The sequence below is a fragment of the Canis lupus genome, chromosome 6 (assembly GCF_011100685.1).
Source record: "Canis lupus familiaris isolate Mischka breed German Shepherd chromosome 6, alternate assembly UU_Cfam_GSD_1.0, whole genome shotgun sequence".
Classification (NCBI taxonomy): Eukaryota; Metazoa; Chordata; class Mammalia; order Carnivora; family Canidae; genus Canis; species Canis lupus.
In genome coordinates, this window is record NC_049227.1 from 69,201,470 (window position 1) to 69,262,417 (window position 60,948).

General features: G+C 40.7%; 1 non-coding gene and 1 pseudogene across 1 annotated transcript; both read left to right on the forward strand.

The window, feature by feature from the left end:
• Positions 1-10,704: 10,704 nt before the first annotated feature.
• LOC119872461 lies at positions 10,705-10,810 on the forward strand. The gene has a single exon (XR_005361533.1). It is a non-coding gene; the product is annotated as a U6 spliceosomal RNA (small nuclear RNA).
• Positions 10,811-26,204: 15,394 nt separating this feature from the next.
• On the forward strand, positions 26,205-59,974 carry LOC100855571 (annotated as a pseudogene).
• Positions 59,975-60,948: the final 974 nt, after the last annotated feature.

Consider the following 60,948-nt stretch of genomic DNA (forward strand, 5'->3'; position numbering starts at 1 on the left):
AACTAAATCACAAGGGCACAGAGGAGAAAAGGTTGTATGCTTGGGAATAGCAAGTACCTCTGTTTGCCTGAGCAGGGGAGGACAGGATGGAGATAGGACTGCAGTGAGAAAGCCATGGGACACCCACAAGAGTAAAGGAAAGGTCTCCCCAGGAGGGAGAGGCAAGGTAAAGTACGCATGGTGGCAGGATAAGGCTTGCAGAGCCTCGCAATAGCAGACAGCTATTTCCATCTGTTGTTCCAAAGCAGCAAGGGGAAGCAAGAGGAGTCACCACAGCACTGTAAAAACGGAGTGACTGATAGGAGCTGTGGCCTAGGCAGAGGACTGGGGCTTGGTCTCTGCCAAAATCAGGCATCTCCAGGAAGAGAGGGGGTAGGGAATAAACATCCAGGCATCCCATCACCCTCCAACATCCCACCAGTGCCAGCCAACAGCCAGGCCCAACAAAAGCCCAGACGGTGAGGAAGTCTGGGGGAGGCGATCTGTAGAAGTCAGCCTCCCGAACCCCGGAGCAGGGCAGACAATGAGTAGCAGATTAATGGCATAAACATCATTTGGTGAGCCCTCGAGAGCCGCCACGGAGTCTGGGGCTGGAGGATGACATGATCCAGGCTCCTCCGAAGGATGGGAAATCTGGTTCTGTAATCAGAGTGAACCCTGAATGGGGAGAGGGAGGTGGAGGCCGGGAAACAAACTAGGAAATCATAGAAATGGTTCGAGCAAGAAAGGAAGAGCCTAAGCAAGGGACATACCCAGGGTTCATAGCAGCCTCCTGGAAGCTCCTGCTCCCAGCACATTACTCAATCCCTGAGCCGCTTACCCTCCTTGTAAGGAGCCCGCCAAGTCACAGAGGGGGGATAGAAAGGTCTCCAAACTGAGAAACCATTTCTTGTGCACACCTCCCAGTCTCCCCCTGATGTTCACTTTCTCCCATTTCCTTTGTGTCCGTGTAAACCGAGCGGGGCCAGAGGAAAGTAGCCTCAGCAACTGCAGGTCCCAGAGCAGAGGGCAGTCATCGAGTTTCCTAGCATAAAAGGCCAAAAATAAATAAATAGAGATCCGCAGGAAGAAAGCCCTACTTGATTATCAGTCGCCACATCCCTAATATTGTGACATCTATTTAAAAGAAAAAAGATTTCATCCATTCATTTGATGGAGAGACAGAAAGAGAGAGGGAACACAAGCAGGGAGAGTAGCAGAGGGAGAGGGAGAAGCAGGCTCCCTGTTGAGCAGGGAGCCTGATGTGGGGCTCGATCCCAGGACCCCGGGATCATGACCTGAGCCGAAGGCAGACGCTTAACCGACTGAGCCACCCAGGTGCCCCCAGAACGTGACATCTTAATGCTGCTCTGGCTACCCACCCTCTCCTCACCCAGTGACCAAGCCCATCCTTCCTGTTTCCTCCCTTCCAAAAACTACCTTCCTCGGGCCCCGTCTCAAAGGCACTCATTCCCAGACATTACACTCAAAAACTATCCGGCAACCTTTGCTACAACCAAGTCAGCACAGAGATGACTAGAAGTCTCATGTTCACTCTGTGAAGCCTTCTCTTCCTGCATGAGCAGATCCGGTTCCTTCTTCCATTGCCATGTCCCTTCTCTCTGGCCTAGTGCGCATCACTCCAGGTCAGCGCCTGCCACGGTGGGTGCAGCCACAAGAGGCACCTGGTATTTCCTTTCACCACCTCGATGGGAAAGGCCTCTGATTTTATTTTTTGTTCTCTGTTCAGAATGAGACTCTTTTTTATTATTATTATTCCTATTATCATGCAAAGTTTCCTAAAATAAAAAGAGCAGTGGCTGTTGGGGTCCTTAGCTGTTTTCTGAGACCGTATGCAGCAAGGCCTCCCTGGCTTGGGATTTACTTCTTTCCTCCACCGCCTCATTTAGAAGCTTCGCTGCACTAAAGAGGATTATTCACAATACGCTATCGCTGAGCACACGGAGAGCTCTTAAAGATTGGTTCCTCTCTCTCAACAAACTCCTTGCCAGGCTTTTTGAAATCAAAGTGTGGAAGGAAAGGGCATCTGAAAAAGAAAGAGGCCGGGTTACCGCACACCTAGAAGCTTTTCCCCCACTTGCCCATTACCATATGGCATCAGCAACATGAACAGATAAATCCTGATAAACAGTTTCCATCCTTGGACTGAAGGTAAAAATGATACAAAGCAGCAACACAACGTGTGTGTGTGTGTGTGTGTGTGTGTGTGAAAGAGAGACAGAGAGAGAAAGGGACTATGCTACACACACACACACACACTTATTCTTTCTAACGTGTCCTAAAGCAATCCTGTTTGCATGACTAAAGCCGCATTTGAGCTGGAATTCTTAGAACAAATGGAGTGTCCATGGGACTGTCCCCACCTCCCCCATGTCGCCGGTGTGTCCTCTCCCAAGGACAGCAGGAATGAATACCCTTCAGTCCATCTACAAGCTTCGGTTTAGACTCACAGCTGTGATGGAGACAATCAGATGCCCGTCAGTGGGAAACAGCAAGGCCAACTGAAGGCCAAAGTGACAAGAAACCACTTGGAAACCACACGTGCCCCCGAAACAGTCATGTGGATTCAACAATTCATTTTGTGGATGAATCTGGGACACAGTTATTGGTCTTATTACAAATCTGTATTTATGTTCAGACATCTTTTTTAAAAACCTATTTTAAATAAATAAATAAATAAACAAACAAACAAACCAATTTTTAATGACACTTTCTTGCATTCTCCTTCGATTTGTACTCAGGCTCTCCTCTATACCAAGAGCTACACAAATAAATTTCTGGAATCATCACCCTGCTGCAATATAAATCTCTTTTATTTGACTATGTTTTTTCCTGATTTTCAACAGACACACTACAGTTGCCTTCCTGGCAGGGCGGGTGCAGTGCAGAGAGGGGAGGTGGGGCCCAAAGAGGGCCAAGAGATAGACGTCTCCTCCGAGTGGGTGGGAGACCTGGCCACAGGGAAGAGGGTAACTATGGCTGCATGGGTATAGGCTGCTACAACCATCAACAGGCAGCTAGCCGCTCTTTCCTTCATCCTCCCAGGCGTGGTTCTTGCCTGCTGGCTTAACTTGCAAAAAGCACCCCACTTTCCCAAACCTCGTGGACCAGCTCCTACTTTTGCATCTTATTTGCTCTAGCAAAAAGGAGAGGAGTCAGTGCTGGAATGCTCTGAGAATGAGGGAGACTGAGTAAATGGCCTTCTTTTTCTCCATCAATGGAACATAAGTTCTTTAAAAGCAGCAGCAGAGGAGAGGTGGTTCATTATGAATTATTAATGTACTAAAATGCAATCAGAGGAGTGTCACGCTTCTTTTCAAATCAGAGCCTGGCTTTGCTGAGGAGGAGGAGAATGTGAGGGGTCTGGACTTTTTTTTTTGGTTCTCGACAAAACATCATTATGTTTTGTTTTGTTTTTCAAAGAAACCTCATTTTCCTGGCTGTGATATGAAATATCTCATTTTATCAGCCTGAGTTAAGCAGCTCAGCTTATGGCTATAAATGGTGTCTGGCTTTTGACATTAGAATGAGTTGTTCAAGTGCACAGTAATCAAAGATGATGTCCTCAAACCATTATAAGCAAAATTCTTTCATTCTTCATTCAAGCAAACAGGTCTGGAATAACTTCTGAGTCTGGCATAGGCAGGGATGTCCTCTTACAGTCGTGTTGCAAGTAGGTATCTCCAGTGATCTCGTCCTCCTACCCTACCAATTAATAATGGTGTATGCTTGAAAAGCACCTGGCCAGGGTCTCACATGATCTACGCAGCTGGGACAAGGAAAACTAAGTATTAAGGTGTGTGAGATAGGCCATATGGCACAGCAGTTACGCACACTGACTCGGATGTTTAACCTGGATTCAATTCCCATACCTGCCACTTTTTAGGGCAAGCAGGACAAACGATTTAACCTAGGAGTTATACATGCAAAGGACTTGGATAAAGACTTAGCACGTGGTAAGTACTAAACTAAGTGTTAGTTATTGTTATTAAGGCAAGACCTGGGCTTTCGGGGCTCCACTGCCAGGAGCCTTCCTCCCACTGCAATGGCTGAGACATTTCCCATGCTATTCACCAGCCCCTAATGAGGCTGTCCTGTCCGGCCAGTGATGCCACCACACTAATATGAATGTCCTTCACCACTGCCCTCTCCGGCCTCTCACTGCTGCCCTCCCAGTCTCCCACACTGATCCAACTGCTCTCACAAATGTAAGGGAGTATCCTCTTTCCATCATTGCTGCATCTCTTCATCAGGCTATGTGTGATCTCACTCTCTCCATTTTTTAATAAATCACCCATAAAGGGTAGTTGCATCAAATAACTTGATAAAATCTATAAATGGACCAAGTCAGAAAACATTTGATTGGCAGCTCAAACGGCCTGCTCAAAAAGTCATTAATCACTGATTAAAATTACTATTCCAGGGGGGTAGTGAAGGCATCTTGAGCTCTCGCTATAAATCAGTATCATAATACTTTATGCATGCCCCTCACACACACAAGTATACACATGTGCACACAGTCTTGCACAACAGCTTGCTGGAGAATTTTGGTCTCATCTTGAGGACCAATCAACTGCAAATTCTCTATGCAATATTCTCAAGGGCACCTAGCAAGTTCATGTATTATGTGTCTATCTGACCAATTAAGTTGTTGGAAGCTATTACAGTGATCTTTAACATAAAATCTTATGTATAATCTTTTGTTATTTAAAATATAACCTGGTATCACTAAGACGAAGGACATCTGCAAAGCAGAAGAGCTGCTGGTCTCAAGAGTCAATGAAAGGAAGGCTGGCTGCCTGCAGCCAGAAGATCAAATAACTGGTACAGATATACAAACAGAAGCCCATAATAGCAAGTCCAGAGTATAGAGGTAGCCTCGTGGTTGAGCCTTACAGTCAGGAAGACTGGAATTCAAATCCCAGGATAGGGCACCTGGGCAGCTCAGACCGTTAAGCACCCGCCTTCAGCTCAGGTCATGATCCCAGGGTCTTGGGATCAAGCCCCATATCCTGCTCCCTGCTTAACAGGAAGCCTGCTTCTCTCCCTTTCCCTCTGTCCCTCCCCCTCCTTATGCTCTCTCTCTCAAATAAATAAAGTATATTTTTTAATCCCAGTATGAACACTAATTAGTTGTATAACCTTCAATTTTCTTAACCAATCTATGCCTCGATTTTCTCGTCGCTAAGTTTTAGATACTAATACTGACCTCATAAATACGTTATAAAGATTAAGTGAGAAAATGTAGGTAAAGCATTTCAGAATAGTACATAGTATGTATGTATTTAAGATTGTTTATTGATTGATTTGAGAGAGAGAGAAAGAGCATGAGCAGGGGAAGAAACAGAGGGAGAAGGACAAGCAGACTCCATGTTGAGCACAAAGCCTGATACAAGGCTTGATCCCACGACCCTGAGAATATGACCTTGAACCAAAACCAAGAGTCAGACACTTAGTCAACTGAACCACCCAGGTGCCCTGCAAGCATGTATTAAAAAATTATCATTTCCAGAGGCACCTGTGTGGCTCAGTCAGTTGAGCTTCAGCCTCTTGTTTTGGCTCAGGTCATGATGTTATGGGTCATGAGATCGAGCCCCACCTCAGGCTCCCCACTCAGTGGAGAGTCTGCTTGAGAGTCTCTTCCTCTGCCCCTCCCCCATTTGCACACATGCACTCTATCAAATAAATAAATAAATCTTTTTAGAATAAATAAAAGCTATTGTTTCCAGGTGAGAATCGTTCCTGATGGATTCTGAAATAAACCATTCTCATCTAAATAAAGTCTTCAAGGTGGTTAGTGAGTTACTGGCCAGGTGCCACCTTGCCTTCTTTCCAGATACCTGGATATGTGTGATTTGCAAAGCACTACAGAGCAAGGCAACATAAGTCAAAATAGCCAGATATTTTACCAGACAACTCTAGCCATTAGGAAAGAGTCTAAGGAAAGGAGAGCAAAACCAGAGTATGAGATAGAGCTTTCGAAGTGGAGCAGATTCACTCAATAATTAGTTATAGGACATATGCGCCAGGGACCGTTCAGAGTTGGGAGTACAGCATGGAACAAAATGGACAAAAACTCTTCCCTGTGGAATTCACACTGGAGTGCCAGGAAACAGAGAGTCAACAACTAAATTAATAAAATATAAAATATATAATATGTCTGATGGTGAAATGTGCTGTAGGCAAAAAAAAAAATCAAGTAAGGAATGGGAATAAACAGAGATATGATGGATAATAGCTTCTCAAGATAAAGCAGAAAAACCCATGCATTACCCCATCAGTATCAACTCCCCTTGCCCTCGATCCACAAGTGACAGAGGGTGACCACACCATTAGTTAATACTCAGTAACTATTTTTAAGTATGCCTCAAGAGAAAACCAAAATCTCAGAAAATAAAGCAAACTTCACACACTTGTTTCAAGTAGGTCGAATTAGTATCTGGAACATTTAAACCCTCAATAAATCGTTGTTTCCTCATTCAATGGCTCAGCAAGTAAGTGAAAGGATGATAGGCTCTCAGGAAACGTGATCACAGTTCCGTCGACAGAGCCAGGCTGCTCTGTTAGAGGGACTGCAACACCTTACGACAGTAAGAACAACATGTGCTGATTGCGCACCCATACCTGGCATTCCTCTAAGCATGTCATACGGACGGTCTCATTTGAACCTCTCCACAATATTGGAGAGTCAGGGGAGGGACTGTCCAGTGGAGGACCTGCGGAAGCCTTCTCTGTTGAGTGGTGCCCGTCCCTATGGAGAAGGGCATCCGCATCAGCCAACAAGTTGGGTCTTGAGTAGGCTTCGGAGTAGTGATTCTAATCACCACCCATCAGGTGCTCTTCAAATCATCAAGTACAGATGGTGACAACTTTTAGCCCAGCTGCCAGCTCTTCTCAGCGAATCACTGTTTCTAATAACCCTCCAGTCCAGACTCAGCACTTAATACCTTTCCCCGTTCAGTCATTCTATGGGGTTATCCAGCATTCCCTGTATCCAAAGCCCTAGAAGCAATTAGAGCTTCTATGAGTTTACATAACAGACCAAGAAAGAAGGCTCGACACTTTAATAAAGAGGGGCACCTGCGTGGCCCACTTGTTGAGCATCTGCCTTCGGCTCAGGTCATGATCCCAGGGTCCTGGGATCGAGTTCCACATTGGGCTCCCCGCATGGAGCCTGCTTCTCCGTCTGCCTATGTCTCTGCCTCTCTCTCTGTGTCTCTCATGAATAAATAAATTTTAAAATCTTTTTTTAAAAAGCCCTTTAAAGTAAAAGCAAGCAAACAAAGGAATGCACTTGCCCTGAGCTGGGAACAAAGGGCACAAGAGGGCACTGAAGACAGATCCCTACATTTGGAGGCTAATTCTGATTCCCAGGATGGAGAAGCACAGGAGGGGGGACAGAGAGGCACCTGCAGGTCGGGATGGGCAGCTTCACATCGAGGGGGAAGAGCTGGAAGGAACCGTGTTCTGGCCGCACAAGAGGAGGCCCCAGAAGGAGGCACAACGGGAGCCTCCCGGCAGCTGCTCGCCAAGCGCAAGGCCGTCCCAGGCGGGCGGGAGAGGCCAGGCCTGCCTGCCTCCCGGTCCCATCTCGACTTGGAGAGCCGGACATCAGTGCTGCTTCACCAGGAGTCAGAGCTAACGAAAACCCAAACGATAATCAAGAGAGAGATTTGATTTACTGGGAAAAACAAATGGCTACAAAAGTAGTGATGTAACCAGTTCTGGAAAGAAACAGTGCCCAGATCATACTTTTTTTTTCTTCCAGCATTTTAAAAGGAAAGAGGCAGCGTTTAGAGTGAGCAAGTGGAGGCAACAGTGTAGACGCTGGAGGGAACAGACCTGGAGGGAGGGAGCCTCCTGCCCCCTGTGCCAGATGCGGTCCAAGTTCAAGGCTACTCTGATCCTGTTGCTCTCCTGCCCCCCCATCCCCAACCACCCCCCCAGCAGCCTCCCACTCCCCTTTAATTAAAGCCCAAACTCCTTCACTTGGCTGGTAGAGACTCCCAAAATCCAGTCTTTTCCATGGCCTTAGCTCCCCGTGTGCCTCTTCCAGGTGGGCATCCATCCTGAGCAGCCTGTAGGTCCTCACAGGTGCCTTCCATCCCTGCAGCCATTGGCTCAGTGCGTGGAACACTCTTCCCTTTCCTCTCCCCATGGTCGTCTGACCTTCTCAGCCCTCAGATCTCTGATTCAATATCAAAGAGGCCGTCCTCACCCTCCTCTAGGTCGGCTCCCTCGCTCTGTTCTCAGAATCCCTACATTTCCTCTCCCATAATACTCCTCGACTTTGTGACTGGTACTGATTTGCCAGTTTTCCCTGCTAAGGAGATACCTTAAGTGTTCATAAAACATCTATTAAATTCATCACTAGATTGAATTGAATATATATATATATATATTTTTTTTTTGCTGATGCCAATGTTTATTCCCTGAGGAAGCTTCAAATGCTATTAATCAGGGTCATTTAAAGATTCATGGATGAGTGCCAGTGTTACAGGATTACATCATGCTTGTTAAAAATATTTATTTATTTGTTTGTTTATATTAGAGAGGGGGATGGGGCAAAAGGAGAGTAAGAGAGAGAATCTTAAATAGGCTCCACACCCGGCATAGAGGGGCTGGATCTCACGACCCTGAGATCATGACCCGAGCTGAAACCACAAGCCGGTGGCTTACCCAGCTGAGGCACCCAGGCTTCCCTGCATTACCATGTTTTAGAAGTCAGCAGACATGGAGTGAAGGAGATAACCAGAAATCCAGTCTTCTAAATAGGATTAACCAGACGGCAATCTGAACGTTGAGTAGTCTGAGCATCCTTCACTATTTTCACAACTTGTCAAGGGCTAAAATATAAACCAGCAGTTCTTTGGAACTCCTGTTTTCCCCACGGCCTGGGAAGACCACAGGCGCCGCTTCCCTCCCCGACAAGCTAGCACAGCTGTGGGGGCCGGTCCTCTGCCGTCCAAGCCGCTCCCTAGTTCCGACCCTAGGTCCTTCTTTCTCCCTGAATTCTAAACTGAAAGAAAAGAAAACACATGAGGCAACATCTCAGGAGAGAAGAAAAAGAAAAATCCTAGCAGTTTAGGCATTATGATCATCCCATACCTTTCCTCATTAGTATGTGTCCCCCCAAAAACATTCTATATAACTACTTTCCTACTTAGCCTTTCCCTTGCACCCAGGAAATACTATCTTTTGTCTAATTTCTTCTCACCTTCATTCATTCAGTAAACATTTTAAGATTTTATTTATTTATTCATGAGAGACACAGAGAGAGGCAGAGACAGAGGCAGAGGGAGAAGCAAACTCCTGCGGGGAGCCAGTTGTAGGACTGGATCCCAGGACCCGGGGATCACGACCTGAGCCAAAGGCAGATGCTCAACCATTGAGCCACCCAGGTGTCCCTCAGTAAACACTTATAAGGCAATTTCTTTTTTTTTTTTATAAGGCAATTTCTGTGTGCCTCATTGACTCTAAAATTTTTGTTGTTTTCAACATTTTGCATTGGATGATTTAGGAGCTGACTGTAAGAAAAATGCGGAAATAAGCATGTCTTCTTTATTTCAGGGGGTAAAAAATTACTACTCGGAAATACATTTAGTGAAACCTTAATGAAAAAGTTATGAATCTTTGAGTTAATGGCAACAGAGAAACCAAGTCAAATTGTCTTAAACTTCGTGACTTCATTGGCTCGCAAGTTTTGTAAAGGTGGGATGTTGTTTCAGGCATGGTTTGACCTAGAGCTTCACATAGTCAGCAGGCTCTGGCTCCTGTGGGATTCCCTGGGCTCTGCACAGCTTCCCTCGTGGTAGCAGTTATTCCAGATCTCGCTACTTCCACAACACCAGCAGAAGAGAAGCTCTTTACCACCTCTTACGAAAGAAAAAGGAAGCTTCCTTGCTGGGAGCCCCCAGTGAAAAGAATTTTTTCCCTGTCAGTGGGCTGAATTTGGTTAGTTGCTTATCCTGGAACCACCTCACCTAAAGGAATGGTACACATTTGTTGGTTTAAGCCAGTCAGGATCGCCCTCTGGAACCAGAAATGGTGTCCATTCCATGCTGGCTGCACAGCTAAGCAAAGTAAAACACACTCCTAAAGGGAAAAAAAAAGGAGGTTGTTGTAGAAATGAAAAGATATCAAAGAAACAATCAACAAATGTGTATTACCCAAGTGAATCATCTTTTCCAAAGCAGCATTCAAGATGTTTCCCCTCACATGAAAAAATACATCATCACTCCTGTGTAGCTTATAGGATCCCCAATTCTTAGAATTATAGAGACAGAATGCAAACCATATCCCTCATACTGGAGTAAAGGCTGGGAAAAATGAAGTAAACTGCCCCAGGTTACACATCTAGTTAACACCATTGAAAGGAACACAACCCAGGTGTTTTTATTTTTGATCCAACATTCCTTCTCGTATGTCAATACTACACAATCAGGGCAAAATCAGACCATATGATGTGTCGCTTCTGTTTTTCTCTAAACACAGAGTTTATTTGCAGAGAGAATATGTTTGTTGGGTTCGTGAGGAAGGGGTAGGTAGGAAAGAATGAAAGAATGGAAAAAGAGAACAACTTTAATAACTTTTTAATTTTGTTTTAACTCACACAACTTTCTAACACATTTATTGACCCAAAAACAAGAACCCTTCTCAGAGCTGAGAAAATGTGACGCTAGGACTTGGGTAAAAAAGAATCCAGTGCTCACTTCAGCAGCACGTATGGTAAAATTGAACAATATAGAGAAGATTAGCATGGCCCCTACACAACCATGACACACAAATTCGTGAAGCGTTCCATATTTATTTTTTGAACTATTCCATATTTTTTAAAAATAATAATAATCCATATAACAACACCAATTGAGCTTGTAAAACCTGGTCGTAAGACCAAATACCATTTGGGGAAAGACAATTTGTTGGCTCCACTCTCAAAAATTGGTGTGTTTTGAGACTTGCCAGATAATGTTCATTAGTAATGGTTTTGACATGAGGAGGAAGACTTCAAGGTAAAGAGAAAAAGCTCATGCTGGTCCATTGTTAAAAATCACAGAGCAGCCTGTGCCTGGGAGCCTGTGAACTCTCCTCCAGATCATAGAACTGCATCTCATTTTCGGGGCAGACCAGCCAAAGGTGCCCTTCTAGAGCCTGGTAAATCTATTCACACCTCCTCCAGGCATGGGGAGCCTATGCGAAGGCAAACAGCCCACTCAGGGGGGCTGGCCTTAAACCATTACTTACTTCAGCAGTAATTCATATAAACTTTTGCTCACTCTGCTGCCTTGCCCAGGCTGCTCTAGCCTCTCTGCCTCCTCCAGACCATGCAGTCCACATTCAGCTTCCAAACATAAGTTGAATTGTGTGATTCCACCTCTTAAAACACTTTGACAAATCCAAATGTTTCCAGAATAAGCCTTCTCTTGTTAACATGATCTACAAAGTCCAGAACTCACTACCTATGATCTGCCCTGTGCTCTCACCCACCAGAGCCCTGACACTACCACTCAAGATACCTTCATTTTCATTCCTTCCTACCTCTGTTTTGGCCATTTTCTCCACTTGGAAAGCCTTTCACTGTTTTGACTATAGAGCACAACCTGACCAGTTCTTAAATCCCAGGGAAAGATTCTCTCTCCTCTCAAATTCCCTAGAAAATTTCCCCTTCAATATTCCCTATAACGTTGTAATTGGGCCATTTTTTTTAACTTCTTGGTCTCCTCCAGAGTAAGGGTTGTATTTTATTCACCACTGGGTTGTTAATCCATTGCACAGAGTACATGCCCAGTTAATATTTGTTGAGTTGGAGCAAAGTGAGTCATTTAATGTCTATCTTACCTTCAAAGCAATGTCAAATCACACTTTCTTCCAGAATATGTCCTAAACTATCCTAACTGTAGGTTCAGCCTATGTCTTGAGTCAAGCTGGTTAATCCCTCTATTCAAAGCCAAAAGTACAAATGCAGCCCCCAAACTCAACTCCCAGGACCAATTGTGCACTGAGCCAACAGACCTTCACATTTGAGAGCTTAGCATCAACCACCCTTGCCACTAATCCACACTTGTATTTATTTACTTGTGAATTTAATAAATATGTGAAAGCCTACTTTGTGTTAAGTCCTATATTAAATACAAAAGAAATGTAGATAAAGTAGTTATGAACCCGACCCTTAGGGAGACCAGAGTAGTTGGGGAGGGTAGGAGGTAAACAGGCAGCCCTGTTGCAAATCCTCTAGCATATCTTGCCCATCCCCAGTCTCTCTGATTCATTTCTTGTCCTTGGGATAGTTTTTGCCTTGATTCTTATTCCAGAAACCTCAACTCCCTTTCCAGACTGAGATCTTGCAATCCTACTGCCAGAACAAAAGCCTTGTCCCCAGATTTCTTTCCCATGTAACCAGCCCTTCTGCAAGCCATTCTTCAATGAGGACTTACTGGGCATGACTGTCAGCTTTGATTTTTGTATCCTGTAATCCCCAAAGTCCCTATTGCTGTGCACTGCCTATGTAGTGGGACATCTTAGATGCTTTAGGCTATAAATTACTTGACAGCAGTCTTAGCAATGTTCTGAGGTTGGGGTGTTTGGGGGAGGGTTGGATCTGACTCCAAAGGCAAGGAAAACACAAGAAAAAATAAACAATGGGACTACATCAAACTAAGCTTCTGCAAAGCAAAGGAAACTATCAATAAAACAAGACAGAAAACCACTGAATACTTGCTGATCATATATCTGTATCTGACAAGGAGATAATATCCAAAATCTATAAAGAACTCATACAACTAAATAACAACAACAAAAAATCCAATCTAAAATGAGCATGAGACCTGACTAGATATTTTTCCAAGGAAGATATACAGATAGCCAACAGGCATATGAAAATATGCTCAATATCGCTACTCACCAAGGAAATGCAAATCAAAACTACAATGAGGTATCATCTTACATGTGTCAGAATGTCTATTATCAAAAAGATAAGAAATAATAAATGTTGGTGAGGATGTGGAGAAAAGGGAACCCTTGTGCACTGTTGGTGAGAATGTAATTTGTACAACCACTATGGAAAACAGTATAGAGTTTCCTCAAAGAGTTAAAAATAGAACTACCATATAATCTAGGAATTACACTTCTAGGTATCTATCTGAAAAAAAATAAAAACACTAATTTGAAAAGTATACACCCCTTGTTCATTGCAGCATTATTTATAATAGCCGAGATATGGAAACAATATAAGTGTCCATTGATGGATGCATGGATTAAGATGTATATACACACCCAATGGGACGTTACTCAGACATAAAAAAAAAAAAAAGAATAAAATCTTGCCATCTGCAACCAGCTGTATTGACTTTGAAGGTATTATGCTAAGTAAAATAAGCCAGACAAAGAGAAATACCACATTATTTCACTTACATTGTAGCGACTATTTACAATATGTACAGATGTTGAATTACTATATTGTACACCTGAAACAATGTAATTCTATGTCAATTATACCTCAATAGGGAAAAAAAAGAAATAAATGTATGATAAAGGTAAAGGTCCAGAGGGACTAGTATTGCCAGAAAAGTTAGGTTTAGAAGAGATGTTAGAGTTTGCACTGAGTCCTCAGGGAAAAGAAAAACCATTGTTATGATGGCTTTAACCATCATAACAATATTTCCCATTTATTGGGGACCAATTATGTCCCAGACACTGTATTAGCTATATTTTTTTTCTTCTAATCCTCACAACCATCCTTTGAAGAAACTGAGGCATAAGGAAGCCCAGAAACTTTCCCAAATTGACACAGGTAGAAAGTGAAAGAGTTGAGATAATTCAGATTGATCTCGAAGTCTACAGTCTTTCTACTATACCACAAATCAAAGAAATAATTATTACCACCTCTTCAATTTTACCAGGGTTATTAATAGAGCACCCTATTCCCTAAGAGAGTCTATTAGCACCTGGAAATATCCAAGAGATTCAAAACTTTATAAAGAAAGAAGTTTTTCTGGAAGAATCAGGGAATGGTTGGATATTCAGTTGGGTATTCAGAACTATAAAGGAAAATGCCCAACAGCAGTGTTCACTTTTCTGTCCAACTCAATGTATTAAACATAAAATAAAATGAACTTGGACACTTCAATGTTGTTTGCTCTTCTAAGCCACTGACTTCTACTTAATAGGACAGGAAAACCGACCACTGAGCATACTGCTGAATGATGGCTCATCCTAATAAGGCTTTTTGGCGAAGTTTCTGTAGTTTCTGTCTGCCTGAAAGATCTCCTGGCCCCTTTCCTAATTGCAGGGGCTGCTCCCAGAATGAACACTAGATTACCAGCCCTAGTTAAAGAGCACTTAGGGCCATGCTGGCCAGAACACCCATATGGCTTCCAGGCAGCTGCGATGGATGCCAATGATTAATTAATTGATGCCAATGGGGGTTGTAAGCTTGGGATGAGGGCAAAAAGACTGGAAGCAGACACAGCACAGCCACAGATGTCACACCCCTTGGCACTCTAGCTGCTGTGTGAGACAGTAATGAGAACACTGGGTTTGAAGTCACAAGCCCAGGTCTGGGCCTGTGGGAAATTGGGTCTTGCTAATTTCTGAAACTAATTCCTCATTTATAAAGAAGAATAATTCCTGCACTACTCATTGCAGAGGCTTTGTGAGGCTCAGATAAGTTATTTGTATGTGAAAACTCCATAAAGGTTAAATGTCCTTCTCCAACCCCGCTTGAGTACTTCCATAGCAATCTGGGCTTCTCTAACTGGCATTCATCATATTTCACAGTTATTATTTCTTTGTCTGTCTTCCTCTTCTAGGCTGTACAGAGCAGAAGGAAGAGACCATATCAATACAGTTCTCCACTATTTCCTAATATCTACCATAGTGCTGGGTACTTGGTTGGTGCTCAATAAATACTTGTGAGATAAATGGATAGATGATGAACGCTTCCTCTAGAGTGTTCATTTCTTTTGTGAAAATCTCATTCCATGGCAAAACAAATCCCATATCATCATCATTGTCTTGATTTATGTCAGCTAATGGCAACTCTGTTTCACTTTATAACTGCTATTTCAGACACAGCATGGTCCTCAAGAAGTATACAGGCAAAAGAGAATAAGACATGTACAAATGGAAATTTAAGTAACAACAAGCACAGTAAACGTCATCTCTAACAAGTTCTTTTTTTATTTCAACTTTTTCAAAGAATTAATCTCTGGGGTAATAGCCAACATATTAAAACTGCAAGTTTCTATATTTATAGACAATGACTGTAGACCAGATGGACTATTTTAAATACAACTCCAATTGTGTAGAAATCTCAGACTTTTCTTTGTGGAGGAGTGTTTCCTAAAAGCACTGAGAACCAGAAGTAATTTTATGTGTGCAAAGGTATGGAGGAGAGGGTAGAGGTGATCAGAGGATGCTTCTGTAGGTCCCAGTCTCACATTTTGTGGAAATAAAGATCCAGGCTCAAAACTTAAAGATAGACTCTATTTTTCAGTAAGATATGCATGCAGTGAGAAGAAATTGGAAAGCAAATATAAAGCATAGGTTCGATGTCCCAATATTTAGTACTTTGAAATTACAAATGTTCTTTTATCCACTTTTATGTGGAACAAATACACATACTAAGCTAATACCTTGAGCAAGCCACCAGGGGTTTTATCTAGGAGGTATTTTTCCTCAGTGTTAAATCTACAGGGAAGACCTGAAGCCAGATATCACGTGACACAGGAAAGCTTAGGGACACTTCTGGCAAGAAAGGTTGAGTGAAGCCTTTATCACTACTGGGAAGGGTAAGCAGAAGGTAAAATGGTGAAAACAACAAAGTGGGAGTTCTAAAAAAAAGGCCTAACAGTAGCAATTGGAAACTGGTGAACACTGTCATAATTAAGTTTGAAAATATAGATTGTAGAGTTCCTTAATCCTTTCTAATACCTCTTTAAAAAAAAAAAAAACCAAGCAACTTAAAATGAGTAAGAGTCCCCCTGTATTCATTATCCAACAAATAATTCTGAAGTTGAAGCTGAGTATTACTTACCTGCTAAACGTTAATTTTAAGCCTTTAACTGGAATGGGTGCCTCCTGTAGACACATCGACAAGTGAACGTAAGAGACACTGAGAGTTGTCTTCCAATATTTATTCACCCCTTTGTCCACAGCTGAGCAGAAAACTACTAAAAACTAGAGACTACATTTCCCAGCCTTGGGGAACTTAGGTGGCTCAGGAGGTTGAGCATTTGACTCAGGTCATGATCTCAGGGTCATGAGATAGAGCCTGCCTTGGGCTACACACTCAGCAGAGAGTCTGCTTGAGATTCTCTCTCTCTCTCTCTCTAAAATAAATAAATCACACACACACGCAAAGACTACATTTCCCAGCCTCCTCTGCAGTTACGTCTACACAAGAGGCTAAATTCTGCCAATGGGGTATAAATAGAAGAGTCACCTTAGCAGCTTCCAGGAACCTTCCTTAACAGAGAGCTGGAGTGTATTGTGAGCCTCTTATCTTTGTCTCTCTCCCCTTTCTTCCTACTGAAATAAAGATGCTACTGTCTAGAGACTGAGGACCACAGCCTTGGGATACCTGAGCAGTAAGCTGGAAGGAATTAACCAGCCCTAAAGACTTTTATACCAAGAGTCACTACTCCAGCCCTGGACTGCTCACTGCCTGACTTACATTGGAAAAAACACATTTCTGTCTTGCTGAAACCATTATTATTTGGGGTTTTCTGTTATTGCTGCACCTAAGCCTCATTGGTATGAAGATTTGTACTCAGGAAAATAAGAAGCAGTCCCCAACTGTAAGAAGTTTTGTAAACTTGAGAAGGGTATGAGTGATATCCACATAACTATAAATTTGTACAATGCATAAAATTATGAGTGTCATAAGATCAAAATATTATCATTAAGGCTAGGAACAATAAAAGAAAGATAAATCACTTCTGACAGAAGAGAAGGAAGGAAGGAATCATGGCTCAGGTGACCTTTCAGTTGGGCCCTGAAAGAATAAGTATTTGAGAAATGAAATTGGGGAGAAAGACAAAACAGGCAGAAGAAACAGCATTACAAAGCACGGAGGTAGAAAAGCATGGATTGTGTTCAAGGAAGGTTAGGTGACTCAGTGTAACCAGAGTACGGGTCATAGATCGTGATCCTTACTATTAGTCCAACTGATCTATTTCCTCTTCTGGCTGCATTTTTTTCACAACCTTTGTTAATTATCTGATGCTTTATTATATTGATTCTATGTTATCTATTTATATTCTAGAATAACTAAAATTGCAGTTCTCAAAAATTTTATATTCTTAAAAATTACTAAGGGTTGGGACACCTGCGTGGTTCAGCTGGTTAAACATCTGACTCTTTTTTTAAGCTTTTATTTATTTATTCATGAGAGACACAGACAGAGAGGCAGAGACACGGACAGAGGGAGAAGCAGGCTCCCTGTGAGGAGCCCAATGTGGGACTCGATCCAGGATCCCAGGACCAGGACCTGAGCCAAAGGCAGCTGCTCAACCACTGAGCCACCCAGGTGCCCTAAGCATCTGACTCTTGATTCCAGCTCAGGTCATGATCTCCTAGGTCGTGGGAATGAGCTCTACATCAGGCTTCACGCTCAGAGGGAGTCTCCTTGAGATTCCCTCTCTCTTCCCCTGTCCCTCTCCCTCCTGTCACACACACACAGTCAATTAAATAAATAAATCTTTTTTAAAAAAATCAGTAAGGGACCCAAAGAGCTTTAGTTTATGTAAGAGACATCTATAAATACCTACTGTATTAAAACCGGTAGAAAGTTTCAGTTATACAAGATGAATAATTTCTAGAGATCCGCTGTACAGCATATGGCCTATAATTAAGAACACTATATTGTGCACTTAAAACTTTTGTAAAGAGAATAGATTTTCTGTTAAGTGTTCTTACCACAAAAAAAGAATGGGGACATGAAGCTTTTGGAGGTGACGAATGTTTATTACCTTGACTGTGGCAATGGTTTCGTGGATATGTGCAAATACCAAATTCATCTAATATATACACTAAACATATGCAGTATTTCATATACCAATTATACTTCAATAAAGCTGTTTTTGAAAAAAACAAAGGAATCTAAATTGATAAATTTTTAATATTTATTAATTCATTTTAAAATAACAAAAACAAACCCATTACATGTTAAAATAAATAATATTTTTATGGAAAAAACTTTTTCAAACAAAATCATCAGAAGAGTAGCACTGCTTTATATTTTTGCAATCCTCCTTAATTTCTGGCCTAATAAAAGACAGTGAGAGTCCTACATCTGCTTCCATATTCAATCCACATTCAATCTGCTGTGACATCACATAGCAAGTAACCCTGGAAAACTTCCCTGTATACACATTTAAAAAATGAGAGTCAAAATTACAAATAATATCTTACTATTATTATGAAAGTAATGTCCACTTTGCAGATACCCTAAGTGGGTCTCAGAGCTCCTCCAGGTCCCCTGCTATACTTTGAGAACCCCTGAACCAGAATATAAACTCAATGAGGGCAGAGATTATGTTTAGTTCACTGTTATATTCTCAGAATCTAGACCTAGCTTATAGTAGACACTCAATACCACTTGTCAAATCAATGTAAGGCCATATTGTAAAGGACATTAAGTGCCAGGCTAATGAGTTTGGAAATTACTTAGGAAACAATGGAGAGGTATCTGAGCAGTAGAATGTAACAATCTGATTAATCTGACCTTACCAAAGAGGATGGGGTGGAGAGACGAACAACTTGGAGACAGAGATGCCTAATAAGATGCTCTTGATCTAGTCTTGGTGAGAACTAGTGAGATTCTGAAGCAAAATGGAGAAGGTACAAACAGAAGGAGGACAGCAACGAGAATTCACTGGATGTAGCGTATTAGCCCTCAACTGGAAATCCATGAATTTAATCAGACTTAACTGTGTGATCTTCGCCAAGTCAATCAACTCCTTGTTCGATTATACTTTCCTCATCAGTAAAATAAGATATTGTATTAAATATGGATTATCACTTTCTTTTCAGCTATTTAATTGGTAGATAATAGAGTTGTGTCACCAAAATATTATTTTTAATGTCACAAAATCTTAATTTCTTTTTGCTAATTACTGCATCAGTATTTACTGATGCTAAGACTAGTCATTAGCAAGACTCTTTAAAAGTAAGATTAGAGAATCAATATTAAATTTCAATGTTAGTTAAAGTGTTTGGGGAAAAAAAAATATCATCTACTAATGAGGTCTTTTAATTTATTTAAATCCCAAGCAATTCCTAGGATGTAGTTGGGTTTTTTCCACATTTTTCCAATCAGGAGATATTAAGAAATATACTCAAGGTCACACATCTTGGAGTAAGTAACAAAGTTAGGAGTCAAACAGATTAAGTCTGATTCTAAAACCTATGGTCTTCCTAATACATAGCACTACCTTAAAGAAATTGGGATGCTGCTTAAATTTGGATATATTGTTATCAATTTGGATGTCTTTAAAAAGAAGTAAAATATGATGTATCTGGAATCAAACTAATTATCTATCACCTTAGTTAATCTAGAAATAGAAAACCATATCCTATAAGGTTAACATGGTAAGAAAAGTAACTATACCCAGATAATTAAACTGTACTAAAAACTATGGGCAAAGATGGAGGAAAGAGTAAAGAGCTTGGAAAATGTTGAGGGAAACATAGAAAAAAAAAGATTGTCATCTCATCTGATTTTCAAACCTGAGCATACCACTGAGAAAGAAACAGGGCTCTGTTCTTCATCATTCCTTTGTTCATTTTGGCTGAAGCAAATTAAGGTCATCCACTGGGGGAATAAATGGGATGTGCTCTGAGATATTTACCAAATCAGCAGTGGCACAAGTAGTTCTGCTAATGAAAATTATTCCAACTGTCTGACTCAGACATCAGCTCAGATTTCAACTCCCTGAAGCCATTTGGTTGAAAGGATTTCATAATGATTTTCAAGAGAGTATTTAAAGTTTGTATTTCATCTCAAGAAAAGAGAGGATGTGTTTGTTCTCTGCTTCAAATCAAAAATGTGCTTGGCTTTGTAAAGTTTGCATAGCAAGAACACTCATCTATAGTCTCTTAAAAATTATCCCTCATTGCATACATTTTGTCCCAATTCCCTATAATTGTTTAAAGACCAACTTGGCGACCTTTCATTACCTAGTATATTCTCAAATTATATTCAGAGCTTGTTACTCTTTTGCAGTATGCTGAGATACATCAGTAAGCCCCTACTTATAATTCATTTACTCGGTAAACTTTGCTAGAGAACCTACTATGTGCCAGGCAGTGTGTTCAGTACTATCTAACAAGGAGATAAATATTTCCTTGATCTGCTCATGTTATCAAGATAACCAGCTACTACGTTCCAGCTGTCCATGTTAGACGCTGGGGATACAAAGATAAGAATCTGCTCTTCACCAAAAAGGTAATACTATCCAGGTAAAGCAAAGATAAGTTCAAAAGAAAAAAAAGTAAAAATCAGGAGGAAATGAGCACTCAGAAATGATCTGTGTGGGAAAGAGATGACTTTGCCCAAGATAAACCTATTCCTTTGGAGATGAGATGAAAGAACATAAAGAAAGCAGTCAGGAAGCCTGCAAATGGACAGATGGGAAGAGCAGCGCCCCTGAAGCTCTGCCTGGTGAATTAGCAGCCAAAGGAGGTCCCCATCTGGTTAAGGAAACAGGCCAACCAAGGTCACTATGTCCTCCTTTGAGATTTTTCCATAAGTTGCATTAATGCCACAAGATTAGCAGATTGTTTACATGACAATCGAGCCTGGGTATTGAGGGTTGAGGATGGAGGGAAATGGTGGTTAGTAGCCGAGTGTAAAATTATCCTAACATAACTATTTTGGTGAGAAATACCAACTGCTTTATAGACACATCATTTTACCCATTTACTTTTATTCCAACTCAGCACCACTCTTTATGTTGACTAAGCTTTGGGTTTGCATTGACTTCCAATTATTTCACTTGAATAACACTCTTAATTAGCATAAGCATGAGTCCATTATTCTCCCTGAAACACTGCCAACTTCAAGCTTTTCCCTCAGCAAGGGGAAACTTAATTAACATTTTGTTAATTTCTAGAACTGTTTCAATTTGCCCTTCTCTGGGATTTCCACCCGCTCAGAGAAGGGGGAAAATGTTCATGGATACAGAATACAGTAGATGAGGCATAAAAATTAACATGGAACTAATCCAATTCTCAGGATGATTCAGAAAAGCGAGACTGTTTTGGAAATTAATGTGGCAGGTTATATGTGAAGTATGAACCCATAAAGAGGGGAAGGGCAGCCATGAGATAGCCTTGTAATCCTCTTGTTTACCCTGTGGCTCCCATGCCTCTTTAAACTAATCCTGGCCTCTGCTGCCCCAAGAAAGCTAGACTATAGACGAGATGCAAATAGGAACAAAAGAAGTTAATTTTTAGCTGTAAAGCTTATGGGACTGAAGTCTTGACATAAGCAACAGATTTGGAAGGGTATTTAGCCGGCCATCTCATCCATTCCTCCCCATTCACCAATGGGAAGAGCAAATAAAACGTTTGTGGATTGGAAGGGGTGGCAAGAGTTTGGCAAAACAACAAAAGAATTAGAAATGATATGAGAGTCCTATTCTTTGCCCACCTCAGCCAGGACTTGTAAGATAAAAAGGGAAATGACTCTCCCTCTAAGCCTAAGGATCTGAGACAGCTCAGGCGGATGGCCACACAGGGGCATGGCAGGCTGCCATAACAGGGCTGGAAGGAGCCCTGAGGTTCCTCTCAGTCCCTGAGTGACTCAACAGGGCACCTCAAATTCCATCCCCCAGACTCAAAGAGGAACATAGAAGTCAACTGAGAGAACTAGAGCCCTGAGAGTCCCACAGTATAGTCTGCAAAATTCTGAGATAGTCTCAAGATTCCCACCCCAATGTCTGCCCTATATACTCCCTCTCCTTGAGTATGGATAGTATGTGTGAGTATGGCAGGATTTTATAACTACGACTAGGTGATCTTACACGGCAAGGGGAATTTGAGAATGTAACTAAGGTGCCCTGATCAGCTGGCTTGGAGTTAATTAATCAAGTGGGAGATCATCCGGGCGGGTGACCTAACTAGGTGAGCCCTTGAAAGTCCCTTCCTTATTGGGAGAGATTGGAAATGAAAGACAGTCTTCTCGTATCCTTGAACAAGCAAACCGCCTTGTAGTGAGGAGGGGCTTTTGAGAGGGCCGCATGGCAAGCACCTGGGGGACCCCTCCCTAGAAGCTGAGAGTGGCCCCTGGTTGGCAGCTAGCAAGAAAATGAGGACCTCAATCATAAAAGCACAAGGAAATGAATACTGCCGACAGCCTGTGTGAGCTTAGAAGCAGATGCTTCCCCAGAACCTCCAGGAGAGAACGCAACCTGGCCAACCCCTTGATTTCAGTCTTGTAATACACGGAGCAGTGGGCCCAGCTAAACTGTGCCCTGACTTCTGACCTATAGAAATTGTGAGAGAACGTGTGACTATTGTCCTACAGCCCTAGGCCTGTGGTCCCATGTCACTCAGCAAGAGAAAACTAGTTCACGCAGCCGGTGATAAGAGGATGCGGGACTGGACCTGAGGCTCAGGACTGGATGGGTGACGGGGAACAACTCTGTGGATCCTGAAGGCTCAGCAAGACAAGCTCTTTCTCAAGAAACAACAGCAAAGATCTGAACACCTTTAGCTGAGACACAGAAATCTCCCGCCCATTCAGAAAGGCATTCGTACCGCTCCCTAAGCGAGCTCAGCAGCAACGTCAGAGACAAAAAAAAGCTGTGGAGGGAGGTGCTGCAAGTCCTAAATTTGACAGAGTTGAAACCTGAAGCATGTGAGAAAAATGTCAAAAGTGCCTGAGTTAATTTCTAAATGGCTGGATTAAGATTTCTGCCTCAGACAGACAAGGGCTCAGGCTAGAAATTTTCAATTATGGGGGGAGGGAGAGGTTTCATTTTCCACAGCCTAGTTTGTGGCACGTGACACCCACTTCCACCCCCACCATCTTCTAGTGCAGTTTTGCATCAATAAGCAGGGCCGTCCCAGAGAAACACAGAGTCAAGTGCAAAGATAATCTCTTCTCTCCAATACCATGACCTAAGGAAACCAGTTTAAAATAAACACCAACGGCGGCCTTAAAAAGTGGTCTCAGAGACTTCCACGGTAAAATGGTGGAAAAAAGCAAGCTCGCAGACCCCTGCCCACTTTGAACCTAACAAACTGATCACCAGATAAATGTTAAAAACCAGCAGCACTCAAAGGAGGGAAGACAGCTTCAAGGCAGCTTGAAATAGGAACTAAACAAAGAGAAATAGGAGATTCCAGGAATTAAGGTATGTCTCTTCCCCCTGCGTGCTCTCTCACCTCCACCCATACCCACCCCTACTCCTTTTTTTTTTTTAAGATTTTATTTATTCAAGAGAGACACACAGAGAGAGAGAGAGAGAGAGGCACAGAGACACAGGCAGAGGGAGAAGCAGGCCCCATGCAGGGAGCCCGACGTGGGACTCGATCCCAGGTCTCCAGGACCACAACCCTGGGCCAAAGGCAGGGGCTAGACCGCTGAGCCATCCGGGCTCCCCACCTACCCTTACTCCTTAAGCAATCCATAGGACAAAAGGTGAGGTCACCAAGTCCTGGGAAAAGTTCACCAAGTTCTTCCATGAGGCAAGAACTAAAAGGAGAGGGAAAATAGCAGCCAGGGAAATACCCAGGAGACCCCTTACCAAGAGAATCTTCTTCACCATAAACTCATCATTCTATACTTTCTAGCCAAAAGAAAGCAAGCAAATGAGGATTCTACCCAAAATATATAAATAACACCCCAAAGAAAGGGGCTGTAAGAAAGATAAGCCAGTAGAAAAACGGGTAAAATTCACAAATGTCTCAAAAAAGACAAAACAGAAATCATAAATATGTAAAAAGATGCCCAAACTCATTGGCAATCAACAAAATACATTAACACCACAATGAGATCTTATTTTATACCCCAAAGATTAATGAACATTAAAGGGCATGGCAAGGGGTCGCCTGGGTGGCTCAGTCGGTTAAGCACCTGCCCTCGGCTCGGGTCATGATCTCAGGGTTCATGGATCCAGCCCCGCATGGGCTCCCTGTTCAGCGGGCAGTCTGCTTCTCCCTCTCCCTCTGCCCCTCCCCTTGCTCATGCGCGCGCTCTCTCTCTCTCTCAAATAAAGAAATAAAATCTCTTTAAATAAATAAATAAATAAATAGCAATAACAAGCACAGATAAAGATATGAAGGAATGAAGGGGCACCTTGGTGACTCAGTGGGTTTGGCGTCTGACTTTGGCTCAGGTCATGATCTCAGGATCCTGGAATTGAGCCCTTCGACGGGTTCCTGCCCCCGCCACCCCCACCCCTACTCAGCTCAGCAGGGAATCTGCTTCTCCCTCTGTCTCCCTCTCCCTCTGCCCCTTCCCAGCTTGTGCTGGAGCCTGCACCTGCTCCCTCCCTCTCAAATAAATAAATAAATAAAATCTCTTAAAACACACACACACACACACACAAAGGAACGGGGATTCTCATAAACTGCCAGTGGAAATATAAATTTTAAGCCTTGGAGAGCAATTGAGCATCGTTTGGGGGTGGAGAAACTGATACCACATTTGGGTGTGCTATTCTGACCTTTTTTATCAATTAGCCCTAAGGCTACTCATTTTGAGTGGGGCCCAGGCCTAAAGAAGTCTCTGCAGCAGCCACTTACAGAAAACAGTATGCAGGTTCCCACAAAAAATTAAAAGCAGAACTACAATATGATCCAGCAATCCCACTTCTGAGTATTTATCTGAAGAAAACAAAAGCTATATGCACCCCCATGTTCCCTGTAGCATCACTTACAATAGCCAAGACATGGAAACAACCTACGTGTCCACCGATGGATAAATGGATAAAGAAAATGTGATATAGCTACATACAGTAGAATATCATTCAGCCATAAAAAAGAAGAAAATGCTGACATCTGTGACAACACGGATAGACCTTGTAGGCATTGTGCTAAGTAAAACGTCAGACAGAAACACAAATACTGCACTTACATGTGGAACCAAAAAAAGAAAAAAAAAAACCTCACAGATACGGAGAACAGATAGGTGGTTGTCAGAGGTGAGGAGTGAGGTGGGCAAAATGGATAAAGGGACTCAAAAGGTATAAACTTCCGGTTATAAAATAAGTAAGTCCTGGGAATATAATGTATAGCATGGTGAGTATAATTAGATTAACACAAAACAAAAAAGGGGCACCTGGTGGCTCAGTGGTTGAGCGTCTGCCTTTGGCTCAGGTCATGATCCCAGGGTCCTGGGATCAAGTCCCGCATCGGGCTCCCTGCATGGAGCCTGCTTGTCCCTCTGCCTATGTCTCTGCCTTTCTCTGTATGTCTCTCATGAATAAATAAATAAAATCTTTAAAACAAACAAACAAAAAGGACTTTACAGGAGGTCCTAGCTTTGATGCATTCCACCCTTCCCTTCATTGCTCACTACCGGTAAATCCAGGGGAACCCCAAGTGTCTATGGTAAACAAAGACATAGTATGGAGTCTCTGACAAGCTCTAATAAAGAATCACAGCAGAGCCCTCCACTGCTGATAACTACTCACCTTTTTAAGAAACCACTCCTAGCTTGCTACTGGGCCCAGTTGAGACTATGTGCTTCCGTGGTTCATGAAAGACCCCCGCTAACTATTTCAGTTACCTACTGCTGTGTAACAAATCACCCTGAAACAGTGTCTTCAGGCAACAAGCCAAATAACAGACTTGTCTATGCAACAGTCAGAAAGGAAAAATATACTCAAATGCTGACCTTTAAACACTCTCATGATTTCCAAGTTACACTCCTAGATTTTAATAATTTAACCCATAAGTACCTTCTGCCTCACTGTGCAAATAATTTCCAGATGTTTATGGACTTAGTTATGTATACGAACTGTAGGAACGATAGGAATATACTGTAATAGGAATTAAAGACTGTCCAATAAATAAATAAATAAATAAATAAATAATAAATAAATAAAACCTGTCCTATGTAAATCCTCACTTTCCCAGAATTATGATACCCAAGAAAATTTTGGAACACAGTTATACTGCAATTGTAATGTCAACGCAACGCAGTGTTACTGCTTGCTCTCAAGTGGATCCTTACTAGGAAATCAACCTGACAAATGGTGGTGGCAGAGAAAGATGGCAGATACATCAAGTGGCTCCAGCATTACTCTCTCAGCAGCATCTTCCCCCACACAATCACAGAGATGGATCTCCTGAGAGAGTACTTCAAAGACAAGGAGATAAATGGAATGACAATGACCAGAACTGAACAAATGACCGATCTCCTGGCTCCCACAGATGATCTATGTCCTCTCCTACATAACAGCACCTGGAGGTATGTTCATGCTACGTCTGTACAGCCAGACACTGCAAAACAACAGAATAAACCAACTTATCCAACCTCTGAGCCCCCACAAAAAAAAATAATAATAATAATAAATTAATTAATTAAAATCTTTGGTGAGATTTCCATTTAAGATTTTGAATACTTAGCCAATTTTCAAAAATGTCCCCAGGCACAGCAGCCCACTAGAATTTCCAGAGTAAGAATATGGTAATGTAGTTCACTGACATTTCTCGCATCCCATAAAATCAGCAGAAATTGTGATTATTAGTCTATGGGTAAGCCTTATCCTGCTCTAGGCTATATATCCAAAAGAAGTTCACACGCACATTTAAACCATTTCTACCTCAAGCTGATGAGAAGCAAGGTCAAGGTTTCAGTCCCCTGGTGGATCAGGCATGGTCTCTCTGAGAGCAGGATCGAACCCTCCAGGGAACATCCCACAAGTACCATCAGAACCAATCTCATTGCCTCGCTTGCTTAGTTGTTTGCACGGCTCCTTTAAGGACCAGAAACACAGCAATTCAGAGTCTATTCCTCACTCTTTGACCCACAATTTACCCTCCGATCCTTGGTATTAATTGTTAAACTACTGATTTCATTCCTGGCTCAGGTGTGGGTTTCTGAAACCCTTTGTCTCCCAGCTCTCTCCCAGAAATATAGAACGGTCCTCTTCCCTTCAAAATCTCAGACCCTGCACCTTTTTCCTGCTTAGCACCACGATAACAGCACTTTCCACACCATGATGTATTTCTTCTATATCATAAGACCCTGGGGCGCCATGCTCTGTTCACTCTGGTGACCCCAGTGCTAGCATAGCACCTGACCTAAGAGTTTCTCAATCAAGGTTGTTTCGAATGGATGACCTGACTTCTTGATTATAGCCCTGGGTTATACTTTTGAATTTAGCTTCCAACCACATGTTCTTTCCCAAGATTAGGACCTTTTACTTGAAAACTGCTGGCCTTCCAGGTGGCTCAGCGGTTTAGTGCCGCCTTCAGCCCAGGGCATCAACCTGGAGACCCAGGATCGAGTCCCACGTCAGGCTCCCTGCATGGAACCTGCTTCTCCCTCTGCCTGTGTGTGTGTGTGTGTGTGTGTGTGTGTGTGTGTGTTTCTCATGAATAAATAAATAACATCTTTAAAAAATAATAAAATTAAGTTTAATTTAAAAATGCTGGCCTAGACTTCCTTAGTTGCCCCCCCCCCCACTCACCCCCCAAGGCATAGCCTTCAGATCAAGATGGTGTGACCTTCTGCTGCTCCCTCTGGTCACACAGCCAGCCTTGTGCTACCCTTCCTTCTACCCCAAGAGAAGTTCAAAGTCCTCCAAACTCCCACAGTGGTTGAACCATGGGAATTGTCTGTTTCTACGAACAGAAATGTCCTACGTGGAAGGACACAAAAGCACCTTTGAACCGGGTCTTGGAATTCTTGGGCCGTGGCCCGAGGCAAGTCCCCACACCAGAGAAATAAACGTGTCCTTGGACACAAAGGGACTAAATGTGTCCTCAGACACAAAAGGACTAAGTAGAAGAACACAGATGAACCAGTACAAATCTATCTGCGCTCTTTGAAATACAATTCTAAGTGGTGTCATCTGATCTACCAAAGACCACAAACACAGCTGAGCATCTACCAAATGACAAGCACGATGCAATGCTTTGCTCACATTCGCATTTAACCCTGTTCTATGAGTTCTGTGAAGAAGAGATTATTATCTTCGTTCTACAAATGAGAGAAGTAAGATTTGAAGTTTTATGTAACTAAATGAAGATGACGTAGCGGAGTAAATAGAAGGGTTGGGATTCACACCCATGTCCGTCCACCCATGCCTGTTTCCACTATACCCCTATGCCATAGTACAGGGGCCATAAAAACTGGGCTCTGCCTTCTATAGCTAATACTCTTGAAATCATTAAAAACATATCTTCAGAATAGAAGACAACTAAGACCAAGAAAAGAGTAAGACTTGGTAAATAAGGGGGAAAATCCTTTGGTCAAAGGAATTTGATGACAGTTAAGATAGGCACAGCAATGCAAAACGCTGTAACTCTGGAGGAATTAGATTAATGATGGTACCACCTGTTAATGAATCATAGTAAGATTTAAAATAATTAGGAAAGTCACACTGGCCTTCACACACAAGAACCCCTGATTCTTTTTAAAACCGAATACTATGTGAACAAAAGAATACTACGTAAGAACTAAGTTAATTATAAAATTGTAATCGCTTCTCCCCCTCTGCTTTTTCAAGCACACAAACGGTCTCATTAGTCGGGAATATTAAATAACCCAGGCCAGGAGTGACCAGCATGCAAATAACTGTGCAACACAAAATGTTCTCCTACAATCAGATGACTGAGCAAGATTAATCAGAGAAAGCATTTTCACTTTCAGATAATCTTCGAATACTTACCTGGAGAAAGTATTTAACTATTTCCTTGATCAAGCGACAGATAGCAGTACAAAGTTTACATGAGGGGGGGGCGGAAATGGTGTTTTAAAAAGATCCAGAGTTTTAACATTTAAATCTGAGCTCCCCAACGTAGCGTCAAGTCACCTCTGATTTGCCTCCTCTCCCCAGTACCCCTTCTCAACTATCTGACTGCCTTGATTTATTGCCAGAATTTTCTTTTTATGTCCACAAGTCCACTTACTCAGACATTCCTGTCACCCTGACCTTCCTTTGGTCCTTCAAACATGCCAGCTCTTCCACTCCATCTGCCTCAGTTTCCCCAACAGATTCCTCCCTCAGCTGCCGCCTCATTCTCCAGGTCACAACCTAAGAGTGTTACCTCCTTGGCAGGCCTTTCCTGACCCCTGGCTGTGAAGCCACCTCCTACATTATTCTGCATTGCCCTACCCATCTCTCTTCCCACTGAAGCACTGGCCACTCTTTAGAAACAGACATTCCGTGGGATTACTTGCCCAGCCCTTTCCTACACAAAACCCATGAGGGTAGGACTTTGCTATTTCGTTCACCCCTGTTCAACCACGATCTGCGTAGTGTCCAACGGGAGCTTCTGGTCGAAACTAGAAAATATTTGCATTTTCTAAGAAGCGGATACACAAGTGTCAAACTAAGGGGACTCATTTGGGCCACAGATTTCAATGCAGGAGCCATTAGCTTACTGATGGTATCAGGAGCCACGAGGCTTACATTACAGAATGTTCCTGAAACGTGTGTAAAATATTTGTTTTCATAAATTGCCTATTTTAAGGGCAGCTGGAGAACTTGCTATTTTCAGGGTTGTTGCAAATCATTTTGTAGAGAAAATTTCACATTTTATCTTTTGAGTAAATCTCTTGTCTGTGTTGGAATGACACACCAAGTGCACTTTTAACAGGTGAATAAACCGCCCAAAAATATTTGCTAAGTGAATCAAAATACATAATATCCCTCTGTCTCTTATCAAGTGAGTCCTCTATCAAGAAAACACTATCTCCAAACACACCTTTTCCATTACATTGTGACTGGTTCTAAGCAAACCTTCCATTCCAGTCCCTGCACCAATTAAGGTAGTTTTTATTTAAATCGAGTGTTTTCACAAGTCTCACTTCTATCCATTTTTCCCACCCGTATAAATTATCATTTGATAAAACCTGAATAGTTCTGATAATAATAACTGACTTGAATCCTTATGTGACCTTTTATAGAGGTACTTCACATACTCTGAAGCTATGACTCGATGTGTTTTTAAAATTATTTTTTGCAGCTACATCAGAAAACCTAACGTCTATACATGTTCATTTTATTCTTTTTCCAAAGCCACCTTCTCCGAAGGAAACCTTATTGTTTAAGTTCTACAACCATGTCTGCCCTTTTAGAGCCATCTGATTCTCCCACAAGAGGATTTCATTAAACTGTTACCCTTCATCCACTCTACTCAATCTACCAACAACTCCTGAACATCTCTTGAACCCATTCACTCCTCTCCATCTCTACCATTTCCACCATGGTACCTCCTCTTCTGGCTGGGGAGAACTGTGGCGGCTCCTTGTTGGCCTACCGACTTCCACACTGGCCCCTCAATCCCCATAGCCAGAATGTTCTCCCCAGGCTCTGCTCTTTCTGGCCTATCAGGCCATGCCAGTCTGCTTCTCAGACACACTCTCCCTCTTGTCCAAGCACACGGGCCTCAGAGCCACCCTGGACTTTGCCTGCTCCCTCCTACGTAGCCCTTTACCTATTCTGCTCCCTGGACCACTACAGTCATCTCCACCTCTTTGTCTAACTCTTCCTGTCCTTCAGATTTCAGGTCAAGCTTCACTACCTCAGGAAAGGTTCCTTGATCAACGACCTCAGTCAAATCCGTGTGATGCATACCTGCAGAGGACCACAAACCTCTACCCCAGAGCCCTCTTTGAAGCTGTACAAGTAAGTTACTGTCTCAACCTTTCACAAGGCTGCAAGACAGGGCTTGCATTTGTTTGCTTTCCTATGCCCAGCCATTAGCCTGTCCTTAAAATATTTTTATGGGATCTCTTATCACTCCTGTTTTACAAAAAAAAAGGAAACAGGGGCTCAAAGAGGTTATGTATTTTGTCCAGTGCCACACTGCTCCTAACTGATAAAGCTAAAACTGCAAACCCAAGCTTAAAAAGCACAAAAGGCAAAATGGCATGACCAATATGATTACATCTTATTAGGAATACAGACACAAGTGGTCCAGAAGTGGAGGATAATATGCAAATACAAGAAAAGTTATGTTAAGGAGGTAAGACTGTACGGTGCTTTTTGTTGTAGGCTGTTGTTTGTTTTTACTTTTTTTCGAAATAAAAAAAAATATATCATTCTAAGAGTTTAATGGCCCTTCAGTACCACTTTCCTCCATCTGTGGGCCATCTACTTAGCAACCACTGCTGCTGCACAGCAGGTGCTCCCCCGCTCAGCTGCCAGCCTACCGTGGACCACTGCTAGATCACAGGCCTCCTAGACAGGATGCCACCGCTTTCAGTGGGTCTCAGGACATATAGCAAGCTAGGTATAGCCAAAGGAAATTATATTGTGGAGGGTAAATGTTTTTAACCACAAGGTAAATAAGACTGCCATGACAATCTAAAGGGTACTATCTGTTGGTCAAATCCTAGTTGCTAATCTTGCTCCCTTGTCTTCAAAAAAAACCCAGATTGGGACTCTCCATCTCCTTTTGGATAACCTCACCTTCTACCTGTTAAGAATTAAGGTCTTGTTTCCACCATCTTTTTAAAACCATACTCTAACAGTTGTATTTGTATGGGGTCCTCCCCTGCTCCCTTCCCTCTTATCCTTCTACAAAATGCCCATTGCCGGAATGTCCCATTACACCAACTCCTGAAAAAGTATGGCTCCTCCCAGGCTCCCTCCAAGACACAGAACAAGGAGTTTCAATAATCACAAATGCCCCCACCCAAACTCATTAAGAACACTGAGGTTGTGTGAATAGCTAAACAATAGGAGAAAATTTAAAAATTTAAATTTAAATTTAAAAAATTGGTCTTATTCTAGGATACATCCTCCAATTCTCTGCCCTCCTCAGCTCTGAGTAAATTGTAAGATGTAGTAATCACTCAACAGAATATTTCCCTAAATCTGAATTATTCAAACTAGAATATCATCACTGGGAACTACTTTACAGCCATTCAAAGTAGGTTTGGGCAGCTCATGCCTGGCTATTTGGAGTCTTCCCACCACTGTGAGAGGCAATCATGCCTTCTTACACATCCTGATCACCTAGTGGTTAATTATTGGCTCAAAAACATACATGATCACTTCCCAATGGCAAATATTAAGCCTCAGAGTAAATACAGCCCAGATCTAGACAAAAGAAGTCTAGGGGTTTTCCCATGTGTATAATCTGTCCCTCTGTCTGTCCATAATATCGTAAGGAATTCCCTCTGTTCATCTTACTTTCATCCTATTCCTTGAGGCTTACAAATGAATAAGAAACACCAGAGAAACAAAAGCCATCTACTCCTTGTTGGTACTCCTGAGCTAAACAAATCTCTAGATGAACCATGAAATTAAAATGTTTTAATTTAATTTATGGCTCAAGTTTCCAAGACAGGTGTCTTAAAAACAATCTGTCAGTTTATAGTCCAGCTGAATATATAGAATCTTAGGTTGGGGGCGCCTAGGTGGCTCAGTCAGTTAAGCGTCTGCCTGTCACTCAGGCCATGATCCCAGCATCCTGAGATTAAGCCCCACATTGGGCTTCCTGCTGAGCAGAGGGTCTATTTCTCCCTCTTCCTCTGCCCCTCCTCCCTGCTTGTGTTCTCTCTCTCTCAAATAAATAAGTAAAACCTTAAAAAAAAAAAAAAGAATCTTAGGTTGGCATCAATTAAGTTATCTTCCACTAGCCTTTTAAAGATAACATTTTAAAGACTGCTAACTCTGGGAAACGAACTAGGGGTGGTAGAAGGGGAGGAGGGCGGGGGGTGGGAGTGAATGGGTGACGGGCACTGGGTGTTATTCTGTATGTTAGTAAATTGAACACCAATAAAAAAAAAAAAAAGGAAAAAAAAATAAAGATAACATTTCATTTCCTTCTGGCATCTATTAGTGCTGATGAGAAGTCACTCTCAGTCTAATTGTCTTTAATAAGTACTCTGTTTCTTCTCTCTGGAAGCCTTTAAGATTTTTCTTTGTCCTTGATCTACATATACTCCACAATGCTTCTAGATAGAAATTTGGCTTTATTTATCTTGTCCAAGACCAATAGTCTCCTTTAATCTGAAAATTCATTCTTTTTTTCAAATCTAAAAACTATTAGCCACATTTCTTCAGATATTGCCTCTTCCTCGTTTTCTCTATTCTGTTCTTCTTGATCTTATTAGATACATGTAGGAACTTTTCAGTCTAATTTTTCTCAGATTTTCTCTATATATAATATACTGAGTGATTTTCTCAAATCTATCTTCCAATTTACTAATGTTATACTCAACTGTGTCTAACCTACTATTTAACCTATTAAGTTTTCATTCCAATGTCTCATATTTCCAAAAGTTCTACTTAGTTCTTTTTTTAATCTCTTGGTTCATTTTTCATACTCTCTTGTTCTTCTATCAGTTTTGTTCCTTGTTTCTTCTCCTTAAAAATATTATATATTCTAAATGTAAAGTCAATTTTAGATAATTCTATTACCTCCAGTTCCTGTGGTGTTAATTCTCTTATTAGTTATATCTGCTAGCTTCCCCCCCACCACCACCACCCCGCCATGAGTGATTCCTTTCCTTGTGGGATTTACAATTTCTTTTATCTTCAGCAGGGCTGTCTCTGTGGGAGTCCCATGTATGGTCTCTGGTCATCTCTAAAGAACAATTTCCCATTTGCCTCTGCTGAAATTCAGTTTTTAAATCAGTGTATATGTTAATTTTTCAACTTGGCATCCCACAAGAATGATAAATGAGGATGCAACTCCCAACTTTCCTGGGCTGGTGAGCCACATTTGTCTAGTCTCCATTCAATGGACTGGGCACAAGTTCTACAAGGTTTCTGGCTCCATGAAGTGGTCTCAGTTCTAGTTCCCTATCTTTTACAGTCCTGAGACCTTATCTACTGACCTTGTATGTGTGTTAAAATTCCAGACCCTGGCCCAAAAGGACTTTATCTGAATCTACCATTCCACATTCTATTTCAGCTTCACTATCCCCTTGCCACTCTAGCTTTGCATTTCCTCTGCCTTTCTTGCACCTGAAGGTTTCCATTTTTTTAAAGCCTGGCTCCATTTTTTTAAATTTAAATTATTTTAATTTATACTACATTTCTGTTTTTCAGAGTAAAATGCTTTGTGTTTATCTCTGGCATGATATATTAGCCAAAAATGATTCCATAATGTCTGTTCATGTGAAAAGACAGTGTGAGGATTAACCATTCTCAAAAAATAAATGTTCCCTATAGTTGGAATTAAATTTTGTGGAAAAGGAAAGAGGCAAGACCTATCCTTGAGTGAGTAAGTCCCAAGGCTCAGGTTGACTATTTTATATTCCAAACCAATGTAACCCTGATCCTAAATGAAACACCTTGTCCTTCATCATAGTCCAGCATATCCAGGGGCTGTCAATCCTAGTTGTCAAAGGAGTGAACACCCCAATGACTGCAACATCTCCAGAACTATTAATTGTTTTCAAAATGCAAAAAGCAGGGGGATGGCAGCTGCATGGCTCAGTCAGTTGTGCATCCAACTTGATCTCAGCTCAGGTCTTCAAGCCCCACGTTGGTTGGACTCCATGCTGGACATGGAACCTACCTGAAAAAAAAAGCAGGATATTTTTTACTATCCTTTGTCATGAAGAATTTAGTCATAAAAACAGAAGCCACACTAGATTTTTGAGTCAGAAGAAGTTTAACATAGGGAAATAGGAGTTTTTACCACTGTTGGAAGGATGGGGATCAAAGGTCAAGCATGTCAATTCTGGACATCTCCAAGTACAGGGAGTTCAGAAACCTGCAGCAACAAAATTGGCAAACTTTAGAAAGTTGCTGTTGCTACTGAGAGCCATCACCAATAATCCCAAGACAATCTTCAACCACCATGAGCAAAACTCACACCTGCCAACTGCTAATGACTATATGCCTGCTATCAAATAATGGCTTCTTTCCTTGCATCTTCTAAATCTCAGTTGAGATGGGCGATAAGCACCTGAGGAAGCTACAGCAACCAACTGACCATGCTGAGACAAACAAAAGAGGAATGGTTTTGGATGGAGATGGAACAAAGTGTGTAAGAGAAGGGGCTGCAATTACTAACTTTATAGCAATAGTGACACTAGCCTACACTAGAAACCATCATATGGGAACCTAATGCATGAAACAAAAAGTACAAGTCAATTGTCTTTTCATAGATCTTTTCATCTGTATATAATGTGGTATCAAAGAACCACAATCGAGAGAAACTTAGAAAATAAAGATGAAAAAGGAAAATACTTTGATAACGATAATAGCTAACATTTGCTGGGCACTCTTTCTGTGCCAGACTGTGTGCTATTTATTATTTATAAATAATAATGAGTTAATTTGGGTCAAGAGTATGAATATTAAGAAAGCATATAATGGATAACATTACTCAATGCCCACAGTTTTTTCCCACACAACAAAAATTAACCGTAATTTACTGACAGTGACTAATAACCCAGGCTATATTCAAATTTCTCTGAAAATCTAAAAATGTATATTCAAAAATAAAATAAAATAAAATAAAAATGTATGTTCTTTTTGTTACTAGAAATCAGGATTCAAAGAGATTCTATTCATTTCATTAGTCACTTATGTCCCTTAAGTCTTTCAGTCTTTATTTCTTTGTTTCTCCCCTGGCCATTGACTTTTGTGTGTGTGTGTGTGTGTGTGTGAACTGTTGTTTTTTTTATTTTTACTCATTTTTCTCTTGTGATGTTTAATCTGTAAGGTGTTTCATGGCCATTGACTTTTTGAGGAAATGAGATGAATTTTATAAAATATCCCACTCTGAATTTGACTAATGGATTCCTCAGTGTCATTTGTCTCCTGTTTCTTTTTTTAATTATTTAAATTCAAGTTAATTAACATATAGTAGTATGGGTTTAGGAGTAGAATTAAGCAATTCATCACTTATATATAACACCCAGTGCTCATCTCCACAAGTGCCCTCCTTAATGTCCATCACCCATTAACCCAATCCCCCACTTCCCTTCTACCCAGTAACCCTCAGTTTATTCTCTATAGTTAAGAATGTCTTATGACTTGCCTTCTTTTCTGTTTTTTTAAAGATTTTATTTATTTAGTTAGTTTGAGAGAGAGAGAAAGTGCACCCACACATGCACTTGCACGTGCACAGAAAGAACAGAGATAGAGGGAAAGGAAGGGGGGAAAAATCCCAAGCAGGCTCAGCACTGAGCATAGAGCCAGAATCTGGGCTTGATTTCCAATCCTGATATTATGATCTGAGTTAAAACCAAGAGTTGGAGGCTTAACTGACTGAGCCACCCAGGCACCCCTGCCTCCCTCTCTGTTTTTATCTTATTTTTAATTCCCTTCTACTATGTTCATCTGTTTTGTTTCTTAAATTCCACATGAGTGAAATCATATGGTATTTGTCTTTCTCTGACTGACTTATTTCACTCAGCATAATACACTCTAGTTCCATGCACGTTGTTGCAAATGGCAAGATTTCACTCTTTCTGATGGCTGAGTAATATTCCATTGTATACATAAAGCACATCTTTGTCCAATCATCAGTCAATGGATATTTGGGCTCTTTCTATAATGTGGCTATTATTGACAATGCTGCTATAAACATTGGGGTGCCCCTGTTGAATCAGCCGTTTTGTATCCTTTGGATAAATATCAAATAGTGCAATTGCTGGGTCATAGGGTAGCTCTATTTTTAACTTTTTAAGGAAACTCCAGACTGTTTTCCACAGTGGCTGCTCCAGTTTGCATTCCCCCCAATAGTGCAAGAGGGTTCCCCTTTCTCCACATCCTTGCCAACATCCATTGTTTCCTGAGTTGTTCATTTTAGCCATTCTGACAGGAGTGAGGTGGTATCTCATTGTGGTTTTGATTTGTATTTCTCTAATGATGAGCGATGTTGAATATTTTTTCATGTGTCTGTTAGCCATTTGTATGCCTTCTTTGGAGAAATGTCTGCTCACGTCTTCTGCCATTTCTTAACTGGATTATTTATTTTTCAGGTGTTGATTTTGTGAGTTCTTTACAGATTCTGGATACCAACCCTTTATCCAATATGTCATTTGCAAATATCTTCTCCGATTCCATCAGTTGCCTTTTCACTTTGTTGATTGTTTCCTTCACTGTGCAGAAGCTATTTATCTTGATGAAGTCCCAATAGTTCATTTTTACTTTTGTTTCCCCTGCCTCCAGAGATATATCTAGTAAGAAGTTGCTGCAGCTAAGGTCAAAGAGGTTGCTGCAAATGTTCTCCTATAGGATTTTGATGGTTTCCTATCTTACATTTAGGTCTTTCATCCATTTATTTATTTATAATTTATTTTTGTGTATGGTGTAAGAAAGTGGTCCAGTTTCATTCTGCAGCATGTGGATATCCAATTTTCCCAACACCATTTGTTGAAGTGACTGTCTTTTTTTCATTGGATATTCTTTCCTGCTATGTCAAAGATTAGTTGACCATATAGTTGTGAGTCCACTTCTGGGTTCTCCATTCTGTTCCATTGATCTTTGTGTCTGTTTTTGTGCCAGGGTCATACTGTCTTGATGATCACAGCTTTGTAGTACAGCTTGAAGTCAGGTATTGTGATGCCCCTAGGTTTGGTTTTCTTTTTCAACATTCTTCTGGCTATTCGGGGTCTTTTCTGGTTCCCTATACATTTTGGGATTGCTTGTTCTAGTTCTGTGAAAAATGCTGGTGGTAATTTGAGTGTACCACAGTTCCTATTTGTAAAAGCATTTTACAAATAAATTTACTTTTACTTTTGTAAAAGTTTCTGTTAGGCTGCGCCTGAGGGGTTTAGAATCAGAGGCTATTCATGTCTACTAGGAACAAATTTAGGCTAGAGTTTATCCCACACATTATTTTCACAATTTGTTAAGTGGAGTTGGAAACCCACAAGCCTAACAATGTCACTTAAAAACTACAAATCAGCAGGGAAAACAGCACTCTACAAGGACAGTAGGACCACAACAATTTGACAGTTCTGCAAAGACATAGTCCAGCACATTTTGGATAAGTGCTTCAGGGTAGAGAAAGTCTTCTCAAGAATCTCCCTTTAAATGCCCTAACCCTTAGTTACTTTTTGGTGGTGGAGCAATCCCAAAATAACCATCTCCCAAGGTGAAATTTACAGTATAAACAGTCATGACAAACAAGAAAGGCATATAATTATACAAACAGCTAAGGACAACAAGAAGGGACTTTGTTGAGTTTTGTTCATGGCAGGAAAAACAGTGATAGAACCTCTTGGGGGCAGAGGCTATACATTCATTCATTCCATTGATATGAGAATAGATATTAAGTACCAGACATTACAATAGATTATAAGAATGCAAGTGATAATGAGACATGGTCTCTGCTCTCAAGGGCCTTACACTCTAGTATGGTAGGAAGGTATAAGATGTGACAAAGGTAAATTGAATTATTTGTCTACTGTTTTCTTTCTATAAAATAAAAACAGGCTCTGTTTTGCATAGGGCCTGTCATGTCTAATAGCTCTTCTAAGATAAATTGTCCAGCATCCCCTTGCAGGCAGAGCAATCTCAGTTAGTCTTATTTTGCATCACAGAACCTGTTCAACAATGCCCAGGTACTTGAATCAGGACATTTAACACAAAAGCAGCTCATCTATAAACCATCTGCAGAAACTGAAGCTAAGAAGATGCATACAGAAAGACAAAAGGAAGGATTAGTAGATCACAGCTTTAAGAAAAACTGAAAAACTGAAACAAATAAGCAAAAGCAATGAGTAAATATACAAATATACAAATATACATCTAGCACAGCAAGAAAGGAAGCCACCCACATCAGTGAGAGAAGATGCAAGAAGACACAACTAAGAACTTTAACTTCTGGTCAAGATGAAGTAATAAGACCAGATTTACCCTCCCATCTGAAACAACTAAAAACCCAAACAAATATATTAAACAATGGTTTCCAAAATATTGGACATCAGGCAATGAGGGACACTGACCCCTAAAAGATGGGAAAGAACAAGGTGAGCCCAACAACTACCCCAGCTTCATGCCTCAAGAGAATTTCTAGACATTCAAGGATGGGGAACCCAAGTGAAGCCTGGCAGGTCCCCCGAGGTGATGAGACAGAGCTGGGAGCAGAGGCAAGCCAAGTCAGCAAGACCTCACAAAAGACAGTACCAGAGAAAGAGAGCTAAACAGATTGGTAATTCTGAGCACTAAAGAGGGTTCTCTTTAAATATTCAGCTGAGTACTGACCAGAGTGTGTATGTGAAGAAATGACCTAAACCTGAAAAAAGACACAGTAGAGGTAACTGTTAGGGTATTCCAGAGAAATAGAACGAACAAGACATGAATATATAGAGCAAGAGATTTATTGTAAGGAATTGAGTCACACAGTTGCAGAAGCTTGTTAAATCTAAACTCTCGGGGTAGGTCAGCAAGCTGGAGAACCAGGGAAGAGCTGCAGTTTGAGTCTCTGGCAGAAATCTTCTGGTGGAATCCTTGTTCCAGAAGTCAGTCTTTGTTTTATTAAGGCCTTCAACTGACTAGGTGAGGCTCATCCACATTATGGAGAGCAATTTGCTTTACTCAGTGTCTACTAATTTAAATGCTAATCTCATCCAAAAACCAACTTCACAGAAACATTCGGAATAATCTTTGACCAAATATTTGAGCACCATGGCCCAGCCAAGTTGACATATAAAATTAACCATCACAGTAACAATACTGGGGGCTCACACCTGTCCAGGGATAGTGCCTCTTTCCACCAGCCACACTTAAAAGCAAACAAACAAAATATCTCATAATTCATAGGGCATCAGCAAGAGTACTCAGAAGGGTCTTGCCTCAGTCATGGGGAAAATGTAGCCCTAGACTAAACTCTACTCTTTCTAACTAACAAAGATTAAAAGCAAGATCCACAAGGATCAAAGTACTTCCAAGAAATCTAACGGGAGAACAAACAGAAAAACAGAACAAAGTTCAAGAATGTTTATAGGAATACAAAAATACCTCACACCCAAGAAGTTAAAACTCATAATGCCTGGCATCCAATCAATAATTACCTGGCATGCCAATAAGCACATGAGAAAATCCTCCGCATCACTGGCCATCAGGGAAATACAAATCAAAATCACAATGAGATACCACCTCACACCAGTGAGAATGGGGAAAATGAACAAGACAGGAAACCACAAATGTTGGAGACAATGTGGAGAAAGGGGAACCCTCTTGCACTGTTGGTGGGAATGTGAACTGGTGCAGCCACTCTGGAAAACTGTATGGAGGTTCCTCAAAGAGTTAAAAATAGAGACACCCTACGACCCAGCAATTGCGCTATTGAAGATTTACCCCAAAGATACAGATGCAGTGAAATGGCAGGACACCTGCACCCCAGTGTTTATAGCAACAATGTCCACAATAGCCAAACTGTGGAAGGAGCCTCGGTGTCCATCGAAAGATGAATGGATAAAGAAGATGTGGTTTATGTATACAATGGAATATTACTCAGCTATTAGAAACGACAAATACCCACCATTTGCTTCAAGGTGGATGGAACTGGAGGGTATTATGCTGAGTGAAGTAAGTCAGTCGGAGAAGGACAAACATTATATGGTCTCATTCACTTGGGGAATATAAAAAATAGTGAAAGGGAATAAAGGGTAAAGGAAAGAAAATGAGTGGGAAATATCAGTGAGGGTGACTGAACATGAGAGACTCCGAACTCTGGGAAACGAATAAGGGGTAGGGAAAGGGAGGCGGGCGGGGGAATGGGGTAACTGGGTGATGGGCACTGAGGGGGGCACTTGACGGGATGAGCACTGGGTTTATGCTATATGTTGGCAAATCGAACTCCAATATAAATAAATAATAAATAAATAAATAAATAAATAAATAAATAAATACCTGCCATGCAAATAAAGAAAATAAAGTCTCTAAAAAGAAAAAATTATCAAAACTGATACAGAATTGACACACATAATAAAATTAGTAGACAAATACTTTTTTTAAAGATTTTGTTTATTTATTCATGAGAGACACAGAGAGAGAGAGTGAGGCAGAGACACAGGCAGAGGGAGAAGCAGGCTCCAGGCAGAGTGCCCGATGCAGGACTCGATCCCAGGACTGGGCCGAAGGCAGGCACTAAACTGCTGAGCCTCCCAGGGATCCCCGACAAATACATTTTAAAGTTCCTTTAACTATATACCATATGTTTAAAACTTAAGAGGAAAGACTGAACATATTAAGTAGAGATATGGAAGATATATTTTTTTCAAGATGGAAATTGAACTCTAGAGATGAAAAATACAATGTCTGAGAAGAAGAAAAATACACTGGATGAGATTAACAGCAGATTACACATTCCAGAAGAAAAAAAATAAACTCGAAGATTGAATTAAAAACATAAGATCCAATTATACACTGCCTACTAGAAATTCACTTTAAACATAAAGACATAAATGAGTTAAAAGTAGAAGGATGAGCGAAAATAACCATAACCCCTGGTACCTGTCAATGTGATCTTATTTGGAAATTAGGTCTTTACAGATATAATGAAGTTAGATAAGGTTGTACTGGACTTGGGGAGTGGGGAGTGATGGATCTCAAACCAATGACTGGTGTCCTTCTAAGAGGAGAGAAATTTGGACACAAACAGGGAGAATAACATGTGATGATGACAGCAGAGATCACAGTGATACATACGACTTTAAAGCAAAGAATACCAAGCATTGCCAACAGCCACAGAAGCTAAAAAGAGGCAAGGAAAGAGCCTCCCCCAATAGCTTACAGAGGGAACACAGCCCTGCTAACATCTTCATTTCTGATTTCTAGCCCCCAGAATGTGTAAACTCTAAACAAATACAATTCTGTTGTTTTAAGCTACTTAGTGTGTGGCGGTTTGTTACAGTAGCCCTAAGAAACTAAGACCACTGTCAGCCAATTTGTCCTAATTGACATTTATAGACACTCCCACTCAATAGCAGAAAATACTTTCAAGTGCAAGGTTTTGAGATACACCCCATTTTCTGGTCATAAAACAAGCCACAATAAATGTAAAAGTATTCAAGTCATACTAAGTAATCACAGAATAAGTAAATTATAAATTAATAATAGGGCAGCCCCGGTAGCGCAGCGGTTTAGCGCCGCCTGCAGCCCAGGGCGTGATCCTGGAGACCCGGGATCGAGTCCCACATCAGGCTCTCTGCATGGAGCCTGCTTCTCCCTCTGCCTGTGTCTCTGCCTCTCTCTCTCTGTGTCTCTATGAATAAATAAAAATCTTAAAAAAAAATTAATAATAGATAACTGGAAAACCCGTACATATTTGAAAACTAAGTAACACTCTTCCAAATAACCCACAGATCAAAAAGGTGACTGAGAGAAAATATTTGCAAATCATGTGTCTGATAAAGGTCTTGTAACTAGAATATATAAAGAATTCTTGAAACTTAATAATAAGGAAATAGTCTAAGAAGCAAGCTATAGACAAGAGATTTTAATAAGCACTTCATGAAAGAAGATATGTTAATGGCAAATAAGCACATGGCAGGATGTTCAACATCATTAGTCATTAAAGAAATGCAAATTCAATGACAATGAAATGCCACTACACTAGAATAATGAAAAATTAAAAGATTGACCACAGCAAGAGATGGAGAGAATATAAAGTAACTGGAACTCATATATACTGCCGATGAGAATGTGAAATGATAACAACCACTCTGGCAACAGTTTGGCAGTTTCCTGAAAAGTTAAGTGTACATCTACCATATGATGCAGCCATTCCATTCCTACTTATTTACCCGAGAGAAATAAAACCCTATATTCATATATACAAAGACTTGTACATGAGTGTTCATAACACCTTTATTAGTAATTGCTATAGTCTGAAACCCACATGCATACCAACAGGAGAACAGATAAACAAAATGTACGTGCAATGGAATACCACTTAGCAATAAAAAGAATGAACTATTGATACACAAAATAATACAGATGAATCCCAAAACAAGTATCCTGAGTGAAAGTAGTCAGTAAAAGAAAAAAAAAAAAAAAAAAGGACACACTACGGTTCCATTTATATTAAAGCCTAGGAAACACAAACGAATCTGCAGTGACAGAGAACAGATAGAGACAAGTTATACATCAATTTACAGAGTCAAAAACTGATGTGATTGTAGATAGAAGACCTACAAATTGCTGCTGTTTAGGACCTACCCACAGACACAAGCCTCCATGAAGTTTACTTCTGTGTTCTTATGATTTCCTTTTCTTCCTCCCTGCTCCATATAAGCTTCTCCATAATCTGGAATTAACCTGATCGATTCTCTGTTTCTTAAAACCAAGGATCCAAACTAAAAAGGTCTTTACTGTAGAACTAGAAGGTCAAGGCAGGTGGGCAAATTATAAGAAATATGATTTAACTGGTTGATTTAAAGGAATTCAAGTTTTTAAGCTAGATGAATTCCTGTCTCAGAAGCCAAGAACTTGTAAATATGAATGAAGGAAGTACCATTGTGTGGTATTCAATAAATGTTGAAATACTATGACCCTTTGAAAAATCAGTGTGAACTAGAAAAGGATGAAAAGATAAAAGATAGGGGACTGATATCTTAATTTCCCAAATTTGAAAAAAAAAAAAAACAGCTCTACAACTTCCTTTTTTTTTATTTTTTTTTAATTTATTTATGATAGTCACAGAGAGAGAGAGAGAGAGAGGCAGAGACACAAGCAGGCTCCATGCACCGGGAGCCTGATGTGGGATTCGATCCCGAGTCTCCAGGATCGCGCCCTGGGCCAAAGGCAGGCGCCAAACCGCTGCGCCATCCAGGGATCCCGCTCTACAATTTTCAAAACATGAGTTTGACATCAATTCCAGGAAGAATTCTGGAAGATACAAAATAATGAGCATTGTGAACTCATTCAAAAGGAGTGTCACCAAAAGCCAATTTAGGAAGTCATAGTACTCTGAAATTGTTTACTTATGACAGAATTTACATTCTGCAAGATCAGCAATGTGTGTATTTCTCTTCCATTAAGTGTTAGTTTTTCTCCAGAATTCTGTCCTTACCACTGAGAGGAGTCGCTAATTTGGTAAGATGTAAACATGGAGCTTCCAAGAAAAAATATGTGGACACCCCTCCTGGAAGTGAAGAAAATACAACAAAAAATTGAGCAATGAAGACAAAGTTCAGATGATAGATGAACCCCTGGATCTCCAGCTCTACCTAGGTGTAGACCTACCTCTGACATTTTAGTTGTTAGTCAATATCTCCTCTCCCCTTAATTATTTACCTAATGTGTTTGTTTCTTTGTTTATAATATATTCATAATATTCATTTCGGTAAGTGATCTCTTTGCATTTCATTTTATTAAACTCAATTAGGAGCACTGTGAACCATTTTGGCTACTGATTTTTAAAAATCACATTGTAGGAGCACCTGGATGGCTCAGTTGGATTTCAGCTCAGGTCGTGAGTTCAGGGTCATGGGGTCCAGCCCTGCGTTGGGCTCCATGCTGAATGTGGAGCCTGTTTAAGATTCTCTTTTTTCCTTTCCCTCTACCCCTCCCCCTTGCTCTCTCTCTCTCTCTCTCTCTCAATAAAAATAAAAGTAATAATAATAATAGTAATAATAAAATAAAACTACACTGTAAAGTTGTATTTCATCCAAAACAGGGTGGCCAGGATGGTGAAGATTCTCAAAACTGAGCTAGGTAAGAAACCGAGGATGTTTACCCCGCAGAAGAGAAAACAGGATTGCTGTCTTCAAATACTTGAGAGGATCTCAAGTAGAAAAGTGAATAGATTTGGCAGATTTTAGCACACTTGCGCTGATTTTTGTGCTTGATTCATTTTCTACTCATCTGTGAAGAATCCTGAGGAGGATATACATCACTCCAATCCTTTCCAACAGTGACATTCTCTGATATGAATGCATTTTTATTATATATTCTTCTGATCACTTTTAAAGGTAAAAATAGCCCTAGGCAAAAAGACTCAAATATTTCTCAATTAGTCCAAAATCCAATTTTACCCAATGTGCACCCGGGCATTTTAGAATCCACATCAGATATTGTTTATTGCCCATTCAATAGCTAGTCTCCCTTCTTTCTTGCTAGGAAAACCCTGGTGTAATTAGATCAGCTATGTCCTCAGCCTTAATGGGTGACTCATACATTCATTCCATAAATATTTATTGAGTACATAGCTCCTATGTGCCAAGAACTCAAGACTCTAAGGATGAGTGAAAAAGCAATATCCTCCTTTTTAAGTTTCTATTCTAGTAGAGAAAGACAGATAAGAAGCAATGAATACAATACTTAAGTAAATTATATGGTTTATTAGAAGATCAATGGCATTATGAGGAAAAAGTAAAGCTCAGTAAAGGGAATAGAAGTGCCAGGGGTAGAGGTGAGAGGCAGATTTTGGTATGAAATCAGGTGCTCAGGACAGGCTTCATTGAGAAGGTGAGATTTGAGTAAAGACTTGAAAGAGGTTCAGGAGTGATGCTGATGTCAAAGAGAATAGCATTCAACACACAGGGCACAGCTAGAGCAAAAGCCCTACAGTAGGAGTACACCTGGCACGTTAGAGGTATAGCAAGAAGACTGGTCTGGCTGGACGGAGTGCAGGGAAAGCAACTGATGACAAGGTCACAGATGCCACAAGGATCCAGCTGAGGCAAGACCCTGTAGACATTGTGAAGTCTTTGGTTTTTACTCTCCATGAAATGGGGACGCTTCAAAGGCTTTTGAACAGAAGAGTGACACTCCTGAATCTAAAGCCCAAGTTGATGACTCCTTCCACTGTACATTTATCCAGCTGTTCCCCTAGACCCACATCCAAAAGATCAAAGAAGTCACTTAGGGTCAACCAATCTGCAAGAAAACACCAACCAGGAAATAGCAGCAAACAAAACAGTCTTCCGTTTAAACGTGTAAGTGTGGTAAAGCGGGTTTTCTTCCACCCTGCTTCCCATTTATACATATGAACACATTCAATCATCACAACAACATTGCAAATTAGGTTGCAATTATAATAGGTTGCAATTATAATAATAATAATTATAATTCCTGCTTTATAGATGTTATAGATGAGGAAACTGAGACAGAATTGAAGCTAGACAACTATTAACTGTAAAGCCAGAACTGAAATCCTGGCTGACTGGTTCCAGGGACCAGGATCTGAGTCATTACACTAAGCTACTTACATTAAGGGGCAGATACCCGCCAGGAAGCTCCAGAGGCACTTTCCCATCTCAACTTCTCTCCATCCCAAATGAGCATCACCCAGACCAGAGACTGAGCAAACAGATGCTAGTCCCTGGACAAGTACTGTCCCACACAGGAAGGCAGTGTGAGATGGGGCAGGATTCCAGAAGAGAGAGTCCGAAAGGAGAGGACAATTTTCCCTAAGTAGCATAATAGACATCACTACATGGCATGACCCAGAGAGCCTAAAACAAAGAACTTATTCCCTTGGACTCAGTATAGTTTTTTACCTTTTCACCAATAACTTTATATGATTAACTGGCATATAACATTGTTAATAATAGATAATAAGACATCCCACCTACAAAAAGGTCAGAGTCCTAGAGTTACATAGGGAACATGGTCGTGGTAGAAACCTAGTAGATTGGGACATTTTGCCCAAAGGCCCCCTCATGCCAGCCTTCTCATAACAGTTAGTAACAGGGAGCCTTTTGAGTTGCAATGTCAATGTCTCACATAGTTATTTTACCTTCAAAGGGATATTTTCCCCAAGAGGAAAAAAAATGAACCTGAATCAAAAGAATTTTTCTCTTTTTTTCCCTGCTAAGGTCATACTCTCAAATAGAAAGGACAACTTCATCCAGCCAAGAGGACAAAAATTAACTTAAAAAAAAAAAAAAAAAGAGGTCACCTGGAAAGCCCTACTCCTTGGGTAAATTAGGTCAGATATCTTGATTCCGTGCCTAACAGACAATATAGTTTCTTAAAAGATTTAATAACTCTTTCACATCAGTATCAGTACTGTTGCCCTCATAGCCAATAAGCCTTCAGGGAAAGTCAATAACTCTATGATTTTCCTACAAAAATAACTCTGGTCTTTACTGATTCCAAATACTCATGCCTCCCACTGAAGTGGTTCTCAAACTACTAGATTCATCCCTTTTCTACAACCAATATTTGTCAATGCCCTTATACAGTCCTAAAATGAAATCCATACAAAAATTATAACCTACCCACACATGCAACTTTTAAACAAAACCAAAAACCACTCTGACAATAATACAAAGGAGAACGAAAAAGGGGCAGCCCAGGTGGCTCAGCGGTTTAGCACTGCCTTCAGTCCCAGGATCGAGTCCCACGTCAGGCTCCCTGCGTGGAGCCTGCTCTTCCCTCCACCTGTGTCTCTGCCTCTCTGTCTCTGTGTCTCTCATGAATAAATAAATAAAATCTTAAAAAGAAAAAGGAGAACGAAAGAGAATTTGTAATCAAATAATGTATATGCCAATATGCTCAGACATGGCCATAACCAGAAGACTAATAAAGCACTTGATGCATCTACATGTGGGAGCTATGGGAAATTGACATCTACTAATAAATTGATTAAGGGGTGTTGTATTGATGATCCAAATGCCAAAAGCTGCATGGCTGTTGAGCAATGCAATTTTCCAAAATAGGGAACAACTCTTGGTAAAGTATGAAACAAATCAAGTATACTCTCCCTTCTATTTATAGTTGGTTTAGTTATGGAAATTTCAGCCTATTTTTAAACCATGCAAAATATATTATGAGTTTAGGTAAATGTTATTAGGTCCTAGACTCATAACTATAAACAAGTTTTCACATACCCAAGCAACTGGTGAGGCAACCAAAAGTTATGCAGGATATCAAACAATTCTTGCTTGTGTCGGAGTGTCCTACAAATTGCAACGTTCTAATGTCCCTAACCTTTGCCCATCAGCATCCCTTCAGACAATCAAAATACCCCCCAATTTTCCAAAATGCTCTCTACCGGACAGTATCATTCCTATAAGACATACTCTTCATGCACTTACAAAAATAACTACATTTGAAAAAATAAATAAATAAATAAATAAATAAATAAATAAATAAATAAATAAATAATAAAAAATAAATAAGTACATTTGAAAAGAAATCTCACTTTGAAGTTCAGTTTCTCAGCTTTAGCTTTGATATTGGAAGAGTGGAAACATGGCTGAGTTTTCGAGTCATAGCTGGGTTTAAACCTCAACCTCACCACTAATTACCTGGGTAACCTTGAGAAATCCCTTAACCTCTCTAAATAGCAAATTTTCTCCTATAAAAAGTGAAAAATGATGTCTTTACAGAAGGGCCGCCAACTCATATCTTGATTGTCCATAAACTAATCTGGCATTCTCCCAGGTTCCCATTCACTGCTCAAGGGGGAATTAACTATAGAATTAACTATATGTCCAATGAAGTTTAAATTTAATCCAATCTGATAATTTCAACAAACCCTTTGGGCAGTGTTGAGAATCTCTAGGGGAAAAATATGTTCAGGTTTTCAGCAAGGCCAGTTTCATAGATGTGAGACCTGTGCAGTTGCACATGGTCCTGCACTTAGAAGGACCCCACACCTGGTTTAATGATCTTCTGTTGTAGTCTTAAAATTCTTAACTTTTGACAAGGGGCTTGTGTTTTTATTTTGCACTGAGCCCAGAAAATTATGTAGTCAATGCTGGCCCTCAGCAGTTGCCTCCTTCCCCTGCTTCTCTTCCTAAGATGACATCTCAATATCTGAGGAGAAGGGGTATCGTGATGGATCTTCACAAACCTGAGAGAAGAGCCTCCTAGCCTTATGGGGGTCATTGGCATACATTAGGAAGCTACTACTGATTTCAAGACAACTACCGTTATTCATTGGGAGCATCCTGCTTGGTCAGGACCAAGTAACACCTCTGCATGACTCAGCCTCACCTCCACTAAGTTGTCTCTGGACTGTGGAGTCACTACTCTGTCCCTCACCCAGCCTACTGGCCTGTCAGTCCACCTGCCTTGTCGGGACAGGTTGGGCAGATGGCGCCTCGGAAGGCCGACTGGCTCTTGTCATATCAACTACAAAACATGGAAATTGGAAGCAGCATAAGAAAACAAACCCACAGGATCTCCTTCTACTTGTGGTGTGTAGCCAAGTTGTGGTCATGTCCCCAAGTTGTACAGGTGGACAGGACAAAAGTAAGCTTTCCAGGACCCCCAGTTTGGAAATGGGCAATATCTCCCCTCTTTGTTCTTATTATTACTCTCATTTTTGTAACACAACTTCTTCCCAAGCCATAGGGAGCAATTACAAGACACAAATCACTATCTTTTCTTTCTATTCCTTTCCACAATCCCCTTGACCAAAAAAGGTATGTGTATGAGGGAAGGAAGGAGACCTTTAGTTTCCTAACATCATAACCTCCTACTTCTTGATGCTAATCTTACGAACACTTAAGTGTGTCTAAGGGCGTCTTCCCTATACAATGGATGCCCTCTATGATCTGGATTTTCTGGGCTCAGCTAGTGATGTGCTAAATGGGAAATAAAGTATTTAAGCAAACCCCCTACCTGCACAACACCTGGCTAAGAGGTCAAGAGTTCACTTTCTCTTCCTCTACGTAAACCTCATGGCTCTTCCATAGAATACTTTGCAATAAAACATGATGCAAGAAGGAAATTCAAATGCATCCATTTAACATTTGCAAAGATGTTAAACCAAGAACATTTGTTTTGCAGGTCAGTTTCAAGTTTCGGTTTTTAGGTTCCTTCCCTTTCAACAACCCTATCTTTTTCTTTTACAATTATTGAGTTCATACAATATCCAGAGCAACCAGAAAGAGAACCTGCACATGACCATTCAGAGATGGAATGAGCTCTGCTCTAAACCTCCTGCCTGGATCCCAGCTGTACATCTCTCCCTGAATTGCCCTCTAGGCCCTCAGACTCAGCACCTCCACAATTGAATCCATGCACCTTTTCCCAAAACTAGCTTTCCTTCCTGACTTTTTTTCTTTTATCAGCAGTAGCAAATGAAGTTAAAACAGCAGCTCCCAACCTTTCCCAGCTCACAGCATCCTTAGTGTCTTTTTCATTTTTTTCACAGTGTCTCTAGACCAAAAGAAATATTTAATAATTTCATTTCGTAGGCAGTCAGGTACAAACAACTGTGTAAGTATGCATACCCTAACAACTTAATTATATTTGAAAAATAATACACATATATTTTTTAAATATTTTATTTCATCTTTAAATAACCACACCTACTTAATAATGAGATATATGCGCCCTGCTGAGTACTGTACCACTTCTGCAACCCTGGAATCAAATTGGGCACCACCACCCTCATTCCCCCTGTTCCACAGTAATTTTCATGTAGTACTTGCTTTTTATTACAGCAACCACCAAAAACCCAGGCTTGCAAAGATAAAACAGCACCAAAAGAAATATATCATTATGACATTGACATTGTGGCCTACATGTAGCTCGTAGTTTGCATGATATCCAACAGTCATGGAGTATAATTATGTTTCCCTTGAAATTTTTAAATGTCCCACAACATCCCCTTATAAATTCACTGTGGTGTTCCAGGACACCTCAGCCACAGGTTGGGAACTACAGGGTTAGAATGATAGAGTGGAACATGATGTGATAGATCATTGCAGCAATGACCCCAATAAATCGCACCTCTTTGTTCTCGTGCACAAGAGCCAATGTGACTTAGTTTGGCCAACAGGACATCAGTCAATGTAACAGAGGCAGAGATTTGAAAACCACCTGTGCTTTGGAGTTTGCCTTCTCTTGCCACTGGAAGCCCTTCTATATTATGACACACCTGGGTGAGCCTCCTGGGAAATAAGACTTCAAGGAGAGAGGCCTCAGTCATCTCAGCCAACCCAGACACTTGACAAAAACCTAAAACATCAGAGCTCTAGCCAATCTGACTCAGACCAAAAGAGCTGCCCACTGAGCTACAGAATCATAAACATAATGAAACTTTTTTTAAACCATTATGTTTTTGGTGTTTTTTAGGCAGCCAAACTAACTGATAGAATATTAAAGAAATTACACTTTATATACTTTAGGTGATGGAAAACCAATAAAAGAATAACTTTCTTTTTTTTTTAAGATTTTACTTATCTATTCATGAGAGACATAGAGAGAGAACCAGAGACATAGGCAGAGGGAGAGGCAGGCTCCTCATGGGGAGCCTGATGTGGGACTGGATCCTGGGACCCCAGGATCATGACCTGAGCCAAAGGCAGATGCTCAACCACTGAGCCACCCAGTTGCTTCAAGAATCACTTCTTAATTAAGTTGAATAGAGTGGCATCTGGGTGGCTCAGTCAGTTGAGCATCCAACTCTTGGTTTTAGCTCAGGTTACGATCTCACGGTCATGAGATCAAGCCCCACCTCAAGCTCCACACTCAACAGGGAGTCTGCTTGAGATTCTCTCTCTCTCTCCCTCTCTCTCTCTCTCTCCCACTTCCTCCTCCTGCTTGTGTGTGCTCCTGCACACACACATACATGTTTTCTCTCTAGCACATGCATATGCACATGTGCGCTTTAAGTAAATAAATCTTTTTTAAAAAATTAAGTTGAGTAGAGTGAAAATGAATGAACATGATCATTCAATTGTCTCTTCAGAATTCTCTTAGAAATAACTTGTGATTTCCAGGCTTAGAGCCTCAGGAGCAGAACCTCAAGTTCATAAACATTTTAATTTTATTATAAATAAGATTAGCAAATTGACTCCATTTGTTTGAACCACAGCTTCTACAATTATAATGTAAGTGATCATTAATCTATAAAGAAGCCTGTTTGTAAAGGAAAGTGTGAATTTTAATTGGATTGTCAAAAAAAAGTGAATGGATATCTTGCTGCAAAATACAAGAATGGCCCATTCGACCATAGTTCTGACTGCTTACCACTTTAACCACAGTGGCTGAAACCCAACAGCAAACCCAGAACCAAATGAAAATGGCCTCACAGCAGCAGAAATGCGTCTGTTACAAGATACGAAGTCTTAATGCTAACCAGAGCCCTTCCTTACCAACCAAATGCTAATTTAACATAGCAGGGTCTCAACCAGAGCTCACAGACCATATAGATGGAGCAGTTTTCAGCAGGGGAAGCAGGCTGACCATCTAAAAAGCACAGACATGACCTTGGAAGTATAACCAGGAGCTGCTCTTCAGGACTACACGACTTAATGTAGTCAGAGAACATCACCATTTTACAGCACAATTTAAAATACTTTTTTTTTTCCAAAGGATGAGACTGAGTCATCAAGAAAATGTTGAGTGTTTATGAGAATAAATTGAAAGCCCTTCAGTAAGATTTCCATCAAAAATAGCTAAGAAAAATAGCATAGGCCCTTAAGGTAGTAAATGCCAGCTCTCTAGAAACTTCACTTATTTGGAAAATTCTATTTCCCAGGAGCCATTGTAAATGATGGTTTTGGCATCTCCAAGACTTAGAGGTAATGCTGTGCATCAGCTCACCCTGGACTTGATATTATCTAACAGTTTTCTTCCCTTGAGTAGGAGAGTTCTCCCAACCCTCAACAGCACAAGGATGACTAAGGCGCTGGCTCTCCTCGGACAACGGCTCCAGCTTCCTGAGCAGGACACAGAATAGGGCAGTAGGGGAACAAGATGATTCTTGCCTCATTTGGGCCCCCAGGTGAGCATCTTTCTGACCAGGCGAGGTTCTGCTGAGAAGGTAGGAAGATGAAGCCAGTAGCCACAGACCACCAGGGGCCTCTCTCCCTGTTGAGAGGCATCTGTGTAATGAAGATGTGCAGCTGGGAAAAACTGACCCAATTCCGGTTTCTCCTGCCTGAGACCAAGACTCTGCTCACCCCATCAGGGAAACTCCCTCTGAGACAAAAGAATAAGGGAAAGCACACACCAGCCACCATAAACACTAAACACAGCCATAAGTACAGCCTATAGGCAAAAATGCAATTAACTTATTTTTATGTAGTTACAGAAGCTTCAGAAAATATAGAGGAGGAAAGAAAGGGAAAAAGCCATCTACATGTATAAATAATAAGTGTGTTCATGTGCAAAATGCTACATTAGAATCTTCTGCATTTATCGGTGTAGACATCCACAGAATCATTTTGAATTGCTGCATCATTTCTAATTTTACAGCCATATCCTTTTAATCAACCCCATGTTTTTGGATATCCAAATTCTATCTTGCTGTTGTTCTTATTTCTTGGGGGTGTCAGGAAGCCCTGGCTCAATACTAACATCAGTAGGGAGGAATCAGACAGATAGAAAGCAAAATATCAGCCCTATTTTTTTATAGAAGTTGGACGGAAGACGTGGATCAGGTGTGCAGCCCATGAGATTCCTAACACAGTATCTGGAGTTAAAGAGTTTCCTAGACAGGCACAGGTAGAGGGAAAACTTCCCCAGGGCGGGAAGGCCTTCCCTATAAAGGCTGCACTTGGCGGGAAGCCTATGAAGGCCAACGCTCTGCAGGCCGGATGATCCCTGACCACGACCAAACCAGTTGCTCCTTCTCCCCTGGGGCCATGTGCCATGCAAGAGGGGCTAGAAGTATCCCAGAAGCTGCTGTCCCTCCACACAGAAGTCAGGCCAAAGCAGGTGCCCCAGCCAATGCCCTTTCAAACACAAGGCTGTGACAAATATGCTTAAATGTATGCCATTCTGCATTTATCCTTTTTTTTTTTTTTCTTAGAATAAATTCCTAGAAGTGAGATTCCCAAGTCAAAGCTAAAAGCATTTTTAAAGCCTTTCACACATACCATCGGATTGCAGGGAAGACTACAGATTTACCCTCCCAACAGCAAAGGATGAAAATGCCCACATCTTCACACCCTTTGCTACGGAGATAGATTAAAATGGTGTCTCACGACTGTTCTGGTTTGCGTTTTGTTACTAATAAAGCTAACATCTTTCCATATATTTATTGGCCATTTTTACTTTTTCTTTTCTGACTCCTTTGATATGCCCTTTGCCCATTTCTTTAGTGAGACTTTCATATTCTTATTCATTTGTAAGATGCAAAAATATTTAAACAAGTCACTCTTCTTAATCTTGCAATTGTGATGCACTGGATAGCAGTTAGAGTCATAAGCCTAACAAAGCATGATACTGATTTTGAGAGTGATCATTTGCATACTTATTAAAACGTTTCCTTATATCAAAGCAAGAACTTATTTGAGGGACAGGTTTTTGGAAAAGGTCAACATCTATAGCCCGTAGAAGTGCTTAGATTTAATATCCTCTGATATTTAGTCTACGCACTGACATTTTTATTTCAAACTTTAAGAAACTTAATAATTATTGATCCAGAAAATTTTTTAAGATTTTTGTATTTATTTATTCATGAGATACAGAGAGAGAGAGAGAGAGAGAGAGAGGCAGAGACACAGGCAGAAGGAGAAGCAGGCTCCATGTGGGGAGCCCGACGCGAGACTCCATCCTAGGACTCCAGGATCATGTCCTGGGCTGAAAGCAGGTGCTAAATTTCTGAGCCACCCAGGGATCCCCTGATCCAGAAATTTAAAATTTTTAAAAAAATTCTTGGGGTGCCTGGTGGCTCAGTTGGTTAAGCATCTGCCTTTGACTCAGGTCATGATCCCAGGATCCTGGAATCGAGCCCCACATGGGGTTCCCTGCTCAGTGGGGAGTCTGCTTCTCCCTCTGCCCCCACCCCTGCTTGTGCTCTCTCATTCTCTGTGTCTAATAAATATTTATAAATAATAAAAATTTTAAAAATTAATTTTAGAATTTATAACATGTACTTCATATCAAGCAAGCATATCATATCAAGCATATTCAGCACATGGAAATTTGAAATTTTAAAGGAAAGAAACCCTCAGAGTATTACTTGTTCTCTTTATTAAAAGATTGCCATCAAAAACGCCAGGCATAATCTAATGACTGAGGCAAGATTCACTGTTAAAATTATTGAACTCGGACGCTTAGGTGGCTGTCAGTTAAGCATCTGACTTTGGCTCAGGGGATAATCTCTAGGTCCTGGAATTAAGCACGCCCCTAGGGCTCTGTGCTCAATGGTAGGTCTGCTACTTCTCCCTCCACCCCTCCCCCTACTTATGCTCTAGGTCTAATAAATAAATAAAATATATTAAAAAAAAAAAAAAAGATTGAACTCATACAGACATTTTAGAATTAAGAGGTAGTTCCCAGGATTTTGGTCCATAGTTTGCCAAGGATAACTACTATATGCTTTTAGGTAATACAATTAACCACTGACAGAATATTTTTTAAAGAACTTTTAATATTTTGTTATTCAAATTCCAGTCAGGGGGCACCTGGGAGGCTCAGTCAGTTATGGTTAAACATCAGACTCTTTTTTTTTTTTCTGTGATTTCAAAGAGAAACATCAGACTCTTGGGCAGCCTGGGTGGTTCAGTGGTTTAGTGCCACCGTCAGCCCAGGGCATCATCCTGATGACCTGGGACTGAGTCCCACATCGGGTTCCCTGCATGGAGCCTGCTTCTCCCTCTGCCTGTGTCTCTGCCTCTCTCTCTCTCTCTCTCTCTCTCTCTCTCATGAATAAATAAATAAAATCTTTAAAAAAAAATCGGACTTTAGATTTCGCTCAGGTCATGATCTCAGGGTTGTGGGATCAAGTCCTTCATAGGGCTCCATACTCGGCCACTCAGCACAGAGTCTGCTTATCCCTCTCCCTCTGCTCCTCCCTCTGTTCCTCCCCCACTCGAGCATACCCACACTCTCTAAAATAAATAAATCTTTTTTAAAACTTTCATTTAATTAATATCCAGTGTATATTAGTTTTAGGTGTGCCATATGGTGATTCAACATTTTCATACATCACCTGGTGCTCATCACAAGTGTATTCCTTAATCCCCGTCACCTATTTTACCAATACCCCCACCCACCTCTCCTCTGATAACCATCAGTTTGTTCTCTGTAGTTAAGAGTCTGTTTTTTGGATCACTTCTCTCTTTTCTACCCCCTTTATTCATTTGTTTTGTTCCTTCAATTCCACATGAGTGACACCATATGGTATTTGACTTTCTCTAACTTATTTCACTTAGCTTAATGCTCTCTAGCTCCATGTTGTTGCAAGTGGCAAGATTTCATTCTTTTTATGGCTGAATAATATTCCATCATATATATACACCATGTCTTCTTTGTCCATTCATCAATCAATGGACACTTGGGCTGCTTCCATAAATTGACTATTGTAGATAATGTGGCTATAAACATTGGGGTGCATGTATCCCTTTGAAATAGTATTTTTGTATTCTTTGCGTAAATAACCAGTAGCATGATTACTGGATCATAGGGTAGAGCTATTTTTAACTATTTTGAGGAAACTTCATACTGTTTTCCACAGTGGCTATACCAGCTTGTATTCCTATCAATAGCACCAGAGGGTTCCCCTTTCACCAATTTCTTGCCAACACCTGTTGTTTCCTGTGTTGTTGATTTTAGCCATTCTGACAGGTACTGAGGTGATATCTCATTGAAGTTTTGTTTTGTATTTCCCTGATGATGAGTGATGTTGAGCATCTTTGAGTGCATCTGTTGGCCATCTGTATGTCTTCTTTGGGAAAATGTCTATTTATATCTTCTGCCCATTTTTTAATTGGATTATTCATTTTGGGGTGTTACATTTTATAAGTTCTTTATAGATTCTGGATACTAATCTTTAAAAGATATGTCACTTGCAAATATCTTCTCCCACTCCATAGGTCGCCTTTTAGTTTTGTTAATGATTTCCTTCACTGTGCAAAAGCTTTTTATTTTGATGAAGCTCTAATAGTTTATTTTTGCCTTTTTTCCCCTTGCCTCAGGAGACGTATCTAGAAAGAAGTTGCACAGCTGATGTCAAAAAGGTTACTGCCCATGTTCTCCTCTAGGATATTTATGGTTTCAGGTCTCACATTTAGGTCTTCCATCCATTTTGATTTATTTTTGTGCATGGTATAAGAGAGTGGTCTGGTTTCATTCTTGTACATGTTGCTGTCCAGTTTTCCCAACACCATTTGTTGAATAGGCTCTTTTACTCACTGGATATTCTTTTCTGCTTTGTCAAAGATTAATTGGCCAGATAGTTGTGGATTTCAATGTCTTTGTAAGAGGTCTGAAAGTAATGGATATTGAGCAAATGGTAGTAAACAATGCCTTAACCAAAAAATGTCCTTAGTCATTCTTTGTGTTAAGAAACTTTCCATTATTTTTTTTTAATTTCAAGTCTTAACAGCAACATATATACTTTGAAATCTACCAACTCACTAAATTTTGGAATTCTAAAATTCTTGCTGTTATGCATTGTCCCAAAATACCCCATCATCTTTATATTTCTCCATAAAGTGTAACAATGCCTGCTAGACATCCCCATCATTCAATATTCATCGACTCAATAAACATTTTTAAGAACCTGCTAACAAACATTCTTAAAAACTTAGTGCTACATTAGGAGCTAAGGATGCAAAGACAGGCAAAACAGTTCCTACCCTCAAGGAAAATGTGGTCTAGAGTTTACAGTCCAGCAGGGAGAGAGAATCTATAATTTATAGTGGGAGAGACAGAGAAAAAGAATCCACTGTGGTACAATCAAGCACTGACACTGAGATAGCTCAAGGGAACCATCACTAATGGAGGCTGAAGGAATCAGAGGAGGCTGCCAGAAGGGAGTGATGAGTCACTGAGTCCTGGAGAATGAGCAGGTTCTAGTCAGAGGAAGAGAAAAAGGGTGAATCAGGTAATATGTGGAGGTACAGAAGCATGATGCATCACAATGAAGAGAACTAGTAGTATAGGAGTTAGGTTCGGATAAAGCATAGCGTGGGGGTGGGCCCTGCAATGGTGAGAGATTGTCCTATAGAAGGAATATTACATCTTTACATCTCAGTGAACGCTGACAAAAGTTGATGAGGAAAGGGCTGTTCTCATCCTCCTCCCCCATTTCACAGTTAAAGAAATAGAAGCCCAGGAAGATTAAGTGACCCACCCAAGGTCATATATTGTAGAAGTGGCTACCATAAAATTTCAACTTAGAAATTCTGATTCCAGGGCCTAGGCTCATCCACTAGTCATGAATGGATTTTATGCTACACTAAGGAATTTAAATTTTATCCTTTGTGGACACTTTCAGCAGATACCCCTCAAGCTCTGACTTGTCTACCACGCAGGTGCTTCAGAAGGACTGCTTAGTTACCGGCCTGCTTCACCAGCTCTCCTCTCCTCTCCTCTCCTCTCCTCTCCTCTCCTCTCCTCTCCTCTCCCCCCTCATCTCTCTCCTTTCTCTCTACCTTATTCTCCAGCTTCAGGCCCTGATTCCAGGAGGCTTTTTTGTAGCAGTTGAAAAGATTAGTCTGAAATTTATATAGAACTAAAAAGAACATATAATTGTCAAAACAGCTTTAGAAAAGAAAAAAGTTGGAGGACTTATGCTATTTGATGTCAAGATTTGTTATAAAAGAATCTATAACAGAGCCATAAAGATGGACACCCAAATTACACAGGGACAAAATATGTAGTATACTTGCCTGGGATAACTTGGCAAGCAGAGCACATGCCCGCTGAGACTGTAACTCTGGGGCAAGTGCTTGGCAGGAAAATAATTGTGGGTTCATTTTTACTTTGTATGTCAGGCAAAGTATTATAAGAAATGAACTCAGGAAACAATTAGCCAGTTTGCAAGCAGAAACTGAGGGTCCGGAAATTGGGGGCCTGACTAGGAAGGCCATATGAAAGCTACTAGAGCCCAAATTTTAAGACAATTACAAAAAAAAAAATTGAACACAAAAGCCCATTAAAAAACCTAGCTTTGTTCCTGCCATTGCGGCTAACAAAGTTAGTTGTGTTGGGACTTGGGGGTGAAGGTCCTGACTGAAGACATAGGATTATCTCCCACTGTCCCTGATACCAATGTGAAACTTCCAACCACCCATCATCATTAGAGAAAACACAGTCCTGATGCAAAGGAATGTGGATCAGAGAAAAGGTATTCAAGGGCCATGCCACTCTCTGAACCGTGGACAGTGCAGCAGCATCAATCTCCCAAAGTGCTCATGCAACAAGATGGACAGAAAAAGGGCCTTGCTCTCGTTCTTGAAATGTTCATATCCAGGTGAACTTCATCCCTAAAGGATGTGCTGAAAATCCATGCTCCAGAAATATATGTAACTTCTCTTGGAACTGGGCTTCTAACAACTTTTATGTATGCCAACAAAAGCACTGTAAATCAGGCTTTTTCTAAGAAAAAGTGCCCAAAGGTTCAGTATGCTTGGTTACTAGTATTCTTGGCAGCATCTTCTGTTCTCTTTCATTTTCAGTCACTTTATTACAACTTAATCTTTGTAAATCCTACTTTGGGTCATTGGAGCTTCTGGGAAGTACTTTGGATTATTGGAATTACAGTCTTCATTCTGAAAGTCTTTTTCATAGGCTTGAAATGCCTTATTTTATTGGTACCTTCTTTTATGATGCCTTTTAAATCCAAGGATTACTGATATGCATTCTTAGAAGAATTGTGTCAGCATAAATGAATTTTGTTCCCATATCTATTTGGTTCTATTACCTTATTAACTACAGGGAGTCTGGCAATATAACTAGAGTCTTGGGATAATAGTAGCTTTTTTCTCCTTCATTCTCAAGTTTTTGGATTTTCTTTTGAAAATCTGAGGCCTTTCAGACAAGTTTTTGTGAATATTTTTTACATGACCAACCTACAAAGCGACTTGTTCAGATGATATTTGACCAACATGTCAAGCAGAACTTCTTAAGATTATTTTTCCCATCTGTCAGTATATATTTTCCAAATAGTGCATTACCTCATGGTTTCACCAAGAGAATGTCCACTGGTCAGAACTGTGATTTCAGACCACGTTACCAAACGGAAAGGTAAGGCTATTTCATCATACATTCAAATATAATCAGGTCCTATGAGCTATGAAGACTACAAAATATTAATTGCAGTTGGTTACAATGACTATTGCTAAAGTCATTGGGATAGACTTCAGCACTAAAAATTAAGAAAAACGTTTCCAGGGACACTTGAATGGTTCAGTCAGTTAAGCATCTGACTCTTGCTTTTGGCTCAGGTCATGATCTCAGGGTCATGAGATGGAACCCCAAATCCAGTGGGGAGTCCACCTGAGATTCTCTCTCTTCCTCTCCCTCCACTCCTCCCCACTATGTGCTCTCTCTCCGAAATAAATAAATAAATCTTTTTAAAAAATGTTTCCACGAACAAGGGGTGATAGAAAGGAAGGTGGGCGGGGGGTGGGGGTGACAGGGTGACGGGCACTGAGGGGGGCACTTGATGGGATGAGCACTGGGTGCTATTCTATATGTTGGCAAATTGAACACCAATAAAAAATAAAAATAAATAAATAAATAAAAGTATAAAAAATGTTTCCAAACATTTTTGGAGCACTAGAATTAGATTTAAGTATTTCATTTACTCAATTCAAATGAATGAAAGAATACTGTTCTTAAAAATACATAATATTCAACCTAATATCTACATCAACATTTATCCTATCCTAATTACTTGACATACTATTGCAGTATAAAACTGTAAATGCATTTTCTTACTAATGTTATTAAAAACTGAATAACTAAATAGAATTAGTGGTTTCAGATGAATTCAGGTATTCTTTTCTTTTTTTAAAGATTTTATTTATTTATTCATGAAAGACACATAGAGAAAAAAGAGGCAGAGAAAACAGGCAGACAGAGAAGCAGGCTCCATGCAGAGAGCCCGATGCAGGACTCGATCCCAGGACCCCAGCACCACGCCCTGGGCCAAAGGCAGGTACCAAACCACTGAGCTCCCCAGGAATCCCCAGTTTTCTGACAATGTTTCAAAATGAGGAATATTTTCTATAATAAAATATATCTTTCT